The following is a 71,632-nucleotide window of genomic DNA, read 5'->3' on the forward strand; positions in this document are numbered from 1 at the left end:
GAAAAAAAGGAAAGTGATTTCGACCATTAATATCCTTTCTGTGGAGATGCTTGAAGAGAGGAGTGAAATCAAAGCATGTGGTCTGTTGGCACTTGATTAAAGATATGGCACTCCCCCCACTTCCCTTTAATTTTGTCGTGATGGTACTGTAGTACTCCTCCTAATCCTCTGTACTGCAATCTCTTTTTTCTGTACTACACAACACCAGAAAACGAGTTTTGTACTACTCCATTTCCATGCATTGATTCAACAAAATCTAGTACTACCAAATTCCCCATATCAACTCATGCACCCACTTTTACGATTCCTTTTTGGAGATTTTTTTGCAATGCATGCCAGATTTTGGCAAACTGATTTAGTAGGTTTGATTATTTAATCCAGTTTTGGTATTTTGGGCATTCAGCAGGACTTCGATGGCCAGTGTAGGATTGTTCGGAATAATTAATAATATCACTATATATTTAGACAAAGTTTCCTTCCACTTGAAAGCTATGTTTCACTACATATTAGTCATTTTGTGTAATTATAAGAGATTTCAACTTTGTTTGAAATAGAATAATTGTTTAAGTGCTTGGATGAGCTTCCACTACGATTAAACTGTTCGAATTTTACATAAATTTGAGAAGTTAAGAGAGCAGATTGTGGGGTAGGAGGGGAGTTAGAAAATTTTATTGAAATGGGTCAAAGCATTAGTTAGAAATAAGGGGGTCAAAGCACGAATAAAAATATATTAATATTTAAGATTAAATTAATATATAAAAATAAAATTAGTATTCATTTAGTATTGACAAAAAAAGAAAAGGAAACAAAATAATTTTTTTTTTAATATATTTCAATTTTCAACTCAAACCCCTATCAAAATGAAAATCGACGTTCTATCGTAGTCATATATACCGCTTCAACTCTTACGTTGTTGATCTTGCTGTGTTAAAAACTCTTTTAAGTTGCTTAATTATGAAGTTTATTGCTCATGCCTAATTTTTTTAATGACAGATTTGAATTGCTTAAAATTTGAATATAAAATGACTTTGGTTATAATAAGGCCAAGTGCAAAGATATTTTTTATTTATTTATTATTTTTTATGAAGAGAAGTGCTAGAAATCTAAACAAATGAATCCAAAAAAAATTTTAAACTAACGTGGCAAAGATTTTTAAATTAAAAAAAAAAAATGAAATTTTCTCTCCCTTTTCTACTACTCACGGTTTGCGACGTCAGTTTAAAAAATTTTCTAAGTTCATTTGTTTGGCTCCCTAACACTTTTCTACGAGCATAGTTCAAGCTTAATTATTTTGGCCTAAATATATAGATTTAGTTATTTATATATTATAGTAATTAAAAGGTGCTATTACATTGTTGACCATTAGCTGTAAAAACCACCAATAATCTTCTCCGTTGATTCAATGACACGTTGAAAACGAAGATCATTTTTACACGAAGATCCAGACGGGAAGAAACGCTTCGGGAGCAGAACCTGCGAAAAAAAAAAACACAAGCATGTACGAAGTTACCAAAAACACCTTAAAAAATAACAGCAATTACTAATCAGTTTCCCGAACAAAATTAATTTTTTTCTCAGAACAAAATTAATTAATCATAAAGAACAAGTCCTTTTTACGTTACGTCATGGGTGATAAATCAATCCATCTGCCATTACGAAACCGACCTTACAAAGTCTTCGCCTTTTGCTTCTCTATATAAATCATCCCAGAAAGAAAAATCAACAACCCACCTCTCTCTTTCCGTCTGTGTTTCTTCGTAAATCTCAGCGTTTTCCGAAATCCATAGCCATGTCTCAGGTAACTCCGCAAAACCCTTCATTGTTTTTCAAATCTGACCATCATTTGATGTCTTTTTTTTCTTGTCTTAACACTATTTATTTACCTGTTCTGCTGATTATTTGAGGTGCCAAAATTCAATCTTTTCCTTTTATGTGGTGGATGTGTGATATCACGAAATGAAACGATTAGGAAATTGTATCTTTTTTCTTTTTTCTTTTTTTTTTCTGAAGATGAATGAATGTACAGACAAAGGTCTAAATGTTTTTGTTTTGATCGAATGAAGTTTGGATTTTGGCTGATTTCGCTTGTGGGTGAAGATTGAGGTCTTCTGACTTGGAATCCTTCTTTTGTTGGAAGGTTGACTTTGTTTCATTGAATCGGTAAAAAACTAGCAGGATTTGAATAAGTCTTACAATTTGATTTCTGGTACAAAAATAAAGTAAAGAAGGATTTAGCAATGTATGTGTGGAAATCGTAGACATACTCAGATTCGTTGGAAAAGATAATGGGAAGAGAAAAATTGACTTAATTTTGTGGGTTGCACTTGTTTCTAACATATGGGTTTTTTTCTTGAAAGAGGCAAAATGTGCTCAAATTCTTTTGAGGTTTAAACCTCAGATCATGAGTAAAGAGATTCACTCTAAGTCATGTTGTGTGATTGATACCATTTCTGGCATTATGCTATAAGTGTTAGGTTTAATGCTGTGTTTGTGAATGTTAATTTTCTTCCATTGCTTTTGATTTGAAGTCTCTATTTTTGCTTTGGTGCAGACTGTTGTCCTCAAGGTTGGTATGTCATGTGAAGGCTGTGTTGGAGCCGTGAAAAGGGTTCTGGGCAAAATGGAAGGTTTATTTCTCTCCCTTTCGTTTTAGCTTTTTATCCCATGGTTTTGCTTTTGCTCATTTCTGATGGCACTAGTTTAGCAGTAATGAACTTCATAACTTGTGCCCCTTTCCTTTTATTTTTTTCCTCTCAAGTGCAGTATTTGTCCTACAGCCAAATGCTCGGAAAGATGTTTTGCTAGTTTGTCAATATGTTATCTATTGATGCATGTAATCTAGGTTCCCTTTTCTTAAGTTTTTCTGTCTATGGCTTTGTGTGCATGCTTGGCATTTGTGTGATTGTAGAGCTTCATTCTCTGTGAAGTCTTAATTATGTTTGTGGCATCAATAGCAAGTAGCAAGAAACAAAATCTAAGTAAATGTTATTACCAGCTGACAGCTCAGGTGTAAAGAAAGCCTTTGTTTGACCAGGAACACGGTTCAAAATTCAGTCTATTTCATTCCTCCTCTGTCCTAATTATTGTTGGTAAAATGGTTAGTGTTTTTAGTTGATTGTGAATTTATCCCTTGTGGGTGGTTGAAGGCTTTGGCACTTGTGCAGTTCTAAAGAAAAAAGTTGTTTTATCTAGCTGATGGTGTTTTCTATTTCTTTTCTTTTAACCAAAAACTTCAACGAAGTTTTTGGCAAATATTCAACAAATGAACACTTTTTTGGCAAATATTCTATCATGAATTTACTTGCTTTGTAATAAAACATGCACACTTATACTGATTTGGAACCCATCATAGGTGTAGGATTGGTGAGGACTTAAAAGCTTGAAGAAACCATAGTGATTGTAATCTATACAAATTTTGGCAAGCTGTTGTATACATGCTTGTTTGGAATATTGTTATGAACTGCTTTTCCCGCCATTATCTGGGGACTTTTGTTCCAAAATTAGTGGTTATAGAATTATCTTGTGTAACAATACTTCTGTCCTTTTTTACCATCTCTAGGTGTCGAAACATATGATATCGATTTGAAGGAGCAGAAGGTGACTGTGAAAGGCAATGTGCAGCCTGAGGCAGTTCTGCAGACTGTTTCAAAAACTGGGAAGAAGACTAGCTTCTGGGAAGCAGAAGCACCAGCAGCATCTGAAGAGAAGCCTGCTGAAGCCGTGGCTGCTGCTTAAGAGTCTTCACTCTGGTTGCTCTGCTATAAATGAATTATTATAGATTGTCGAACTTAATATAGCATGATATTGTGTGGACTATGTATGTAGTGAGTGTACTTCAACAATAGATGTAAGCTACAATAACTTCTTGCTTGGCATATACCTTCTGTACAAGCAATTAAAGAGACATCGAGTTTCTTGTGTTATTTCTTTACTTGATCCATATTTACTGCTTCATTTGATTGCTTGAAAGCCAGAGATGTCAAAAATTTTGGATTTTGTCCAATTGTTTTTAAAAACTGGGATGTATGATGATTGTTTAAATTAAGGACAAAAATTTCCTCCAAATTAAGTTAGATGAAAACTCTCCAACTCTCAAGCATCTAAGAAGCATATGCTTTCTTATTAATATGATTAAATAAGCATGTGAGAAATACATACTATTAAAAAGCATGTGTTTCTCATATATTAAGAGACACATGGTAGTTTTAGATATTGGGTTGGAGAAATTTCTCCGATCCAGTTTGGTGGAGGAAATGTATGTTCTTAAATTAAAGCCAATGGTTAATTGGTGGTGCACTAATATTTATAGGGTTGGAGCTGCAGATGCAGCCTTTAAATAAGAAACTTTGAAATGCAGAAGTTCCTCTTTGGTGCTTTTGAGTTCCAGCGATCGGTTTCTCAGCTAAACAACCTTAAAAAAAGAAGAAGGAAAGATGTCCATGAAAGCAGTGGATTGAGGAGAAGTTCATCATCTAGTTGGTTGTTAGAGCCTGATACATACCAAATATTCTTTTCTCGGCAACCAAACTTCCCGTTTCCCACACATTTGTCTCTGCAACCAAAGAGAGCATAAACCAAATATAGGCTTAGCCTTCCCTGCAAGACCTGTGAGGATTTAAACTCAACCTTCTACAAGAAGCAAGGTGAACTCGAGAAGAAGGCGGCACCAATAGAGAAACTTGGCAACGCGAAAGTTTGAAGAAACTGAAAGGGGGTGAGAGGGTGTTGGTGACCATAGTGGCCATGGTTGCTTCTTCAAGGAGGACCAAATGGGTTCCTTCCCTCTCATGCAAACTCAAAAAAGGAAGAAAGAAATTTGTGCAGTGGGTTTGGTCACTCAGGGTCTCAACACAAATGGTTGCTTCTTCAACGAGGACCAAACGGGTTTCTTTCCTATGTCTCTCTATAAACTTCTCCCTTCCTTGAATGGGTTTCTTTCCTATGTCTCTCTAGAAACTTCTCCTTTCTGTCCTGGCCTTCGGATTGAGGATGGATTTGTTGTCCTAACCTTCGAGTTGAGGATGGAGTAGATTGGTGTGGAGGCTTAACTCTCATAGCCGAATTTTTAGTTTCCAGTTATTTTTATTTATTTTTTTATATTTAGGCTACCCATATCCTAGATCTACTCTGCACGAAGCAGATCTGTTCCTTAAATGTAATTGTACATGAGTTAACGAAAGCTTAAAGTCATTTTTATGACTTTGTAACCTTCATAACTTTTGGCTATAATTTTTCAGAGTTGTATGCTCAATGATGTAAAAAACACATGCTTATGAACGAAATGAAAAATCCGGCAATATGAACAAACACATTGCTGCATCATGAAACCTGGGCTTGAGTCCAACGTGGTTCTAGGGAGTGCTCTTATAGACCTGTATGCTAAGTGTGGAAGATTAAGTGAAGCTCGGAAAGTTTTTGATAATCTAATTACAAAAAACTTGGTTTCTTGGAATACTATGCTTTTGGGATATGCTCAACATGGTTTTGGGAGAGAAGCCTTAGAGATCTATAGCATAATGCAGAGAAATGGGATGGAACCTAATGATATTACATTTCTTGGAATATTATCTGCTTGTGGGCATGTGGGACTTGTAGAGGAGGGATAGCGCCACTTCAATTCTATGATCCAAGACCCTGGTATTGCCCGAAGGACAGATCATTTAGCATCTTTGGTCCCTTTTTGCCCGTAAAGGACAGACGAAAAGGGCTTTTGAGTTTATAAGGTGGCTTGGCAGTGTCTCTTGTCCGGCTGCAAAATTCACAAGGATGTAGCTCTGGGAAGATATGCTGCTGAGCAGATTTTGAGTATTGATCGAGAAGATACTTCGGCTCATATCATGCAATCAAATATATATGCTGAGGCCAAGATGTGGAATGAAGTAGCACAAGTGAGAAAAGTAAAGAATGGCAAGGACTTAAACAAAGATACCGGTTATAGCTGGGCTGAATTGAATAACAAAATACATTACTTCTGTGCAAGTAACTGCATACAGTTCCAAGAAAGCAATCTCCATGAGGTTTTGGATGGGTTGACAGGGCACTTGTTTGATGCAGGATACGTACCTGATTGACTGATTCCATGTTCTTATTGCACTGTGATTGCTAAGCTAGGTATTCTAGATGAAAGAAGTATCTGGTCATGCAGCAATAAATATGCAGAAGACATTTACATGTTAGAAAAATAAGATACCATGAATCCATGATGAGTCTGACATGATCGATAACGGTATAAGATGATATTGGAAGAGCACTCCACATGAATAGAAATAATGAAAATTCAAAATTGATGCGACTTTTTATTATACCTTGAAAGAAAGACAGTCAATCTGAGGTCACATTACCACACAGAAAGTTGAGATTGAATTGAGTGTCGGGGGAAGTTCAGAGGCTAATGGTATGGGAGGATCACTTGGTGAGAGGTTAACAAACTCAAGGGCTTGTAGCCTTACTTTCAGAGGGTAGTCTGTGACACACCCAATTCTTGGGCCTGCTCCTGTTGACCATTTCAAAGACAGTTGATGCCCTAATTGATATGAACTTACTTCCTTTTTTGACTTGATTCTCTGCAATATCTCTTTCTTTGGAACACTTCCTTTGGGGCTCTGGAGACTACTGGACAAGGTTCTCTTATAGCTGCTTCTTCCTTCTGTACGAGCAAGAATACGTGATTCAGAGGATCTAGTATTTTCAATCTCACTAAGAGCCTGAAGGTGGTAGGGTGGATCAGAATTTGTTGGTTCTCCAAGTTTACTTCCTTCTCGAATTGATTTTCTGATATCATAGTTTTCATGATCTTCAATAGGGCAAAGTACCTGATTAAATAGGAAAAGCTCAGAGGAAAATGTAGTAGAAGTAATATATAAAGCAAATGTTGGTTACACCATACAAGATGTGGACTTTTAAAGAAGTACAAAAGTGAGCAGTGGCTAAAAAAGTTCAGAGAGGTCAAATAGTGACCAGCAATATCCTAAAGTCTTGAGAAGCTACTTTATGGCCTCAAATGTTCTATTAACTGCAATTTTATCAATCTAGAATTCACACCAGGGGTAGCAGATGCGTGAAATGACATGGTATATGAGTTGTGTACCTGAACTTCATCAAGGTTGACCCCATTTTCCTTGAGGAAGGCTAAGAAGGTTCCAAGATTCTCATCTGTTGGACGGTAATGTCCACTGTATGCCGACACAGACTGGAAGTCATAAGGACATTCAGAATTCAGATGCAAGAAGCATTGGCTTTCAAAGTATACATACAGATTGCTTTGATAAACAATCTCCCTTGTCAAAATAAAATTAAAAGAAATTCTTACAAACTGATGTTTTATTGACAGCAGTCGGAAGCTTTTCTTGATCTTTCCAGAATTGACATCATTTATGCTAGTCTTTGTAGAATAGCGGATACATATTATGTGTGCATTTCTGATAAAATCAAATAAATGGGTCGAACTTTTTTAGCCACCCCTGAGATCTACATATTGGTACTTTGCAACATACTTTGAATTGGGTCCGGAAATCTAGAAGAAATTATAAGGTCTGCCAGCATTAACATTATTTCATATAGGATTTAGGATTCTTATGCATGCACTGACTAAATTTAGAACAAAAGATGATCATGTGAGCTCTTACAAAATAAACTGAACCTCATATCACTTTCTTTTGAAACACATAATCCAGTAGTTAAGTATGTATTGCATGTGTTGAACATTTACTGTTAAAAGTGAGATTCAGAGCTAATAGTTTCATATAATTAAAAGTCTGTTGTAAATATGCGTAACATATGGTCTATTTCTAATTTTGAAGGCAAATTTAAACACCCAAAATCACGAGTACAGTTCTTTGCCATTTGTTTGATATGGCTTGTTTCTATCTAGTTTAAAATGCGTCAATTGTTATGCTTCACTAGAGGATGATAATGTTGCATTCTGTAGGTATAAGCAACCCTTTTACCTCTTTTGTTTTTACCCCTTCCAACTCTATATTCAATAGTAAAATATGAAATCAAGAGATGCTGTTCTCTTCCATAGCAATAATATGCTCTTAGAATATAGGTATAAAACATTTTCACATGTATGTCTCTGTACTGAGAGTATCAAATTATGTAGTGTCATGAGAAAAATGGATTATGGAAAGATTGTAATGAATGCTTACTAGATGCATTATACCTTGAGCTTGCCACCTTCTGCCTCAAGTCTTCCAGCAGCCAAAGTGGCCCCTCCGGCAAGAAAGCTGGAATGATGAAATAATCCCTTCCTTTTCTGGATGGAAAAAGTACATAAGGCATAGTCTTCAGATAATGCAAAGTATTGTAGCATCTCAGAAACGGAACAAAAAGATATCTGTCAACAAATGGTTTGGTATTTGTATCAGCTTTTACCTCTCCGGCATAGAAGTTTTTGGAGGTACTCATAACAAAAATCCATTTTGAGCCTTGCAATCCTTGATTTGTATCGAGGGGATTCCCGCTTTGTTTATGCACCATCATTCCTTCAGCAATTATGTATTCATAGTATTCCCTCTCTTGCTTATTCATGATGCATTTCCATGGAAAGTATTAGATGAAGTTAGGAAACTTTAATTAAAACAAGTGCTAAAGAGCGTATAAAGTCCATCTGACGTCAATTCATTCCATGATGTTTGTAGTATGCAAAGTGCAGAGCTATAATGTAATAGAGGATTAACCAAAATTACTGTTTGTTCCATTTATATCATGGTATCTAATAAAATTCTGAGATGGAGTACACTCATCTTAATGGCTACGAGAAAGGATTTATATTGAAATGCTGTTAAAACTATAGTGATACGAATTGATTTCCACTAATCACTAGTGTTCCAAACATGGTGATAATTTGACTGTATTTTAATCTTCGATTATAACTTTGGTGCTAGGTTTGATGTTTAAGAGGGAGCATACTGGTCCAAGATATTTAATGCATTCTTGTCGAAGCCTTGATCTTGGGCAATCTTTGAGATCAACCTCTTTGCCATCTCCAATGTCCAACCTGCACAAGGTATATATATCAAGCTTTCGATTGACTCATTGTTTTGATTAACACTAGGGATTCATACTATTTGCATGGGGTAGGAAACTATGAGAAAGCATACTCCATTGATCGATCTGGCAACCTTACTTGTGATGTCTATGTATAGGAGGTATCTGCATTTTAGAAAAACCCTCCTATCCGGGAGATAAAGGTTCATGCAAAGGGCTTGGTTCAAAAGCCATCATGCTAACTCACTAACATTCAATTATTTCCCCAGACATTCCATGCTAAAATGTACTGGAGTTCCTTCCTTGTAATTATTCTCCCCTTTCATTCAAATTAGTCATACTGTAATCTTAACAGCCATCGACTAGAATCAATGTGAACATTGGATATATGAAGAAATAACAGAGTGGTTGAGGCATGTGATTACATATGCATGTGGAATTTTAAGAATATTATACTAAAATCATTTTAAGAATAGTTTCTTTTTATAATGTATTGTTATTTATGTTTATCCTATGCTTAGATGTAAATTGAAAACAGAGAATACTGTGAGAATTGCATGTGTATCAAGTTTAGCTATTGTTCTCTCATTCTAATAGGCTATGAAGGACAAAAATAAAATAATCAGCCAAAAAAATCGTAAATGTGCCTACCAATAGAAAAATGGCTGCTGGGCATCAACTTTACACCACTCTTCATAGTAACAGTTCAGATTACGACCGTAGCGATGTCTTGGATCAATCTGTGCCACATAAAAAAGACCTTTCAGTAATGAACTATAATTAAATGGTTAGTAATAGAAAAAGTGATAGTTTTAGCTTCATTAAAGGATTACAGCTTCAATCCAATGTTGGAAAGCTAACTTTTTCGCCTTGGCGTCTTCACACAATCCTTTTCCAACCTGCCAAAATTATCCAAATGTATGATTCCATTGTTTATGATAATCTAATATGACTTTTTTTCCTATTTAATTGGTGTGAATAGTAACCTAAGAAGCAACAACTAGGACGGGAAATTTTTTATACGACCCGCAAATTCGACCCGAGCCCAACATAAAATTAGCGGATTAGGATCGATAGATTTTGCCCTTTAGTTAAATAGGTCAAATTATGGTTGACGTATATAATCTTATATTCATATCTCAACACTATCTGAACCCGACACTAGGGTTGATAATTTTTGACATGATCTGCAAACTTGACACCAGGTTGAAAGGTCTGACCATTTAATTAAATGGATCAGGCTAAGGTTGACATGTGTAATCTTATACTTATGTTTCGACAACTTGGCACATGAATATGAATTGTCACCGATAAACAAAAATAATAGTCAAGACTTTGTGAAATCACTGGAATCATAACTGGAATATATGCAAATGGTACAACAATGATGATGATGATGATCTCTGTGAAAGCTACTTGCCTTGGAAGCAATCAAGCTGATCCTACTCCACCGTGAGGCAGCTGTTTCTGATTTGTGAAAATTGAAGAAGGAAACCGTGCTGTGATTAAGCCTTGCATACTCAATAGCTTGCCACCTACAAACATTCCCATCATTTCCTAAACATGAGATGGAGCAGCAATCTTGCAGAATATATGGTGCCACTTACCAGAGCTCTTCGGCAACAACCGCCGAGTCCGCTATCCGGCGTCGGGTGCGATAACTCCGGTAAACCTTCTGCAGCCTCACTGCAGCCGTTGACTCAAAGTTTTCTGTTGTCTCATGAGAATCCATGACATCAAGCCAGGGTGATCAACAAAATCAAGTCAAAAGACAAAGCCTTGCGTTTGAAAGAGATTGAAAAAGGAGCATACTCAAAGATAAATGATAAATGTCTTTTTCTAGCATCAAAAGCTACACAATTTCTTTTTCCTTGTTGGGTTTGTGTGTGTTTCTCTGAGCTGTTGAGTTTATGTGTGCAGATTTAGAATTGATTGTGCCATTAATGGGTTGTACTACTGCAGGGACAGGTAACTAAATTTGGTTGGCCGTTGGGGAAGAAGAGCCAAGAAAGTGGTCTCCACTCTTCCACCTAGAGTCATGTCAGCACACACCGCACTCTTTTGAGTGCATCTCCCACGAGTTCATGCTCCGGAAGATTTGATTGATGGGATTTGGCTCCTCTCCTATCACTTTCTATACTTAGTTATCAACAAAATCTTGTTAAATCTGTAGCTTTTCAACATTTAAAAAGAATATATATATGTGACTTGCCATGTGCTGGAGTTCTATAAGGTGCATGTGCTAAGAAATTTTGGGGGTGCCAAGTAGCATGATAAGCATGAAAATTGGGATAGAAATCCATTGCAATATTCATGTGCTAGAGGATAGCGCCACATGTGTATTGTACCCAATCTTAATCTCGAAAATTGGGTTATGGAATTCACTCTGCTCCAAACAGGTGAGTTTTGCATTTAGGTTGTCTGACACAAATGGGTCCCATTACCTTTTCTCTTGGACTACTCGAATCTCGAATATTAGTAAACTTTGAAAGGGGGATTCCCATTCTAAAAATTGAGGTAGGCATTGAGAAATTATGGGTTAAAGTTTGAGCGGACGATTTTTGATAACACAAACTTTAAATTCGACACGAATTCAACAAAAAATTAATAAATTATGGTTGTAGGGTCTGAGTTGTTTAATTAAATAGTTAGGTTGGGTTAAGGTTAACCAAAGGCAATTCTATTACAGGGATAACTTCTGATACGTCTGTTACAATTTTACTGCCCAATAACCAATTTGATCCCGAGACAAGAAATAACTAATTTTATACTCATGTCTTGACGCGACCTGAACCCAACAAGAGACATAATGGCTGGTTGGCAATTTTTGACATAAACCCGACACAAACTCAATACAAAATTAGCAGACTAAGATTGAGATGTCTAACATATTTAATTAAATTGATCGGATTAAGATTGACATATATAGTCTTATATTCATACATCGATATAATTCAAATCTAACACACGAAATATAAATGTCACCCCTATTCCTCATCCTGAAAATTGCGGTGGTTGCTAGGCATTGAGAAATTATGGGTTAAAGCTAAGTCAAAAGGTTGAAGAGATGTATGCGCTACAACAGCCCAATCTTAGGTCTCAATCTTAGAGGAGTCTAGATTTGTATACAAAGTTCGGCATTATGCATGTTTGACTTGGATATATAATAGCTCCTATGACTAGATCCGACCACTATGGCAAGTTGTTACTATTATGGATTTATTTATTTTCTCAATTGTTTGTGGGATTCTTAAAATATCAATTAAATAATTATATTTATTAATTTTTTTATTAGTATAATAACAGAAGGCTTGAATTTAAATCTTGGCTTTATAGTTTATCTCTTATATATTTAAAATATTCTACGTGTTTGCTGATCACAAACATAAAGAAATCCACATTTTTGCAGAGTAGGTAAGAGGTGTTTTTAAGAAATGCATGATTTTAAAGGTAGTTTAAGATCCTATTTTTTTTAACTGCAAATCCCACTTAACTGTGATTTAAAAAATTATATTTTTATCAACTACATTTTAAAATTCTTACTACTTCAAACCACTAAACCGAACAAACACTTGGTAATAATACATGAGATCGAGTATATATGGGACAAAAATGTATATCTATTTAACATGTTTACGGTTTTTTTGTTTTTGTTACATATGAAAAAATTGGCATAAAAAAATAGAACTAAAAAAATTGTAAATAGAAATACGTACGGGTATAAGAGTATAAGGCTAGCTCCTTGGAGCATGTTTGGATTACATTGGAAAATTGAGTTTTGCAAGGTGAAAAGAGCTTTAGAAAAAGCTTCATTTTTTAGCTTCATTTTTTTTTTTTTAAATACGTTTTATCCGTTTTAAAGTAAAAAAGTAAAATAAATACTTTTAGAATTTTTTACCAAAGATACATGCTTTTGTTTGGCACAACTTTCTAAGCACTATAAATACTTTTTAAACTCTCTAACGCAATCACAAACAGACTTTAAATCTTATATTTATAATGATATCCTTATCATCAACACCTTTTTACCAATTCGAGGTTTTCATTAATTTCCATCTATCTTCGGGAATTGCATTCCATCGACAAGCCCATATTGGTTCATAAATCAATTAAAACATTTAGAATTCGTTTGAGATTGTGTTAGAGAGATTAAAAAGTATTTTTAATACCTTAAAAGTTGTGCTAAATAAAAACTGGCATGTTTAGTTAAAAATTTCAAAAGTACTTCTTTGACTTTTTTATTTAAAAAATTGCCAAAACACACTTTGATGAAAGCTTTATTTTTCATATACAGTCTCAAATATGCTATCAGACTATATGGTTTATAGCCTAAATTTAGAGTTTTTGTAGAATTCTTTATAAAGCCCAATTTCACCAAGCAGTAGCCTCTATATATAACTAAGTGATATATATTATCCGGAAGACAAAAATTACAAATCTCCTCCACACCTTACTTTTTTTTCCTGATCAACAAACTGAAGAGCTTCATTTTACAGAAAAATCCTTGGAAAGACTTCAAAAGCAAGCAGTTATTAGCTTTAAATAAAAGTTGTAGCTAATTAGTAAAAGATGGGCAAAGCTCTTTTTGGGTTACTATTTTTCTGCTTTGATATTTAATATTTTGAATCAGGAATCCCTAAATACTGAGAGGATAGGTCTGAGACCCACATGCTCAAGGTTGCTTGAGGTTTGGGGCCTACTTGTCCTCTATGTAGAGCTACCTAAATTTCGTGTAATTCAAACAACAAATTTTAGAGATTCTAATCTTGATATTTTTGGGACATATCAAGCTTGAAATTTACACCCTTATATACAAGATTTCAAATTTAGGCTCAATCTTTTACCATCACCGAGGGTGGTGGTCTAGTGGCACTTGGCTTACTCCCAAGTGGTTTTGTAGGTGGTAGGTCTGGGTTGAATCCCGAAATGGTGAGCTTGGAATTATTTCCATGCCACTAGCTAGGTGTTTACTATTGCCTTCGATATGGTTAAGTCAAATTATGGTTTAACAGACTTGAGAAAGCGTTTGCGTTTTCCTTGTCTAGGCCACTCATATCATTAATTCACAACAGATAAGTGCTACTAGTACTATATATGGTCATATACGTAGGGGTGTCAACCCGGTCCTAGTTCCCGGTTATTGGCCAAAACCAATAACCGGAACTGGGGTACCCCATTTTTTTATTTTGAAAAACCGGACCAAAACCGGTTATCCGGTTATACAATAACCGGTCGGTTCCTGTTGGTACCCGGTTATCCGGACCGGGTAACCGATTTAAAAAAAAAAAAAAAAAAAAATTCATTTTTGGCTTATTTTAGGTATTGAGCCTAATTGTTGGGGTTATTTGGGTCTAATTTTTATGCTTAATTTAACAATTTTTTTGCCTTTTTTTTTTAATTAAAAAAAAATACACAATTAGCATTTTTGTCCCAATAAGTTGGGCTATGTTGCAATTGTTAAAAAAAATAAAATAAAATAAAATAAAATAAAATCCGAAAAAAAAAAATCACTGTTTTTGACTTTTTTGGGTCTAAAAAAAATAAAAATCCAATGTTTAAAAATGTCCTAAAACTTCATTGTTTAAAAATGCCCTTTAAACTCCAATGTTTACAAATGCCATAAAATTTCAATGTTTAAAAATACCCTAAAAAAATTAAAATTAAAAAAATATATATTATTTTATATATATACCCGGTTACCCTAGTTATAATCGGGTGCCAAAAACTAGAACTGGAACTAGGTACCCGGTTACCGATTTTTTCCAATCGGTTTCAAAACTGGTTTCTTGGTTACTGGTTGATACTCGATTTTTTTTGATACCCCTACGCATACTCAGATAGGAAAGCCACTATGGTTGCTCCCTTTTACTCAAAAAAAAAAGGTGGGGGAGGGCGGCGGGGTTGTTGCATGTGGTGGCTTGAAATGCAAGAACTTTATGATATAAAGGTGTTGAAAACAATTGCCTACCTGCATTTCTATGTAGTGAGGAAACAACAGTATTAGATTTCAAATATAAGAAAGGAAAAATGAAAATAAAAAGCCCAAGAACAACACTATCATTATGAATCCCATAGATTCAAAAGTTGTTTGTTCAATCCCAATTGAAAGGTTCCAAGGATAAATTAAGTCTATTAAATTGATATTTGCTCTTAAAGCATGTTATTTTCATATGAAATTTTAATAGGATTAATAGAAATTCCATCTTACATGCTGTAACAAAAAAAAAAAAAAAAAAACCCAGAAAACCAATAGATTATCGAGGCGCATGTGCGAGAGTACTGGTGGGATATTTTGATATGGGTTTGGACGTGGTGGTGAAGTCATTTGGTATAAAAAAAACTGCTGATAGAAGAAGTTTTTTCCTACTCAATATATATGGACATTTTCCCAAAATAGTAACGATTTCGTTTGGTTAAATAAAACTTTAGTTAAATCTGGACCGTTCATTGTTTTTACAGAAAATCTACATTTTTTTTTTTTTACGCCACTCAAAATCAAATTCTTGATAGAGTATGTGATATTTGTCTTTCGAGTATGTGATTCTCACGTTCGTTTTAAAAAACAAATATCAATTTAATAGATTGAGTTGAAAGAATTCTCTATATTTTTCTGAGCTAAAATCCATCAATATTATCTTGCTCCTTTATCACTGTGTACTAATACCAAGTTTATGATCTAGTACTTGACGTTTGTCCGTGTTAGCAAGTTGAAAATATTCCTATTATTCCAAAGAAAAGGTCACATATATAATGGTTGGTATGGATGGCATTCAAAGACAACATGAGCAAAATCCCATGCATATATGGTTACATATATAACATGAAGTAATTGCAAATGCTTGATAGAATAGACAGATCATATATGCACGTACATTAATGGATGCTACAGAGTATTTATTAATAAGTTATCTACATATTCACTGGCTTTTGAATTTGCCCCTATCCATTGGCATATAATTATAGCTTTTTAACCAGCAACTTGACCCACTTGGCATTATTAAGCTAATGGGTATATATTTTCTTTCGGTAAGTAATTATTTTTGAAGTAGTGACCACCTCCACTTCATGAGCGGATTGAATACCCCAACCCTTGGGGTCATCGAATGGGCATTTTCAAAGAATCTAGCTATAATTGGCATATACAACTAAGAGCCTTTAATTACAAGGAGTAGAGTAGAGTAGAGTGCAATATCTCAAGTCCAACACAAGCATATATAGAAGAATCCAAACTTTATTAATAGAACCCAAAAGAAAGAAAGAAAGAAAGAAAGAAAGAAAGAAAATCTTTTAACCCTTGGGATTCCATACTATACTAGTATCCATGGGTGCATGCATGCTTTTTGTCTATACAAAATTAGACACATGCATGTAGTGCAATATTATTTTGCTAGGAATTAAAGAAAATGCAAACAAACAGTACTAGTCTAGTAGTCTCCTATATTAGTATGCTGAGATCGATTTTGAAGGGAACTAAGAGACTTAATTTGTAGTACGTACGTAGTTAATCAAGCATGGTTTTTGAGCTTCTGGAGGATAAAAGTGAGCTTAGCATCATCCAAAGGCTTCTCTTGAAAGACATCCAGGCCTCATTGCTTGAACTCTTCTTTGCCGCCCGCTGATGAGACTGCCGATATACCAGCAATAAAACAACGAATTCCCATACTGCGAAGCTCTTTAGTTGCCTATCATTAATTAAATATAAAGAGTAATTAACTAATATAATTAAGTAATTAAGCAAAATCATGATTGGCATACATATAATTTTGGATTAGTGAGCATGCATTGCATATATATACCTCAGTCCCATCCATGACAGGCATTTCCTTGTCCATCAAAATCAGGTCAAAGCGTTGTCCAAAACGGATGAAATCAACGGCTTCTTTGCCGTTCTCCGCCAACTGAGCTTTTATGCCATGACCGGCCAAGAGATTGCGATGAATCAATCGATTAAGCATTGTATCATCGACAACAAGAGCGGTTAACTGTTTGGATGATGGCCCCAGCAGAGAAGTCCTCTCCATTGAAAGAAAAACAAAGTAACAGAAATATGAAAGAAAGAGAGAAAGAAGAAATTAGCAAGAGTGAGAAGAATCTGAAATCTTGTATTGAGTTCGTTTGATACTTACAGTAGCTAATCGATCGAGAAAAGAACTATATTAATTCTCACTACGAGAAAAGAAAAAATAATTCAAAAAATAAAATAAAAGAGAGTAGGTTCAACTAATACTTATCTATGCAAATCAACATCCCGAAAACTAGGTTCAACTAAACCGTCTAAATATTCGAAAATCTCTGCAAATCAATACTCCTAAATCAAATCAATATTTTACGCTCTGATCTTCTTCAGTAATATCATATATGATTTAATTAATTATATGACTAACATATAATATTTGTAAGTTCCTACAATCCTATGGTTGTGATTAACAATTTAACATAATATTAATTTATTGACCTTAAATTTAACAATTTAACACTATATTCCAAACAAAAACAAATACAATTTATTGACCTTAAATTTAATTTCGAATGCTCTCTACTTTACAAATAAACGTATGTAAGACAACAAAATATTCTCAGCATAAAATATTTAACCAATTTACCTGACCATTCTTTCTCCAGAACCTTGAAATCAATTAATTGTTATGAAATCCATTAAAGAGATGAAAAAGAGATGAGTAAAATTGTGCGTTTGGAATTGCGATTTCACAATAATAATTTACATTTTTAAAAGATATCATAAAACATAAGGCGTTTGGTATTGCAATGTAAAAGTCACTTAATTTAAAATTGGGAAAAAAAAATTTGCGATTTCTATAAGCAGACTAGAAGGTGCTTATTTGAAAAAAGTACGAATTTAAACCAAAATCAGGCTTTCCCATAGCCAATATTTAATAAAAAAGTATTTTTTAACATATTTTACCAAATGTCTTTACAATTTTAAAAATTACACTTACTAAAATTGCAATCCCAAACAGATCCTAAATATCCGCCACAAATTTGGACCCTCAAAAGTCAAAAGTTCTCTCATTCAGCCGAAAAGCCTGAAATACATTACCCATTAAAAATAACAGGCTTCCCGATTTGCAGCTATTCATTTTCTCTCCGGTCCAAGCCCAGTTCCTCGGAAAAGCAATTCCCCTTTCCAAAGTAAAACGAAATCCGGGAAAACGAAAACCTGAACAAGGACCACCTTATACCCAAACAAGCGAGATCCAAGAAAGCAAAAGATCCGAACCCTAACCCTAGCTATATAAAATGCTCTTCTAAAACCCTAACCGCCCTGCTGCGCTGTTGCTCTCGTTTCCAACCTCTCAGACTCACCAGCCCTCAGAGTACTCCCTCTCTCTGTGTGTTCTCTCTCTCTCTTTCTGCTTTAGGGTATTGATGAAACCTAATCTAGATGGGTTGGTTTTGCAGGAAGAAGGAAAAATGAAGGTGGTAGCTGCATATTTGCTGGCTGTGTTGGGAGGGAACACCTGCCCCTCAGCTGAGGATGTGAAGAACATTCTTGGATCCGGTACACTCTCTTGGTTGCTTGATTTTTCTTTTGTCTTGCTTGAAATGGGTTTAGAGGGTTGCTCTAGTTTTACCACTGAGTAAAAGAATATGGAGTGTTAAGTTTTGAAAAGAATAGATTGGGAGATTTGTACTCGTGTTATGGGGATTGAGAGGTTTAAGAACTCGATTTTGAATAACAATATCTGCTGCAGCTGGGGTTTCAAGGGAAGTGTACTATGTAAATAGATTTATTGATATAGAGTTGATGTAGTGGTTGGTATATGAAATGTTAGTTTGATTTTGATTGTAATTGTTGGGCTGCTTGGAGCCTGTTGATTGGAATAGGTAGATGTCTGCTGCATTTTTGTTGCAGTTCTGCAGAAGTTGTAATCTGATTGTTAGTTTGTTAAATGAAGCTGATTCGTCAAAAAAAAGTTTTGTTTCTTCCTTCAAACGGGTTCGTTTCATTGCAATAGTTACATTATTGACAGAAGCGAATTTTTTAGTTTTTTAGTTTTTATTCTTCCCTTCAAATGGGTTCGGTTGATTGCATTAGTTTCTTTCAAAATTATTGAATCTTGAAAGGTTTTCCCACTTGGCCTTCATTACTGACTGTCAAGTGGGAAAACCTTTCAGTCTGACAGAAGAGAATTGTTTTGTTTTTTAGTTTTTATTCTTCCCTTCAAATGGGTTCGGTTGATTGCTTTAGTTTCTTTCAAAATTATTGAATCTTGAAAGGTTTTCCCACTTGGCCTACAATACGATAACTAGAGGCCAAAAATGTTTAAAAAATTAGTGAGCTACAAGTTGTATTGGTTGTCAGTGTCCTATGAGCTACATTTTCCTATTGTTTTCCTCGGTTTGCTAGATAACTTCTATGCTCTAGATTACATAATCTCTACTGAAAGAGTATGGTTTTTCTTCTTAGAGAAGAAATTCCTTGTGTTTGGTTTTTGGTAGATTTTGGTTTGTTTATACTAGGTCTACGTTGTCTGTCAGCTCCAGGGTTGATCTGAACTCGTAACTTAAATGAACAGTTCACAGTTGTTAATATGTTGTAATAGTGGAGATGGATAGATGATTTGCAGTTTAAAGCAGACATTATAAGATACTGAGTGAATGAAATGTTCAAATTTGATTGTTGATGGTTAAACCTTTCATTGGTTGAGTCAATCAATCTTGCAGTCAAGTTGACTGTATAACCTATATGACTTGTTGTTTAAAGAGGTCAAACTGGAGCCATCTTGGATCATGGTTTGGAGAAAGTTCTGGGTTTTTGGTTTCACCTGAATGGTGCTTGGGACTAGGGAGTTTTGGGCAAAAACTGGAAGATTTTCAATATTTTTTTGTTGGGTACGCATTATGGCTACACCATTTCAGTTCTTTTAAATGCAAACTAGTTAAGGACTGTATACAGGTTGTATCAGGTTCAGAATGAGCATTAAAGGTTTTACTGATTTCCAAGAGTATAAGATGATTTGTAATAGTTAGTTAATATGTTCTCTGTTGTTTGAGATTAATTTTTTAAATATAATATCAGAATAAATTCCCATGCCTTTCTTAATCTTATTTTCAAGATGGAGTACTGCATATTCAAGCAATGGTTCTTCGTGTAGCAAATTTGAATTGTGGATGAGCAATTTTCGGCGCTTTTATTTAATTTGTCCATTTTACATCAAGAACTAATCTGGATTCCTGGTTTATGTTATCATCCTATGATTATGAAATAACACTTTCTATAAATGAAAACAAAAGAAAGGTTTTAGGCATTGATTATTATTATTATTGAAAAATTGTTACTTTAATCTGCAGTTGGAGCTGAAGCTGATGAAGATAAGATTGAGCTGTTCTTGTCTGAAGTCAAGGGTAAAGATATAACGGAGCTTATTGCCTCTGGAAGAGAGAAATTAGCATCTGTGCCTTCTGGTGGTGGTGGTGCTGTTGCAGTTGCTGCCACAGGTGGTGGTGCCGCTGCTGCTCCTGCTGCAGCCGAGACAAAGAAAGAGGAAAAGGTGGAAGAGAAGGAAGAATCAGATGATGTAAGCATTCTGCTCTTGTATTTCATACCCTGAAGTTTGTGAACATAATAACCCTCTAGAATTGACTTTCTGATCTAATTTCTTCTGTCCCTCCATAATTCCAAGAACCTCACTTGTTGCTTTTCCAAAACGGCTGTGTAATTTAATCCCATTTTATCTGATGCTTCTTTTTTGTTTGTTCTACTTTTTGCAGGATATGGGCTTCAGTCTCTTTGATTGAGGAATCCCATTTTATGTTTCAAGATTTCTCCAATTGAGGACTTGGTGTAGGACTTTAGAGTTGTTTCTACAGGCTTACTATTTTTGGAGGTTCTCTGTTAAGACTGGGAAATTGATAACTGTGCTAAAATTTTGCATATTTACTTATTTTTCTGTGTTTTAAACGTTGCATGTGGATTTTTCATCTGTTTTAAACGCTTGTGTGGTCTACTAACTTGAGGCTTCTGTGTCCAACAAGAATTATGCTTGCATCTGAACAGTATTGTTCAATGCATTGTCTACAAGAGGTCAAGTTCTTACTTTTACTGAATGGCTCTTAAGCTTACCTGTTATCGAAGGTCTTGCAAAGTAGACAAGGATTCTCACTATTTCAAATGAAATCGATGGTAATCATTTCCTGGTTAGAATTTAAAGTTGATGTATCATTAACTTTATATATACGGTTAGATAAATCAGCTTTAAGTCCTAACTATCAAAATGTATACTATTCATTTCCTTTAGAATGGGGAGGATCTTGTTCCTTGGAAAGTGGTAGAGGTACTTAGGATCGTTGGGGGAGTTTTTTAGTTATTTGATAGAAACCAGATTTATGTGTCTATTAATTTGATTTGGCTTGATTTACTCTAGTGGAAGTCCTCTGAAGGGCTGATAAGATAGGTTGAATGTTACTGATAATATAGACGAGAGCAAGAAATTATTTCCTAGCACATCAACTCATTAGGTGAAACATGCTCAAAATTGCAGCTATGAGAATGCCAATGACACCCAATAGCCAATGCTACATTCTCCAAAGTGGCGATGGTTAGTGGCAGCCAGTAGCTAGTTTCTGGGGCCCAAATTTTCATTTTGTTGTGGAAAGTGGTAATTTGTTTTTGGGTGAACTTTGGTTTGCCTGGCTTCTATTGAAGGAAGTGGCGAAGGCGTAAAATTTAACTGAAGCCATACAGGTGAAGTTTTCAAATAAAAGTGGGGAGAGGACGCTAGAAAATGTCTAATCAATTCAAAAGGGGAGAGGCAAAGGAGAAAGATTACAACAAAAAGATACCGACAAAGGGTGAGCGAGTCGGCAACAGCTTAGCAACCACAAAGTTGTAGAAAAAGAAACCTAAGTTATTGGAAATTTGTCAAATCAATGGCCTAACCTTTTGGATTGGCTGCCTAAGATTACTAACAGCATATGCTCTCTATATGCTCTCTATGTGACATTCCCATCTTTATGTTTAAAGAAAAAAAAACACTTTCATCAATAACCCCATGGGCTAGCTCTGCATTGGAACCAATACTTTATTTTAATGATAAAATACCACAAGTCTCTCTTCTCTCACGTTTCTCGATCTTTTCTTCCTCCTCCCTTCTTCTTCTTCTTCTTCTTCTTCTTCTTCACATCACTTCCATCTTCCTCTCCGCCTCTCTCTCTATCTCTCATGTTCTCCCCTCCCCCATTCTCAGTCAAGAACAGAACGAAACAAACAAACAAAATGCAGACTAAAATTTTCAAAATGATGAAACCCATAAATTCCTCAAAAAGAACAAATCACAAATCCACAAAATCATCAACCCAAAAACATTGAATATTCCAACACTCGAAATCAGTTATGAAGGAGGAATAGGAGAAGTTGTGGGAAAAAAATTTCCTTAACAAAGAAGGAGAAGGTGAAAATCATGTTGAACGACCACGAAATTTCAGAGCATGAAAAGAAAGGTAAATCAACAAACAAACAAAAATATCAGAACCTAGAAATCAATTGAGACTAGAGAGAGAGATTGAGAGAGAGAGAGAGAGAGAGAACGCAAACGAAGGAGAGTGACGGAGAGCAAAGGGACGGATTTTTCTAGAATAGAAAAAGAAATGTAAAAGTAAAAAAAAATATTATTTTAATGATATAGGAAAGCATTAGAGAATTTATTGCGGGGTGTATTTATATAGGAAACTAAAAAATAATTTTGTTTATTAGATTTAAAGAAAATGGTTAAATATCTGCTGCTGCTAATGCTCTAACGTGTTTTGAAGTGGTAAAGCCGAAGCAAGACTCTCAACGCTGCACCTATTGAAGCAACCGAAGAGGGGAATCATAGCAGAGAAAGAAGCACTGAAGAGAGCTGGGTCAGATCCATCAAAGAGAAGCACATCTTGGTGTTTGGTGAAGAATGTACTTAACAAAGGATGCTTGATAGACACAAAAACAAGAACCCAACCAAATTTGCAAACCTCAAGTGGACCGGATCCAACGACCTAAAAAATTCATATCAAAATTAATTTCAATATTTTTACTTTTTACATTATATTAATAACTTTTTATTACTATTCAAATAAAAAAAATTACTACAAAATAATTTTTTTTTCACTTTTTCATACAAAACATTTATACTTTTTTTTTTTCAAATCTATCAAATCTATTACAGTTCCAATTCACTCTCTTTTTTCAAGTCTTTTGCCAAATACATCCATATCAGGATCTCCAGCAATAGCTGGGAAATTGCCCACCAAATTTTTTGTTAATCTGGACTGTCTAATTTCATCCAACCGTATAAAATGCGTCATGTGTCTCACTCAATATAAAATAATAAAATATTATTTACATTTTAAAAAATTAATGTAAAATAAAATAATTAAAAACCCCATCTCAACCATGAAGGGCCGGTTGGGGGTGGTTCGGCCACCCCTAGGACCAAACCCATAAAATTGTTTTATTGGTTTGGCTCGAGGGGGTGGCTGAACCACCACCCCAAAGGCCGATTGGGGTAGCCGAAGCCACCCCATAGCCTCACCCCCTTTGGCCAAACTCATAAATCAAACCTGAATATGTATAATTATATTCATTAGTTGGTTGTAACACTAGAAATTGAAGAAGCTGAAATGAAGTATTCCACTCTTTGGTACAACACAAAGTTTTAATGCTCAAGAAAATAAAACACAAAATATTATTAAGAAAATAATAAAGTGCATAAGATAATCCTTGAAAACACTTTAAGATAGAGTACAATGAGTACTCGATGAAGATAGGACGAAACATACTGAAAAACGGGATTGAAAAGACTTTAAAAAATTTTGACCAGATTGTCTTGGTCGATAGCCAATCAAAATCCGTTCGAATGGCGATCTGCAACATGTGGCAGTAAGAAGGAAAAGCACAATAAAAGATCGGATCAAAGAACGTGCCGTTCGAATGAGAGAATTGCCATGTGGTTTCAAGAGGTATAACTCAAGCATTCTCATTCTTCCATTCGATATAGTTATTTAAACATCATTATAATGCCCGTCTAAATACTATAGTAAACATATTAACAATATTAGGAAAACCAGTTGAGTGGTTGTATTATTGTATTAAGGTTTTGAAATTATTAGTCTGGGGCGTTACGCTCTTAGTTTGTTATTATGTCAAATCCAAAATGTTATTACTCTCATTTGCTAAAAGATCAAATGAGAGGATTGATGAAGTTTTAATGTTTTATTTGTATCATTCAATGTTTTATTTAAACTTTTTTTATATGGTATTTTTTTATATGCCAGAATAAATACATTGAATTTTTTATGGAGATTAGCTGATTTTTTTTTTTAAAGAACTCATTGATTTAATATTTAATATGAAAAGTATGAAAAAAGAAATCTTAAAATTTGGTCAAATATTATTTTCAAGCATTGCCATATTTTTATACAGAATCGGGACCCTAAGAAAACACTAAAAAAAAAAAAAAAAAAAAAAAAAAAACAAATGAGGGTAAAAATGCTACAGTGATTATAAAAAATAAAATAAAAATAATAAAAATAAAAACCAAAAAAGCCCAAAAAACCAAAAAAAAAAGGTCCAATAAAAACCCAATTTTTAAAAAGCGGTTAACGGGCGGTTACCTGTTTCACTAACCGCTAACCAACGGTTAGTAACTAACCGCTAACCACCTAACCGCGGTTGCGATTAGTGAAATCTAATAACCGCTAAGGCGGTTACGGTTAGCTGTTTTTGCTAATAATCACTAACTGTAACCGTATTGACAGTCCGACAAAAGCAATTATCCCAAATTCACAAATTAACAAAGCCATCCTTTATTAGATTGCGATCATCAGATGATTGAGTTTCAGAATTTGGCAATCATGGATGAGGAAAGGGATTGTTGCGTGACGCCCAATGTCAAAGAGTTTCAGATTCCTCCTATAATTGCTAGCTGGCAGTGACTCTAAGAAAGTGGCGGATGGAGGAGTTTCAGATTCCTCCTATTACTGCTATCCCAGCGGCGCCTCTGAGAAAGCGGCGGGCGAAAGCGCTAACCAGGGACTTTCAGAATTTAGAGGTCTCTGTTGCCACTCCATTGGCGTTGAAAATAGATGCACAGAAAAAAGAGGAGGAATAAGAGGATTGCTTGACTAATGGAACAATGATAGTTTCACAATCTCATTTTCATGTACAAAATGTGCCATACCATATGGTTTTCTCCAATATCTCAAACAAGTGTTTTTAGTCAAAAAAGTTATTCCCATTACCAACTTATACGAGTAATGCTATAAGTTTCTCTTGTATCTCTCCAAGAATGATGTGGCTCTTAAAATTACAATTTGGCTTATGATTGATCATTATTAAGATCAAATGATAATTTTAAGAGCCAAATTATTCTTAGAGTGACTTCTAAAATTACTCAAACTTATACATACAAAGAAAGTAAAAATTGTGTGATCAATCATGTATATTTCATTCTGATACATTGTTCATTTGTATTTAATGAATGTTGACAATAGCATTTAGGTGGTCACATAAATTTGCTAGTCTTATTATGATTCTGGAATTAGTATTCAATTTTGAATTCAGGGTTGGAAATCAAAGTTTTGTGAATTAAAATGTCTGAAAATAGTACTATATAATATAACTCATAGACCAAGCTTTACACAATGTTGATGTAAAATAATAAGAAAAAAGTATCCATGAGAAAATCCTAATTATTTATTTTGTCCATAATTTACTTTTTAGCGGTTAGAAAAGCTTAATAATTAAGCTCATTGATTTTCAATAATATCACAGTAATAACAATACAGTGTTTAATAATACAAGATTAAGATATAATTCTTATATATTCTCTTACATCAAATAGAAAATGCATGTAAGGCTTGTTTTACATGAATATACCGTACCTTGATACCAAAAAAAAAAAAAAACTGTGTATTATATTTGATGAGGTGTGATACAACTATAACTTAAACTCAACTTTGACTCAACTTCTAGACCAAATTTCTCTTTCTCTCTCTAATTTAAGGTTATCTCTCTCCTCCACAGGCAGTTTTTTTTTTTTTAAAAAAAAAAAACTTAAGAAAAAAGTTGGGCCAAAATTAAGTTTAAGTTATGTCTTTATCATTTTTCATATTTAATTATCACAATTGACTTGGGCTGCTGACTTGATAGGCCAATTAAAAAATTGTTTAAAAAATAACACACAAATCATGGAAAAACAAAAAGAAACAAGTGGATTTGCCTTCATATGTTCTAACCACTCCATCTCCATGCCTTAGATTTCATCATGATGCCCATCAATGGTGTGTATCTGTTTATGCTTTCAGATGGTAAAAGGGTTCGGCTTTTAAGTATGTTAGAAAATTATAATTTATTCTGTAATTTTTTCAACGGTCTATATTTAATTTTAAATTTTTCATAAAAAATAAAAATTAAATTTAGACCATTAGAAAAATTACAGAATAGATGCTATATTTTTATTATTATTATTATTATTATTATTATTATTTACAGCATCTAAACCAAATTTCTAATAAAATTCTACTGGTTTCTCCGTACCATCATCAACGCCGGCCGACTCCCACTAAGTTACCGGACGTGGAATGTAAGATGGCTTTGTACATCTTAATTAGTAATGATCAATTGACCCCATCAAAAAATGAATGGTGTTTGATTGCTGTGGCACCCATTGTGGACCCCATTCACCTTGTAGGGTAGTCCTTGATCAAAAGTTGTAGCATCAAGCCCTTAGCTTGGCCCACCACAGTTGGTTCCTTGGGGAATTGTAGGGCTCGAGCCACAATATTTGTTAGGGTTAACTCATAGCCAACACCTTTAAATGGTGTCACACCATAGCACAACTCAAATATGAAAATCCCTAGTGTCCACCAATCCACTGCATTGCCATTGCTATGCCCTTCCTTCCCCGGATACAATCTCTGGCGCCAAGTACTAATGAAAATATGTATTCCACTATTTGGTACAATACAATGCTTTAATGCCCAAGAAAATAAAACATATAAAATATTATTGAGAAAATAATAAAGTGCATAAGATACTCCTTGAAAACACTTTAAGATAGAGTACGATGATTACTTGAGGAAGATAGGACGAAACATACTGCAAAACGGGATTGAAAAGCCTGTAAAAAATTATTGTTAATATGTTTACTATAGTCTAAATACTATAGTAAACATATTAACAATATTTCCACTTGATATGTTAACTCACATCAAATGCTCTTTCGATTTGTTGTTTACTTATTGATTTGTAGACTCATATTTCCACTTGTAAAGTGTTATTTTATTGAGGATATGAATGCAAGAGAAGATGAGCGAGAGTATAGTGTAGACATGGTCCGTAGAGTATTTTGAGTGTACAAGTTTTTATCCAACTTGGAATAGTGCCATTATGTGACTACAAATTTAGTTGGACGACGTTGTTGTCTTTCCGTTTATGTATTTATAACTTGTTTAACTATATGGACAAATTATGATATGTATGTAAGTAAGTTGTAAATTTTGAGTACTTGATGTATATAGTGGTTATATAAATGCAGTGATATTTATGCCTAGGAGTTTTGGTGCACTTATGTTCATGATTATAGGTTATGGAAAATAAAAAATAAAAAATAAATTATAGTGAATTCCATTTCGTGTATGATGTCAATGCATAGAAGTGGGCTAGTAGCACTTAATATATATATATATATATATATATATATATATTAGGGGGCATTGCATTTTCAATGCATTTCGATGCCATGGTATGTGCGAATCAACAACCCATTTTCATCGACATGCAGCTTTCCACCGTGGCCAACATTAGAGGCGGAACCAAGATTTTTTTGTTTAAGGGATCTGAAAAAAAATTTAGGTTCCACCTTATTACAAATTATGAGCTGAATTTTATATATATATGCTTCAATTTAATGAGAGACAAAAATGCCACATGCTGATCCAAAGAACCAGAATAATAATAATAATAATAATAATAATAATAATAATAATAATAAAAGATAGCTCTAGTATCACAAGACAAGACAAGAATCAAGAAAACCCGCCAAAGATACAAATCAAGAAAAAAAAAATTATATATATAATTTTATACTATGAGAATGATGTGGCAGTTACTATCCGACTTTGGGTAACCTCTTATTGAAAAAAAAAAAAAAAAAAAAAAAAAAAAGTTAATTGACACTTTGACACTGATAATATACTATTAAAAAAAATATTGATTTAACACATACTTCTTGAATTTTGCTTCAGTTGCCTGGATGAACACCAACTATGTCTTCTCTACTCTCAGGATTGAGTTACATTACCCTATAGTCTCTTCAGACTCATCGTGCCTCACACCCTTACACCCTGTGGTCTTCACATCTCGCTCACCTTTTCTGAGCCAATTCCTTCCTAAATATCACAGTCTCATTACTTTTACCTCTATTCTCTTAAATCAATAACAAATTACACCCAAAAAAAAAAAAAAAAGATAACTAATTTCACGCCCCACATAGCTTCAAAAGACAACACAACGGTTAATTCATGATGTTTGTAACACAATCCTCTTCCAAACTTCCTGACAACTTCTTGAGTTTCAGACATGAAGAAATCTCTGCAGTCTTGGGTCACTAAAAAATTTGGAGTTGTCAAGTATCAAAAGTAACATATTTATAAGGATTTTCAAATAGTTTAGGGTTGCCATAGAACCCTCAAAGATGAACGTAGGTACGCCCCTATCTAGTATAAAACGCTCCATCATCATTGAGGAGTGGGATGTTGATCCACCACTTGATTGCTTTTGGGTGTAGTTTACCGACAACAATCGCCTAGATAATGTAAATATTTGCTAGCTATTGTGCAATTCAAAAATGTACACCCAAATCTTTACTACTCGAAGTTTCACAATCCCATTTTCAGGTACAAAATGTGTCATACTTTATGGTTTTCTCCAATATCTCAAACAAGTGTTTTGAGTCAAAAAAAATTATTCCCATTACCAATTTATATGAGTAATGTTACAAGTTTCTCCTGTGTCTCTTCAAGAATGATGTGACTCTTAAAATTACAATTGAACTTATGATTAATCATTATTGAATTTTGATAAAATAGTAATTTTAAGAGTCAAATCATTCTTGGAATGACTTCTAAAATTACTCAAATTTATACATACAAAGAAAGTAAAAATAGTGTGATCGATCATGGTTATTTCATTTCGATACATTGTTCATTTGTATTTAATGAATTTTGACAGTAGCATTTAGGTGGTCACATAAATTTGCTAGCGTCTTATTATGATTCTTGAATTAGTATTCAATTTTGAATTCAGGGATGGAAATCAAAGTTTTGTGAATTAAAATGTCTGAAAATAGTACTATATAATATAACTCATAGACCAAGCTTTACACAATGTTGGTGTAAAATAATAAGAAAAAAGTATCCAGGAGAAAATCTTAATTATTTATTTTGTCCATAATTTACTTTTTAGCGGTTAGAAAAGCTTAATAATTAAGCTCATTGATTTTCAATAATATCACAGTAATAACAATACAGTGTTAAATAATACAAGATTAAGCTATAATTCTTATATATTCTCTTACATCAAATAGAAAATGCATGTAAGGTTTGTTTTACATGAATATACCGTCCCTTGATAACCTTAAAAAAACCCCCCCAAAAAATATATATATATATATGAAAAAAATGGTACCCTAAAAAAGAAAGAAAGAAAAAAGAAACCTGTTTATTATATTTGATTATCACGATTGGCTTGGGCTGCTGACTTGATAGGCCCATTAAAAATAACACACAAATCATTGAAAAACAAAAAGAAACAAGTGGATTTGCCCTCATATGTTCTATCCACTCCATCTCCATGCCTTAGATTTCATCATGATGCCCATCAATGGTGTGTGTCTGTTTATGCTTTCATATGGTAAAAGCATTTGGCTTTTAAGTATTTTAGAAAATTATAACTTATTCTGTAATTTTTTTAACGGTCTATATTTAATTTTAAATTTTTCATAAAAATAAAAAATAAAAATTAAATTTAGATCGTTAAAAAAATTACAGAATAGATGCTGTATTTTTTTTTTTTTTTTTTAATTTTTTTTACAGCATCTAAACCAAATTTCTAGTAAAATTCTACTGGTTTCTCCGTACCATCATCAACGCCGACCGACTCCCGATAAGCTACCGGACGTGGAATGTAAGGTGGCTTTGTACATCTTAGTAATGCCCAATTGACCCCATCAAAAAATGGATGGTGTTTGATTGCTGTGGCTCCCATTGTGGACCCCATTCGCCTTGTAGGGTCCTTAATCAAAAGTTGTAGCATCAAGTCCTTAGCTTGGCCCGCCACAGTTGGTTCCTTGGGGAATTGTAGGGCTCGTGCAACAATATTTGTTAGGGTTAACTCATGGCCAACACCTTTAAATGGTGTCACACCATAGAACAACTCAAATATGAAAATCCCTAGTGTCCACCAATCCACTGCATTGCCATGCCCTTCCCCAGATACAATTTCCGGCGCCAAGTACTCATGGGTCCCTACAAACGACATTGATCGGACATCAATCGGCTCTGCCACAATCTGAAGGGTCCCACGGCGATCGAACCTCTTTTTACGCTTGTGTTTTGGGTGGAAGCATGAGACCGCTGGCGCAATACAATCGGGTAGAATGCATGATGAGGTGGCAAAAGGAGGCGGGTCATTGGGGTATTCTTCAGATGGATTTGTGATTGGTGGGTTTTGGTCAGAAACAAGCTGAGCCGTCGATGTCGAACCATCGCCTTTTAGCGATAGATCAAAATCTGTTAGCATTATGTGACCGTCCGATCTTATGAGTACATTTTCAGGCTTGAGATCACGGTAGACAATCCCCATCATGTGTAGGTATTCTAGAGCAACCACAACTTCTGAGGCGTAGAACCTGAAACACCCAAGAGAAACTCTCGCATCAAAACCCAATCCCAATACTCAACAAGCGAGTGGACTACAATCTCCAAGCAAATAAAAAAAAGATAAAAAGTAGACCATAATCTAAGCTGGGGTCCACAATGGAGGCATGATTTGACCAAAAAGGAGTGGTTAGAGCTCCACGCGACGCAGGATTGCGTGGACTTGGCCCCAGCAAAGCATGGAAGAAACAGAATGACTATAATCTTTCACGGGAGGGTCCACTGGGCTACTGTACACTATGATCATGAAGTTGAAGTAGGGACAAAAGTATAACGAGAAAATCTTTTGGACTTTTTTTTTTTTTTTTAGTGGAAACTAATTGTGGCTATTATATCTGGGCGTAATTATAGTAGTATTAACCCGTGGGGAACTGCTTAAGAGAGACCTAGACGGCGAAAATCACAAGCGCTCTCAAGACTAACAGAGCTATAGTTTAACTGCCCGTCCCACTAGGACATTGATTAGACTCAAGAGAGATAATACAAATAAGTATGAGAATTCTCATGTTCGAGAGTCGAACCTATGCTCTTACATTATTCAAACTCAATGGGAATGCCCTTGAGAAAATCTTTAGGACATTGTCTAGCTAGCAATTATATCTAACAAACTTACAAACAATACAAGCATCATTTAGTTAATTAGGCAGTTGGTGACCGGAAGAGGATCATGGTGCGTATAAAATCATCTATTCTTTCTTATTCAATTCTAGTGTTATTTCCCTTGGCACTTACACAATTTTCTTGATATTGCATGAAAAAAAAAAAAATCCTTACAAATATTACAACTTTTGGACTCAAAGAATACTGTGAGGATCTATGGAAATTATCTGTTCAAATTGCTTATAATTTGGACAAGTAACGTGAGACTATATATGTGATGCACTTGTCCAAATAAATTTTGGGTTGTTCGGCCACCTACCTGAACAAGTGAGTCTCATATGAAATTTTTTACATTACTTACTCAAATTACTAACAATTCGGACAAATAATTGTTGTGAATCCAAACCCTTTTCTCAAGCTTACCAACAAGACAAAAAAAACTCTCAAGATAGAATCATCAAGGATCTTTTCTCACCTCATCCCAAAGACAATAATAAACCTATTTCAACATCTTCTCAATAATAAAAATAAAAATAAAAATAAAAAGAAAGAAAGAAGAGAGAGACTACGAATTCACTAATGGAAATTAAAGCATAGTTTAGGTCAAAAAAGCCATAAAAATCTTCTTTTTTTTTTTAAAGTTCTTGTCTCTTAAGATAGCTGGCCTTAGTTGTTCATGACTGGCTGTGGTTGAATCAATTACTGGTTGGTAATTGATATGATATACTCACAATAAAAAGTATATGGGGGCATATGGCATGCAGGCCAACATCACTAATTGAATTAAATCTCGAATAAATTCAGTCATATATACATATACGCCATCAATTATGAAGAAGTGCACGACAGACCCACCACGAACATTCCGGGCAAGACAACGATTAAAACATGGGACCCTACAAGCAATGAACAGTCAACAGTAGTATAAAACTCCAGGATCCCACTTGTTATGATGCATCATTTGATTCATTTGTCCCAAATTATGCCCTACATGCATAATATATATACTCCATTTTTATATGTATATAATACGCACCGTACGGCAGCCTCGTCGAAGCGTTTGTCCGGCTGGTTTTGGCGGAGCACGTGGAGGTCGCCGCCGGGGCAGAACTCGGTCAAAAGACAAGACCACCTAGGTGTGTCTAGAGTGGCATAGAGCGTGGGCAAAAAAGGGTGGTCCAAGGTCTCCAATATCTCCCTCTCTATCCTTGCCCTCTCCTCTTTGTTCCTGGTCACCAACTCTTTCTTGTCCATCACTTTAGCTGCGAACATGCACCCTTTGCTCCCCTTTAGCACAACAAGGTACACGCTGCCTATGTCACCGCTGCCAAGGCGGCGGACAAAGCGGAGGTCCTCGAGGCTAAGCGTGGCATTTTCGGATTGTACGCGTCGGATTGCATCCCGGCACGGGTCGTGGGAGGGTGCATGGGGCTTGGCGGAGGACGAGGCGATGCTCGAGGTAGTCCAAGTGGTTGTTTCTGAGCATGAACTCGTGCTTCGCTTTGTTCCGATAGCGGTGGTGACGGTGGTGGCAGTAGTGGCAGTGGTTGTGGTAGAGTTGAGGCTGAGGTTGTCGAAATCGTCAGCGACATCATCAACACTTGGTTGCATGGTGGGTGGTGGCGGTGGTAATTGGTGAAGAGGGGAGGGTGATAAAGTCACCCTTATTGGAAGAAGAAAATGGGTGATGAATGAGAGGGAGAGGTTTTTGAAGGGTGGGAAAGGAGAGAACGGGCCGGCAGAGTGAGAATGGGCCATGTGGCCGGCTTTTTTGCTATTAGGGCCCAGTAGCATGTAGTATTAAATTGGGGTTATTCTAAAATAATGAATAATTGTAATTCATATAATTAATTATAATTGAAATCACTATCATATCATCATTGATGGGGACACTGTCGTGGATCCCCCCTTTTGCATCAAATGGCAGGAGGGTTATGGTTTTGTTGTCATTTGGATACCATCCAGCCTAGTTTTAAAGGATTATTTAGCATTAATACATGCCTTTTGGCCAAGACAATTAGGTTGATGGGTCAGAAACCTCAACTTTAACCTGTTAATTTCATGTTGGGTTCGTGTTAGATTCGCAGGTCGTATCAAAAATTATTAAACCTAATATTTTGAAAAAAAGATAAAAATGAAGAATATTAAGAGGATTTACTTTGTATAATACTCTTTAGAGCATCTCCAAAAGAGTAACAAAATCTTTAATAATAGTCAAATCTAACTATTATAGGTGCTTTGTCGTCTCCAACAGAATAAGCAATTTATCTTTTTTTTCATCTAATGTAAACAATAAATAGGCTGGTATTCACTATTCACACTATAAACTTTATTTATTTTTTTATTTTTTATTTTTGTCTCTCACTTTCTTTCTTTTACTCTATCTCTTCTCCTCTTTCTTTCACACTCTCTCTCACACAAAATAATATTTAAAGAAAATAAAGAGTATAATAGAGAATATTAGAGTGTCTAAAAAAAATGAGTAGCTAAAATAAAAATTTATACTTTTTTAATAACTATTTTGCCTACTTCTGAAGATGCTCCAAGAATAGACCACCAATCATATGAGGCATGCACTCAATAAATTTCATCTACTCGTTCCTTTAATTAATATGCTTGACAAAGATGGAAAATAAAAGCATGATATTTATGTTAAACTTTTTTTTTTTTGAATCAATAGATAACTCTTCTTATTATCAATAGTGGTAAAAAACAAGAGCTGTAAAGCTCTATACAAATAGAGTAGATTGCTCTAGTGTAACAACATCCAAAATGGAGTTGGGTATATCTTCAAGCCAAATTCTCTCTCCTACATCTCGGGTTGCTGCCTTAGCTAGCCTGTGAGCAGCCTCATTCGCTCCTCTTTTGACATGTCGAACTTCCCACGTTCTAAAGGTCTTCCTTACTTCCTGAATATCACCCACTATATGGCCGTATTTGCTCCATGAAGGGCCCATATTGCTGATGGCATCAATCACTTGCTTGGAATCCCCTTCTAATATGATGTCAAAAAAACCACTGTCTCTGCTAAATTCCACTGCTACTAGGGCCCCCATTGCTTCGCTTACAACTGGTTCCTGAAGGGAGTGTAGCGTTTTGCTTAAAGCAGCTAAAACCCGTCCTCTGTCATCTCTAATAATTACTCCAATACCCAGCCTGTTTTGTTTTGAATCTAGAGCAATGTCCCAATTGGTCTTGACTTTTCCCCCAGACGGTGCCTTCCACTTCTCCTCCTCCGTTTGACTTTCGCTCGAGCCGTTCATCCGCCCAGCCTCCTGGACCGATTGGAAGAGCTTCAGATGTTCCAGAGCCTTGCTAACAACAATATTTGGGTGGGTAAAGTCTTCCCCATGCACCAAGGCATTCCGTCGATTCCATATGCCCCTAGCAATCACTGCACATAACTCGGCATCCTCCTTACTGCAGCGTTCCAAAATCATTTCAAATATGTCTTCAAAATCTCTCTCCATGGATAAGCTTTTTTGAATTCTGACATTGCAAACACCCCACACATCCTGCGCTGCAGGGCATGACCATAATACATGGGCCGTGGACTCTGGTTCTCTTTTGCAAATCTCACATAGTTCATTTTCCAGCACCCTTCTCCTGACCAGGTTAACTTTGGTTGGGAGGATGTTGTTGCATGCTCTCCATAGAAATGATTTCGTGGGATTAGAGACCTTCATCTGCCAGATGGAATTCCAAAAGGTGCTACTTTGGGTACTGTTGGATCCTTCACCGGGGTTCTTTTTTTCCTGTCCATCTCAAGATAGTAGACACTTCGGACCGAGAACTCCCCTGTGTTGGTTCCCCGCCAATATAGTTTATCACACTGATTGTAGCGGCTAATAGGTAACGAACAAATGATGTCTGCTTCTGTTTCGCAAAATAACTCCCTTATTACCCGAACATTCCAGCTGTGTGTTTCGTGGTCAATTAGCATGCTGACCTTTGCATCCGTGTTGAGGTCTTGACAATGAGATTGAATTTGGTAGGAAGATGGTTTCGGCAACCACCTATCCCCCAAAATGTTCACGGAATTTCCATCCCCGATTCTCCACATCACCCCTTCTTCGAGTAGATCCATTGATGCCATAATACTTCTCCATGCCAATGAGGGCCTATTTCCCACTTTCGCCTTTAAAAAAGTGTCATTAGGAAAATATTTCGCCTTGAGGATTGTAGCTACCAAGCTATCCGGATTTTGGAGTATCCGCCACCCTTGCTTCGCGAGAAGCGCTTTGTTGAAACATACAAGGTCCCTAAAACCCATTCCTCCTTGTGATTTTGGCCGCCCCAATTTCTCCCAACTCATCCAATGAATTTTCTTCTCATTTTCCTTATGACCCCACCAAAATCTTTGCATGATAGAATTGATCTCCTTACATAACGATTTCGGTAGCAAAAAAATGCTCATACTGTACGTGGGGATAGCTTGGACAACCGCTTTCAATAGAATTTCTTTTCCTGCTTGGGATAAAAACTTGGTCTTCCAGTCATTAACTCTTCTGCTTACACGTTCTTTAATTGACTGAAATTCCCTGATTTTGGATTTTCCAACCAACGTGGGGAGACCCAAGTATTTGTCATACCTCTGGGTTGTGGGGACTCCCGCTAATCGAGTAATCACTTCTTTGACCTCATTGTTAGTGTTTCGGCTGAAAAAAATTGAAGTTTTATCCCGATTCAGCATTTGTCCCGATGCCCGCTCATACACCTCTAATATCTCTGATAATCGATGCCATTCCGCTGGGGTAGCTCTACAAAATAGTAGGCTGTCGTCCGCAAAAAATAAATGGCTGATGCGTGGACCTCTGGCCGATGTGGAGACCCCTTTGAGCTTGCCCATATTTTCCGCCTGTGATAGTTGTGAACTTAATGCCTCAGCACATAAGAGAAATAAGTAAGGGGAAAGGGGATCCCCTTGCCTAATTCCTCTTGTGGGACAAATGTTTCCTGTGGGCACTCCATTAATAAGAACTGAGTACCTCACTGAAGATATACATTTGATAATCAGATTCACCCATCTGTCTGCAAAGCCCAGGCGGCGCATGACTGCTTCCAGAAAAATCCATTCTACCCTGTCGTATGCTTTGCTCATGTCTAATTTGAGTGCCATAAAACCAGTTTTACCCCACATTCGTGTGTGCATGGAATGTAAGGTCTCATAGGCCACCAAAATATTATCAGAGATTAAGCGCCCCGGTATGAAGGCACTTTGATTTTCAGCAATGATATCAGGCAATAAAATCTTAAGCCTATTTGCCAAAGTTTTGGAAATAATTTTGTAAAAGACATTACAAAGAGAAATGGGCCTAAAATCTGACACTTTCTCTGGATTGGCAATTTTAGGAATTAAAGCAATATGAGTGAAATTAATGTCTTCTGCAAAAAATCCTGACAGCATAAAATTTGAAACAGAAGACCATACCTCCTTCCCAACCTCACTCCAATGTTCATGGAAGAATCCAGCTGTAAGGCCATCTGGTCCTGGAGCTTTTAAATCTGCCATTTGTGATACCGCCACGCTGACTTCCTCCATGGTGCAGGGCCGCAGGAGCTGTTCGTTCATTGCCAATGAGACTTTTGGTGCTAGTCCTTCCAGACATCTATTGATACAAATAGGAGATGAAGTTGTAAAAATGTTCTGAAAATATTTATGAAAAGCCTCCTCTATCTCCTCTGTGTTAGAACAAAAAACACCATCTTCATCAATAATCTTCTTAATCTGATTGGACCTTCTCCTTTGATTCACACAAGCATGAAAAAACTTGGTGTTTTTGTCTCCATTTTTCAACCAATGCTCCTTGGCCAATTGCTTCCATTTCAAGTCTTCTTTCTCAAGAATCACGTTGATCTCTGATTGGAGTTCAAAAATCTCTCCCAAATTTTCGGCTCCCTCCTTTTCTTGGATTTTCTGTAGCTTTATCAGCTTCTCTTTGAGGTCCTGGTCCCCTGCGTTGCCACTCCTTCTCTTCCACTGCATAATTGCCTTCTTGCTATTATTCAGTTTGTTCAGCACGCTGTCCCACACTTGTGTTTGGACACTTTTTACTCTCCAGATTCTCCTTATCACTTTTTTATTTTCAATGCATTTTCCCCACCCAGCTTCATAACGGAAGAAGCGTCGTCCTAGGGGCTTTCTCGTGTGATTCTCGTCCAATGACAACATTATGGGCAAGTGGTCCGAATTGCATGCAGCCAGAACCTCCAGCCTGTTTGCAGGGAATTGATCTAGCCATTCCGAGTTTGCCATAGCCCGGTCCAGCCGCTCCTGGGTGAAACTCCGGCCCTCCCTCTTGTTACTCCAAGTAAATTTAGGACCCGTAAAACCAAGATCATAGAGGTGGCAATCCTCTATTGTATCTTGAAAATCCTGCATTTGCTTTTTTGGAGTTTTAAGGGTCCCAAATTTTTCTGAATCCATTGTAATTTCGTTGAAATCTCCAACGCAAACCCAAGCCTTCGGATGAAGTGAGCTTATTAGTTCAAGCAAGCTCCATGCCTCCTTTCGTCTCGCTACTTCCGGATGCCCATAAAAGCCTCGTTCTTCCACAATAGTGCCAGCCCTCCGCTTCGCCCCACACTATCAACCGTAAAAATGCAATCAAAACCCAGTTTTATTCTCATTATCTCCATACGTGGGCCTAGTGACTTGGTCTCAATTAAGAAGACCATTTTGGGTCTCTTCTCCTTTACCAACCGGCAAAGGTCCCGAACTGTCCGAGGGTTCCCAAGCCCTCGGCAGTTCCAACTCAATATGTTCATTTCTTTTGGCGGTGCTGCTCGGCAGCCACCGCCTTAATTGATTCTCCTGTGAGCTTCTCCTTAGTATCCTCCTTCCCCTTTTTTTGCATTGGCGCTTCTGTCTCCATGTCCTCCTTGTCATCGATGCTTCGTTTGCCTGAACCAAGTAAGTTCTGTTGGCCCGAAGTCCATTCTTTGTCCCCTCTTCTAGCTTGTTTTTTCCATTTTCGTAAAGAGCCTCCCACAGTCGACACATTAGGCCCAGTAGAAGCAAACTGACCCAAAGTGCCTCCTGATTCCTTTCCTTGCTCGTTGGAGGTTAATTTTATTCCTCCCTTCCACGTGTTAGCATCCCCTCCTTCCCCATCTTCTAAATTCTTGGAGCAATTAACGCTCCTCTTGTCCACATGTGCTGATCGTATCGCATTCATGCATACCTCCAAACTTTCCTTATTAGGACCCATTGACTGCATTTGACTATTACTGTCGTTACATGGCTGGAATTGCGCATGGGTTGTAATTTGCTCATCAATGCACTGATTCTCTCCACCAGCTGTTTCCTTCTTTCCTTGCTCCTTATTATTACAATATTCTCCATTGAATGCTCCTTTATTTGTTTCCATCTTTCCTTGGCCAGCCGTTTCTTCCTCCATAGGGGAATAATCTGCTCTTGCTTTATTCTGCATCGCAACGGACACTGATTCCCCTGATTTGTCGCAGCTTGTCTCCCCATTACTCGCCCCCCCATAATTATTCAGCCCAGCTTCCGGTGACCGGAATCTGGTCGGACTGGACCATCCCATCTCCTCATGCCGATTGTGAGCCCCTCCCCATGATCCTCTTCGTCTGTCCGATCCCCGAGTTTGGTAAGCCGTACTGAGCCATGGGCCATAATCCACGGCCGCTCCCTTGGTGCGTCCCATATTGCTTTCATGACAACCCGCATGACCATGCCAGATGATCCCACAGTCATAGCAAAATTTTGGAATTTTCTCATACTGAAAAGGAATCCAAAATGATCGATTTTTCAGCTTTAACATACGTCCCCGCGCAAGCGGTTTCATAATGTTAATTCTGATTCGAACTCGTAGATACTTCCCCCATCCAATGCCATCTTCATTCGTATCTACCTCTTCAACAACCCCCACAGTGGATCCCAATTTGAATCCCATGTCTTTGCCCATGCACGCTAAGGGCATATTTATGTTAAACTATTCCTTTTAACATAAATATTGTTTTTTTATGTTGTTTTCCTCTTGGTATTCTTCTCATTGTACATGAATATTGTTTTCTAAAAAGAAAATGAGTGACTAGTAGGGTAAGTTTTTTTCAAAAAACAATATCTACAAAGGATGAGAAGAACACTATGAGAAAACATGGCATTTCCCTTTTTGGAAATGCTGAAGTGTACAAAAGGATTTCTTATCTTGCCTTTCATCAAAATAAAAATTCCAAAAACAGAATATGATAATCAACCTGAATATAAAAATGTATGGTCCTGACAAATGCCATCCATTTTATTTATCCAATATAGAAGTTCACAAAGTCTCCATGCCTAAGAGGATACACCTGGAATCCTAAACTGGCTACATCATCTTTACAAATGAATAATATGATATACATGAATAAGCTTGTATAACAACTTCAGCACAACCCAACCATTCAATGAAGAAATATTTTACACTTAACCAATTTTCAAGCAATCGAAATATAAGTTGGATAAATTGAACCATAAATGAGGCCAAACCTTAACCAATCTTCATATGAATGCAGATAACTGCCTGGCAGTGGCACCAAGGCATATGATTTAAATTAGAATATTCATACTATATAGGTCTGTTTGGAATCCTTCCGACCGCGCTTCCTTCTTGGGTTGGCGCTGATCATGCAAGAGAAGGCATTGACAAGTTCAGAATCCTCTTCGGTTATCAGAATCTTGGCTTTACTTGGGTCAGCAAGCAGGAGCTTTGCCACAAGGTATCCTGCAATTGACCAGGTCTGGAACAGGCGTGATTGTTTTCCAATGAACCTTGCCCTTTTAGTGTCATAATATTCAGGCCACTTGTCTCGTGATATGCGTTTCTCAGCAATCTCGACGGCTCTCGCTGCAATTTCTGGTCTGTTCATCTTTATGCATGCGACTGTAAGCTGCAAAGATATCTTGCTCGTGTTAAATCACTGTAAAAGATGTGTTTGCAAATCTATGGATAATTAACAGGCTATAGCAGACAATTCCAGACACTAAAATGTGTCCTTTCTTTTCCTTTTTGACCCTAATGTTAATATTACTACTCTCACTCTCAAAAAAAAAAAAAAAAAAACATATAAAAATAAATTAATAAATAAAACTTAACTAATACCACCAGAACTAACCTGCCAGAGTAGAGTTGGCCAAGAACCTGCATTATGGTAGGACCAAGGGCTGCACCAAAAATAAATCAACCATGTCATGAATGAAACAGAAAATGAAAGAAAAAAGGTATATCATCATTAAGAAGCTTGATACAAGACATATTACGTGTTCTTAGGATCACTTCCTGTGATAATCTGCCATTCCTGGCCCTCAAGAGCAGGATAACATATCTTAAAAGGCATATCTGCTACCAAATCTGTCCATTTGGCTTCAATGAGATCCAATATGGCATGTGACTGATCCACTGTTGCAATACTGCTGACAACAGACCACAAGTTTCCTAGAGAAAAAAATCGGAAATCCATGTGAGCCGGTTGCAAGTTTCCAATTAAATAGCCACCTTTATTGGGCATCCACTCCACCAACCAAGGAGGAATTTGATCTGGGTAAATATTGAATTTGTTAACTGCATCATATGAGTACTCTTCAGTCTTATAACGGTAAATCTCATTTAGTTTTTTCAAATCAATCCAATAATACTCTCTGATATGGAATGACAGAGCTACCAGACGATTGTTCAGTGCCCTCAGAAGATCAGCTGATGCATCCTCTGGAGCAAGCATTTCACGTGCGCAAAGTAATGCTGAATAAAATAATGCCTACAAGAATAAATCAATCATATCAGAGAAATTACCACTGATAAAATAATGCCTACAAGAATAAATCAATCATAAAATAATCCCTCTTTTGCAGAGAGAAATATATAAGCAGCTACTGTCGTAAACAGTTCTGAGAGAAATTACCTAAATGGCATATTGAGTGTGCTAACAAATGTAGTGTTTGTTCAACTACGGTTCCTTAATATCTAATAAATGGTTTGGATATCAATAGTTGCCACACAAAACATCTTATTTTAGCATAGGGCAGGCTACAATTAATCAGAGAACAAGCACCCCTTAAAAACTCATAATTAGTTTCCCAAATTACATTCAAAGTCACTCATTCATGCAATGGCGCATGCAACTACGACAGTTATTGCTTAGCTAATTACTACCTTACAGCTCCTTACCACCACCACTAGATAATAATAGAAGCGAAATGCATCAAAAGAAACTGAAAAGGCCAACCCTCTCTCCATTACATGATGTTTCAATATACTCCTCTCTTGATTAATGGTAAGCTGATCTATTTTGAGGTAGGGGAGAGAGAAAAGCATCTGATCTACTTCAACTTAACAGACTATCTCAAGCAGCCCGAGCTATTTCCAATGCCCATAAGCTAATGATACCCAGACTCATTCATGACTGCAACATTGATGGACTAGCTATTCCCGATGCAGAACAAAAGTTCGGCTCCAAGAATCTAAACCAAGTCTTAAACAAATAACTAAGATTGAAATCCCACACTTTAACAGAGAAATCTGTGATTAAGATTTTTTTTTTTTTTTTTTTTATATTTTAGAACCTGAATATTTTGCCCCTGTTATAGTTTGTATGAACGGTTTAGACACAAAAGGCGGAGGCTATTATATTATTCAACTTATGTTAACCTAATACAAGCATCCTATTATATAGGATTAGGGAAATACCATAGAGACTAAAATATCCCCAAAACCCTAATGACTCAAACCCTAATTCTTCTAACACTCCCCCTCAAGCTGGAGCATATACATCATATGAATCCAGCTTGGAATATACAAGCAAACGAAAAACAACTAGAAAACATATTCTAACACTCCCCCTCAAGCTGGAACTGCTTGGACCACACAAGTTAATTAAATAAAACTTCAACGCCGGTCGAAAACTCGTTGGTAACTTGAACAACCATTTGATCGGTTCTCGCCGAAAAACACCAAGGCCGGTCGGATGCAACGATCACTTGATCGGTTCTCGCCGGAGAATCCAAGGCTGGTCGGATACATCGATCTTGGGATTGGTTCTCGCCGAAAAACACCAAGGCCGGTCGGATGCATCGATCACTTGATCGGTTCTCGCCGGAGAATCCAAGGCCGGTCGGATACATCAATCACAAACAACAAACAAACAACAAATTTTCACATGATTAACCAACAAGATTTGCCGAAAAACAGATATTGGAAAAACAAAAAACTTTGCCGGAGCTTCGCTGGACATACGCCGGAACTTCGTCGGGGCTTCAAAACTGGCCGGAAACACACAGAACAGGCTGGCAATACCTAAAAACAGAAGAAAAACACTGAAAAACAGAACAGAAACAGTCACTGGAGGCTCGCCGGACCATTGCCGGAGCTCGCCGGAACTTGCCGGAGAAGACAGAACACTCCGGCCACTTCAAAAACAGCAACTACAGAATCAATAGAGGGCCACACAGTAACGTTTCAACACCAAAAGCATCAAATCGTCGGAATATTTTTTTTTTCCCGATGGCCGCTGCAACTTTTCCGGCCACCACAGAACCCTCCGGCCACTTCAGACAAGACAGAAAACCACCGCAGAACCATCCGGCCAGCATCACAGAACATCAAAAACAAACAAAATATATATATATATATATTTTTTTTCTCACCGGAAGGAGTTCCGGTCACCATAAAACAAGAACAAAACAGCTCTACGGAACTCTTTGGAGCTCTTTGAAGGTACTGCCCGTGTGGGTTAGCCCACACGGGCAGTGCTGCCACCAAGAAGAAAACTAAACTACCCAAGAATCGAAACAAGCTCTGATACCATGTTATAGTTTGTATGAACGGTTTAGACACAAAAGGCGGAAGCTATTATATTATTCAACTTATGTTAACCTAATACAAGCATCCTATTATATAGGATTAGGGAAATACCATAGAGACTAAAATACCCCCAAAACCCTAATGACTCAAACCCTAACTCTTCTAACAGCCCCTAAAACCATTCAGATGCTACCATCACCATGCAGATAAAACTACATGTACAATTTCTCTCTAACTTTACTTCCACTTCCAACAAGGGTTTAGTATGACGAGCATTGCCCACTCAAAACTAATTAGTTACCATACTATATGTACTTCAAATTTATGCTTCAAAAGTAACCAGATTGAAAACCAGCACATTCAATTAGGCATTATAAAGATGTCATCCACATGAGTGAACTAAGTGTAGCCCCAAGTCAGTCACACCAGTCTCAAGCGTCTTAGTTAATCAACATAATGGTAGCTAACCCTCCAACCTTGTCTCACGACTGCTAGGTATGTAAGAAAGTGAGACAAATTTAACCCAGATATCATCTACCGTAAACTCAAATAGCATACATAAATTGTCTGTTCATTCATAAATCTAATCTACTAAAACCTACACATTTGTCAACATATTAACTACTTTCAAGCAATAGTGAATGTATTTCATTAACCAGTCCTATTTATTGCCGAAAACAAAACCAGCATTCACATAGTTACCTTATTTACTAGAATAACTGACAAGAAGTCCTCACTTAAGTTCAATTCAATGCCCAAAAGGATCTCCAGAGAACTTTAAAGTATTTATCTAATCGCATTAAGTCCAAAATATACTATCACAATATGCAGAATATGGAAGTAAAATAAGTTCACTTCTCTACATGCTGTGCAACGAGCCTCTCAATACTAGAAAGATAAGAATGCACAAAGATGACTCAAATGAGGTCCCTGAATTAAGTCACCAAAGCAAATTGTTGAATCTGCCAAAATATGAAAAGACCCCTCAAAAAACTACTAATACCTAGAAATACGGAAAAAGAAGAAGTTATCATGGCTAAGATCATCTTCAATGTCTAGGTTCCTTTTGTACAAACACAACTCCCAAAAGGGACCATTTTCTGGTGCAATGATAGTCTTAGTCTGTCAAGCACAAGTGTGTGCATTCAAGGGCTGAAGTCCCTGAATGTATATGCTCTTCTGACCAAAAAAAAAACCAAAATATTCCTAGAACATGATGAATAGAAATCATTTAATTTAACAATAGTTCCCTTCTTTTTCCAAATTTCCTTGCCACAACAGTAGCCTTTTAGTCCAAAATCATAGCATCTTTGTTAAGTTATCCAGAGTGAACATCAAGGGTGATATGAGAGCTTATATACCTGTATTTCCAAAGGGTGGCCATGAATTCCCATTCGGCGATCTATCATGCAGGGGCCATCTGTCACTAATAATGTAGGGAACATATCAAAACCATCAGCAAGACATAACCTTAGAATCATTTTAATTCCTGTTTGCACATCAACTCTCTCCTGAACAGAGAGGTCCCCTGAGCATTTTCCATAGGCACGTAATAAAATAATCCACCATAATCCTGAAAATATGACATAAATTAAAAGATTCAGCATAACAAGGAGCTAAGGCAAGCAAAATATTTTCCTCTTTTAGAAAACCTGTTGACCTGATAAAAATATTTACCAGAATCAACTGGTGCAACACGGCCAATTGCTGCCTCTCCAAAGTCGGGATCCAATACCTCTTCTGTTGCAGAATCATCACCATCCAGAGGAACTGTGCGCACCTTGAAACTAGCAGGCATCAACCCTTGACCAGGACTGTGACAATCCATAGTTTTCTCCCAGCTCTGCAGTACATGAAGTCATGTGTACTAAATAGATGAATACTCGAAAAACACGTACTCGATCATCTTATGATGTACATAATATGCCAATCTCTTACAAGTAATGTTTTCAGATAGCCTTGGGTATGCAACCAAGACTTGTATCTATGCAGATGTATATGAAACCTATTTCATAAGCAATCATCAAATCCCATGCAAATATCACACAGTAGCTGACATTCACATATTCATGTATTGACAGCAATCATCTATTTCTCACATTTACGGTTAAACATAATGAAAGTTCCATTACAGAATCATGGCAGCAAATTTCATGTTTACAACTGAATACAAAGAAAATTTCAAGGAGATGGGACAGAAAAATAATTATAATCACCGTATAACCAACAATAATTTGAATAAATGTTTCTTTCACATGTATAATATTATTATAAATGATTTCAATGGTACACAAACTACACTTAGAATACTTCCACACAATCCAATAAGATATCAAAAAGTATGCGGAAAAAAAATTAATCATGCAGTTAAATAATCATGTAAATCAACCAATGGTAAACGAACTTTAACATGACAAAATAAGCTATGTAAATGACATGTTGCAAGGATTAAGGTGTCATATCATGGTTTACTGGATTACCTGCAATTGAAGCGTATGAAGGATGAAGTTCCGAACAATATCATACTCTCCCTTCAATAGGAAAGCTATACCAGAGGGTATGAAATCTCGAATGAAAACCTGATCATAATTCAACACATTGGAACTAGTTGGGTCTTTTGCAGCAATTGTTCCAATCGGACTACCACAATAATAAGTCACGGACTCTCGGAGCAATTCCCATGCTTCATCCTCAATGGAATCAATATTAAGATTGTGAAAGGTGTCTCTAGGTGCTCCATTTCCACCACTAGATGTAAAAACCTCCTTTTCCTGTTTCAACTGTTGAAGATCCTGAAACTCCAGAACATTTGGCCCATTCACCATACTGTCTATGGGATTCAATTTCTTTGCATTATCCACAAACCAAGCCCCATTTCCATCTTCAGTAGTTACCCCACTTACACTCTCAGCCTTTTGGCATTTGCAACTATGAAGCCAAGAAGGATCAACTTTTCTACTTCCAGAAAAACTACTGCCTATCCCTCGAGCTCCAAACTGTTGCACACTTGAATACTGGAGAAATTGCAAATAACTTGAGGCCCTTCTCCTTGAACATTTTAAAGGCAACTTAAAAGCACATCTTGAATCTGATGCGCTAAAAAACGGGTCACCACTAAAAAGACGAGGTGCAGCCCCAGACAAAACTTGTAGAACAGCTTCAGAAGTGCCCATTGATATAATGCTTATGTCAAATAAAATTATTTCTATCAAACTTCAATTTTTTTTGCTCAAAAAGATCCAGAGGCTCCTTTTTTATTCAAGGTACCTACATAGTACAACTGAATTTAGAAACAGCTATAAATCATCAATGACCTCAACTTCATTTGAATGTTTCCATACTGTCAAAAAGCATGGAACAAAATCAAATCAACCGAGAAATGACAACTCAAATCATTAGATCATTTGCATCTTTCAAACGACCAAAAATAAATTGAAGAATAAGATATATATTGCCCTCTATTTGGTGGCTGCGAAAATCTAGGAAAACATGGAAACAAAAATACTAAATTTTCTTCACTGCTGGAACCCATTAAACAAAAAAAATGTACTTTGCTCACTTTTTTTTTTTCCGAGAAATCAAACAGGATCACTCTTCCAATATCTAAGATTTAGTATTCAAATCCATATGAAAACATTTCTAAGTCAAAACTAAAAAAATAAAACTACTAACAATTCGAACAGAATTAAAAATAAAAAATCATATTAGCAAAACTATAATACATAATCAGAACTACAATTTATGAACAATCATGTCAGAGTGAAATCCAAATGAAACCAATATATACTACGTTGCGACATATTCCCGCAACAAAACGTCAAACTTGAAAATTAAAAAGAAAAAAAAGTAATGAGAATGTTCGGTGCATACCGAATAGAATAGAAGAAGATGGGCATGTCAAAAACAAAATCCCAGAAAAATTAACATCACAAATAGCAAAAACTGTAAAAGGTAATGAGAAAAATGCATACCCAATTGAAGAAAACAGACAAATCTTTTCTGGGTACCGAAAAAAATAATCTGAGATTGAAGATGATACAAGCAATAGCTGTGTTCTGACGTTTTCTTGCGTCGCAAACGAAACTGTTTAGAATCACAGCCTCAATCCTTAAAAGTAGTTGTGTTTGTAGAAGCATGCGCTCTCCAATAGAAAAGTCACATGAATATTCATTCTGCTGCACTTTTCATTCTTGTCCTCATTTTAATTGATTTTTTCTCTGTTCTTTTTCTTTTTCTTTTTCTTTTTCTTTTTTCTTTTTGGATGGTACATTTCTTTTTGTTCACTCAATCTATTTTTCTTTTTTTATTTTACTAGATTTTATTTTCCTTTTTCGACTAAACTATATTTGATGGGGTCAAACGCGACACAAATTTATCTAAACTCTAAAAATCTTATGAACAGAAACTTATGCAGCCATAGGCCAGGATCCTCCCGGTACATTATGGACTGAAAATATTCAGTTTATGACTATAATTTTTTCTCAAAAATCTTATGATCACAAAAAATATACATATTTCACTAATAAAAATAATAATAAAATATTATTTTAAATTAAAAAAATTAAAATAAAAAAATAAGAAAAAAGGAGGGTGGCTGGACCCATTTTGGGTAAGAGCCACCCCAATGGCAAGTCAGGGGGTGGCTGAACCACTCCCAAAAGCACCCCCAATAGCAAGTCAGGGGTGGCCGAACCACTCCCATGGAATAGTTTATTCTCATAAAATTACTAATCTCATACACACAGGGTTAGTTAAGCTACTTAAAAACGAATGGCTTAACTAATTCTTTCTTGTAAAATTAAAATTATCACGTAAATTACCCACAAAAACCCCACCCTTCTAGCACCCACACCTCTCAAAAAGACTCTGCAACAAAAACAAATATTTGATAAGAAAAAAAATATATATATATATGGGGTAGATCTTTCATGGAAAATAGCTTATTTTTAACTAACAAAAGCACTCGTGCATGAATCATGGGATCTAGTATGTTATTTTATTAGCTTTATTATATTCGTGTTTATATTAATTATTATTGATTTAGGTAAGACGGTTTTTTTTTTTTTTTTTTTTTTAAGATATGCTTGGTTTATGCGTGACGTAGTGAGAGAGATAGATTTGTGTGGGTAAAATACAAAACACATGGCAAAATCCACACCAGTGTTGTTAGATGCCAACAAAAGTTCAGCCATTTGACCAAAGAAAAGGCCACCTAATTCTTGCCTTTTACTTGCGGATAAGGGACACCACCAATGTGTTGCGTAATAGTTTACATGAAATTTATCTTCTAATAGGTAGTTCGATTATTTAAAATTTATTTGAGAAGGAAAATTTTATATGGACTTTCTCACGGATCTAAATTATTAACAATTTGGACAATAAATTATTAAATATCTCGGCTCTAAAAAATTTAGGATGGGCTCATTTAAATAGCCAACTTCTTTTTTTCTTTTTTCTTTTTTTTTTTTTTTTTTTTAGAGTGAGTGATTTATGGGATTTTGCAGGAGGGATCAACAAGTACTGATTTTTTAATAGTTTAAATTATATTTTTAGAGAGTCCCTACTATCGGGTCCATCCTAATAGTACTTATTTTGCAGTCTCTAATTACTATGTGACATATCATCAATTTAAAAAAAATGCAAAAAAAAAAAAAAAAAAAAAAAAAGGGTAGTCGGCAAGACCCAGGCCATACCCAAAGACCCACGCTATGGGTCTCGTCGGACCCACGGGCCTGGCCGACTGTGAACACCTTAAACCCCTCCGGCCGTGACCCGCCTCAAAACCCGTTTCTAATGCTTCAAAACTCGTTTCTAATTCCTAAAAATCTGTTTTTGATGCCTCAAAACCTGTTTCTAATGTCCCAAAACCTGTTTTTAATGCCTAAAACTTGTTTCTAATGCCTCAAAACTCGGTTTTAGATTCAAAAATAAAATCTAGAGGTGGAACGTTAACCATTTAGAGATTTTATCATCCTAAAATCTAGTGTATTTTAGTCCAACTTATTTATGTGTACTTTTTATGCTTTTGTTTATATGTCAATTATTGATTGAGGGCTGTAAAATGGGTGTTATCAGGATGGTCCTAATAAAAAGTTTTCTCATATTTTTATATATTTAATGATAGAGAGAGAAGAATTTGAACTATAAAATAATACCAAAATATGAGAATCAGAATAATTGGAGTAGGAGTTTCTTTTATTTTTTTGAATTCGAGAGGACAGGAATAATCCTCAAGATCTCAGCCACCCATCGCTCCCTTGCACGTGTTAAACAATTTTTCGTAGCAAAGGCTCACGTTTTAGATGGGCGGCGCAATGACAAATATTGTTGTGTTTGTTAACACTTTTTAAACGAGATATTTTTTTTAACAAAAATATTATAATATAAAATAAAAATAATTTTAAATTTCCTGTTAATACTTTATTATGAAACGAAAAACAAAAGAATGAATGAAAAAAAGCTAATTTGTTTTCCACCTCGGCTTTTCTTTTTATTTTTGGTTTTTTAAATAAACTTTGTTTGAAAAGGGAGAAAAGTTTCGAATTAATGATTTTTTCTAAAAGATGATAATGTTAAATTATGCTATCCTTTGGACCATTTTATCCTTTTATCGGATAAAAAAAAATGCTATTAAACGAACTCACAAATTTCTACTCAAGAAAAAAGAGGCAAACAAAGCAGATGATAGATTGGCGAAAGTAGTTCTCATTCAATCTCTTCATCATCTTCGTCCTAGATTTTTAATGAAAGTATCATACTTCTTTCGAAAAGAAAAAAAAAATGATATTAACTACATGTTGCAAAGAATTAATGCCAAAAATTATAGATAAATCATATAAACTAACAAACATGTATCGATCGGATTTAGGAACGTATGGCCCTACATCCAGGGGTGAGACATTAAAGTGTGGGGGACATAAATGAAAAAAGTTTAAAATTTAAGGGTAATTTTAAAATTGTGGGGGGCTTATTACATAAAAAACATGAAATTTTAGGGTAATTTTAAAATTTTGGGGGACTAATGTCCCCAAAGCCTTACCTAGTTCTTGCCTACATCCCACACTTCAGCCAACCCACGAAGAAAGTTAGTGCGATAAAGATAAAAACACCTGAGCATCGCATCCAATATCTTGGAATACACTCTGGGAAAAAGGCTATGAACTGCTTCATCAATCTCTTCGTGAAATCTCAGTGCTTGAGGGTTATGCTAAAACATTTAAGTTCTCAATGTCACCAAGTTTCTTTCTCTCCGTTTGTGATCAAGCTCTATCGTCTTATCCCCTCCCCCACCCGCAACATTCAGGTATGCTTCTACACTCTTTTTTTTTTCTTTCTTTTTAAGGGAGAAATCATTCAGTCTCATTCATTAATGAAAAGATCGCGAGCATAAGCTCTGCAACACAGAGCAAAAAGCTCTGAAGTAATCATAGCCGAAACTACAAGATTACAAATGTCATAAATACAAAGATTACAATCTAACATTCAAGACATATCTATGACATCAATAATTGCTAAACCATGACTAGTTTTCAGTTGTAACGAAGATCTACACCAGACAGGCTCAATCAAATGCATAAGTAGCTCTTATTTCTCGGCCTGAGAACATAATACTCGCATGCTAAAATTCATCATCCTCGACACGAAAACCAGGATGCCGTTCACATTCACAACCCAAGGGTTTGGACCAAAAACAAATACCCCACAGATCATCAAGCAGGCAGATCAAGAGAGATGACATAGTCTTATTACAAGCAACAAACACCATGAACAAAAACCACAAGAAAATAGAAAAATACATGCAGATAACGAATAGGGAAAAAAACTGGAAAAAGAAAAACATAGAAAAATGAGACAAAAACCAAAAAACCACAAAACAGAAAGCGACGCCAATAGAAAAAGCAGGCCTCAGAGCGAGGTTGCCAAAAAACGACACAAGGTGGTGATGGACACAGACGGAGCCGGAAAGCCAAGAGGAAGAGCACGAGTCAACGTGGGTCTAACGGGGGATGGTAGGTTGGGCTTTGACCAATCCGATCCAAGAGCCAAGCCAGATCCAAAAAAATGACTCAGCAGAGCTGAGCTTAAGGGTAGAAAGGGAGAGGCTAAAACAAAAAAATGACAAAGGAGGGGAAAGAGGCAGAAAAGGAAGGGAAAAAAAACACCGCACAAAGAGTTAGAGAGCATCAGGTAAATAGTCTAGCTCACAAGGTGAAGAGTGGGAGGGGAGGCAGTAAAGGATGAGGGGAGGAGGGGGAGATCGAAGGTTCTCCCCCTCCTCCTATGCGGCACTTCCTCAATTTGAATCTTAAACGAAAGTTTTTGTTAAAGGAAATTAATTGTATGCTTCTACACTCTAATAATGCATTCTAAAGCAGTTCTAATAATGCATTTCTAATAAGTTCTCATTCAATTTCTCGGTCATGTTCGTCCTTGATTTTAATGAAAGTATCATGCTTCCCTTCAAAAAGAAAAAAAAAATGATAGTAACTGTATGTTGCAAATAATTAATGCCAAAAATTATAGATAAATCTTATAAACTAACAAAATTTTATCGATCGGATTTAAAAATGTATGGCCCTTTATCCCACACTTCAGCCAACCCATGAAGAAATAAGTGCGATTAAGATAAAAATACCTGGCATTGCATCCAAATTATAGGAATACACTCCGGGAAATAGGCTATGAACTTCTTCATCATTCTCTTCGTGAGACCTCAGTGCTTGAGGGCTATGCTAAAACGTATAACTTCCCGATGTCACCAAGTTTCTTTATTTCCGTCTTTGATCAAGCTCTATCCTCTTATTCCCCCTTCTCTTACCCGCAACATTTAGGCATGCTCAATCCTCTACACTCTAATCATGAATTCTGGAGCTTTATATGTTTGTCAATTTCTTGTACAAATTCTCAATCCTTCTAATCATCTTTTTTCCCCTCAAATTTCTTTGTTGTATGAATATCTTTCTTGTCCTTTTAAATTTCAGCATTTTCCAATCAGTAGATACTGGTATTGATAATCTTAATCATGTAAACTTGAATCTTCAAAATACTATAATGGTGCATATTATTTTCTGGAAAGGGTAGTCTTTTTTTCAAATACTTATTCTTCTATAAGTTTCTCTTTACTAGTTTATGTACGTTTTATTTGTGAATTATTTTTGGTTTCTGTCTTCTAAGGATTTCTTATGATTAAAAAATCGAAATAATAAAGCCTCATTAGAGTGACCATTTTCTCAAGGTTTTATGGTGTGTAGGAATCTATAGAAATGATGTTTTCTGGCTGTAAGGATGGCTTTATATGGGTCCTTGCATTAAGAGCTTTCGTAACCTAGAACTTTGGTAAAAAGATCAGCAAGCTAATGCTGAGATTTTACATGAAGTGTGCGAATAATCATTTCTTAAATTTTCTCTCTTATCAAATGACAGTCTATTTCGATATGTTTAATGCGTTCGTGATATACTGGATTGGCAGCTATATGTATAGCAGCTTGACTATCACAAAATAACATAGCTGCTTGATGGTGTAGAACATAAAGATCATGAAGTAACTAAACATCCAAGTGATTTCGCAATTGATGGCTTCCATAGAACGGTACTCAACCTTTGCAGATAAGCATGATACAATGTGTTGCTTCTTTTATTTCCAGAATATCAAAGAGTTTCCCATGAAAACATAAAACCCAGTGATTGACCAATGTCTATCATGGCATCTTGCCCAATCAGAGTCGCAAAAAGCTTTAAGATGCATATCAGATGATGATGAGTATAATAGACCTTGACCATGAAATGTCTTGAGATATCTAAGAACTCGGAATGTAGCATCCATATGAGGCTGCCTTGGAATGTCCATAAATTGGCTCAAAATCTGAATAGAGTATGATAATTCTGGTAGTCTAGAAACAAAACTAAATAAGACCTAAGCTAAGATGTTATGTGAGGTGAATAATGCTAGAAGTAAGACTTTTGTTTCATCTATTTCAAATCTAATTGTAATTTTAAAAGACACATCACTTTGAAAATAAAAGGTTTACAATTGTCCTACGTTTATGGACTAAATAAATAAGAGAACTGTTATTTGTTATTTCCTTGTCCAGTTCTCCCATCCAACTTCTTTAAAAATTAACATCAAATTTACATGACCCACACCATCGTTTTTTATGATGCCAAGTATTCACATAAATAGTACTATAACCAATATGCGAGTCAAGACAAGAAAAAAATAAAAAGAAATTAAACAAAGTCAAGACAAGAAAAACATAGAAAGAAATTAAACAAACTCTTGGCGAAGAAAAACATAGAAAGAAATTAAACAAACTTCTAGTCAAGACAAAAGAGGTAAACGAAGCAGCTCATAGATTGGTGAAAGCAGTTCTCATTCAATCTCGCAATCATGTTCTTCCTTGATTTTTAATGAAAGTATCATGCTTCCCTTCAAAAAGGAAAAAAAAAGAAGATATTAACTGCATGTTGCAAATAATTAATGCCAAAAATTATGGATAAATCTTATAAACTAACAAACCTGTATCGATCGACTTTATGAAAAAACTATGGTTCATATGTAGAGGAAACTAACAAACAAAAGGCTTTATATGTAGTTGATAGTTTATCATAACCAAGAGTAGAGGATAGATCAAGTAATTTGTAACCTTTTGTAATGCCCCAATGAAATCAATTAATTGGTAATTGATTTCATAGTTTGTCTCACAACTTTATTGCACGGGAAACAAGACTAAGGGATTTCATTCTCTCCGAAGAGAGTCTACAACGAAATACTTTGACTAAGGGTCGTAGTTAATAATAATTTAAAACCACCATCATAACAACCATAGTGAAACTGAAAACATCATATCATAGATTAGTTCTCTAAATGTAGCTATTAGAGACCAGTCATTGAAATATAATACGTACTACTCCTAATTGTCCTAAATAAAATTATAGCCTACACTTAACTAAATGCAACATAAAGACAATCTTGAGGATTTCTTGGCAAATAGTACTACCAGCGTCCCACATGGACTTAAGCTAGACATGGTCTAACTCCTAAAAAAATGATTTTTCAAAACAAGTCTCTCATAATGACTGGATGCATCCCCAGGTTCATCTTCAGCTAAACTAGCTAAATAGCGCAAATATACATAATGGAGGGGAAATAATAAAATGATAAGTTCAACTACTTAGTAAAAATGCACATGATGTACAAGTTATTAGATAGTGATCTCAGTTGTTTATAAATTACATGCAGCATTATGCGGTGTAAATCTATCATGGATGTAATATAGATATAGTATATGCTGTAATATAAGAATTGGTGTGGTCTTTTTGTGTCTAAAAATATCAATAATAAAAATAATTACTCGCAATAGAATGAATCCTTGTAAGATAGGGCTATATTGAGGGTGCCGAACTTCAAGGACTGCGTGTGTGTTGTTATCAAGCTTTGCAAGATTAAATCTAACTTAATTTAAAAGAGATTTGATTTGTTTTTGTTTGAAAAGTAAATGCATAAAAGTAAAAGTAAAGATAAAAAGTAATGAGAGATAGAATAGGGGTTGATTTCACCACTAATCGCATAACAATGATTAATCATAAATTAATAAGAGAAATTTCATATTATGCATGATATAGGGCTCATCTCACTCGAGTGGTCAAGAAAATATCATCATTAAAAAATAAGTATAATCTATCTTCGGTTTGCATGAACCGTTCACCTAACCACTAAAATGTAGTACGATCCGTCTTCCCTAGGTATGGACTATCTAATTCCTTAATAGGCTACACACAATCAAGGGAATAGTATAACCCATCTTCGGTTGGTACGAACTGTCTACCTAAATTACACTAAACTATGGTAGAGTACAATTCATCTTCCCTATGCATGGCCTATCTAACCATCTTGATCGTGTGTCAGTTAAAACCGTTGTATAACAATCATTCATATAGTCACATAAAATATGAAGGATTGAATTCAATTAATATAAAAAGACTTTGTAAGACAAAAGAATAATTTCATAATGATTGAATATAAACATTAAGATCAACTCTTACAGTTATACAACCATCATACATATAGAAAAACCCAAATTAAAATATAATTAAACCATTGTTACTTGGAAAGGCCTACATCAATGCCCTATTACAGAATTAGCCGATCATCCTGGTGCTGGGATGGCTACCTACCATGTTCCTCTTCTCTTCAACTCACCAAGCCTCCAAGAAGATTTTCGTGTGAATCACACATGGAAATGGACAACAGGGATGAACAAAGGATGAAAACAAGGATAAAGTGTAGCCAAGATGAGAGAGTAGTTTGGGGAGAAAGTTGTTTCTCTTGTATTGAGTGAATCAATATTATATAATCCGTGTATTTATACAATGAATCAATTGAATGATATACGTTCATTCTAATTAATTGAAACTAACTTAATAGTACGCTGACTTCTTTTTATAATTAACTTTCATATCACTATAACTAACACTGCTAGATCATATTTACGTTGAATATGCACTGAAAGGGTAATGAATCGAGCAAGCAACATGGTGTTTGGCTTTGTGCTCAATCTTTGAAGAGGCTTATTGGTAATGGCAGAGAAATATAGTTGAACATCGAGACTAGAAAGGAAAAATAGACATGTTTATAAGAGCTTCGGAGGAATGTCAATTATGTGATTTAGGATTAAAGGGCCTACATTCACATGGAGGAATGAACGACTTGATTGAGCAATAGCTAATATGTATGATCCTCAAGCAAAAAACAAAGAAACTGGAAGCACTATAGAGGGTTGAAGGGAAATGATTTTTAAAATCTCATATGATAGAGTTGGTCATGCACAAAGCAGGAGGAGATCAACTAACCTAACAAAGTAAGCCTAACTTTGATACCAATTGAAAAATATAGGCCCTAATCCTTAATAAAGCACACAAATATCTCAATCTTATCACAAAATCCATATTAGCAAAGTTTTCAAATTTTAATCCAAACATTACATGTGTAAATACCAAAATTCAAGAAAGCATAAAAGAAAATTCGCATAAAAATTTTAAGAACGAAGCGGAAACTTTTCAATAACTCTTTTTTTTTTTTTTTTTCAAAAAAAAAAAAAAAAACCCCACTTTTGGGGCAAGCCTTCCACTAAAAGAAAATGATTAGGGCGAATCTATATATTTTCAATTGATATCAAAGTTAGGCTCACTTTAGGGGCAAGCCAACTTAACCCTTAATTCTAAAAAAATAAACATTATATAACCCATATACAATGGTTTGACATTGAATTTGCCACCACACTAAAAACCAAACATGTTTTATTTCAAATTTTGCAGTTGGGTGAGTGAAAATCAGATTAAAAATTCTACTTGCCTTGTGAGCACGTAAATGCAATTTTTTTTTTGACATGTTCGCATAAGAGGAAGGAGGGAGATTCGAACTAGTGACCTCCGCTTTATTTAAGCGTGGTCCCAGTCGATTAAGCTACCTCTTGGGGACTCGTAAACGCAATTATAATCACACATTCAGAAATAATTCTTTAATGACACAATTCTAGAAACCAAAATCTCCAATTATCTACACTTTAAGCCTCATAATTAATCCTAAAATGAACCAAAATGAACACTTAAACCAATATTCCAATAATACAAATTCATTGTTCCATCAAATTATTCATTTTTCGTATAAATAAAATAAACTAAATTTTCGTTCACACCCTAAATCAATTCTAATAATTAGTTGTTTAATTACTAAAAAAAAAATTAAAAAGAATAGTTTAATATTTTATTACTTTATCTCCAAATTATGACATTACCTATAAAGTTAAATAATTTCAGCTCAAATATGTACACATATATATGAGAAATGCTAGATATATGTGGTTACTCACAAATGCTTAGTTTTTTATATGACAATAAAAATTATCATTAATATAAAATATATAAATTAATCTATTCAAAATTTAATAATGATTGTCACTGTAAAATTAATCTGTCCCATGTGCTACAAGAACATGTAAATAGTGTATTATTATGTTTGAGTTTTGCTTGTTTCTTCGGGCCTGATTCTTTGAGGCCCTAATCAGGCCTGCATAATTCCCTTTATTTATTTATTTATTCTTTTCTTAAATTGCATTCTCTTCTATCTATTCTGAAATTCGGGACACGAAGTCTATTGGGTTGTTATCTCTGTCCCAAGAGGACTCTTGTTGCCCTCAGCACACGCCAATTCCCTGCAAATTCCCCACCTTTTTTACAGGGTTCAGTCCAACTAAACAGGCCAATGCTTGTTCAATTTTGACCGGCGTTGTTTCTGAAACATGGGTTTGATATTTTGCAGGCTCATTGGAGTGCTTACATGACCTTTTCAATTGAAGCTTGAGGTAGACCCTTTGACGATTCCTTAAGTAATTTTGTTGCTTTCGTTTGATGTTGAATTGATAAATAATATTTGCAAGAGCTTTGTGTTATTCAATTGCTTAGAATGTCGGCTCTGTTAGGATTCTAGTTTAAGAGGGTTCGAGTTTTGGTCTATTGGGTGTGAAAATCTATGATTGAAAATTGCTCATACTGCGTATGTTTGTTGTTTTGATAACTGTGAGTTACAGTGGACCTTGAAAACGTTGGTTTGGACAATCTGTTTTGTAGTTGATCCTTGTCATTGGTGAAAACCCATGTGATGGTTTATGGGACTAACCAAGTTTGCTTCTTGTGATAAGCATGGTGGATTTTATTTTTTTATTTTTTTTAACGTGATTAGTTGATGCATAATCCTAAAATTAGATGATTGAATCGTCTTTTAGGTCAGTCATTGTATGGCAAGGGTTTCTGTCTTTTTTGGGAGAGAGTTGCTGCTATGTCTAAGAGAGGAGTACAATTTTTCTTTCCATTGCCATCAAAAAATGGGTAGCTTTTAATTTTCACATCCAATACTTGTACCACATGTGTTTATCAATAGATTTTCCTACTTTCCTTCGTTAGTTAAAATGGGGTGGCCAATTAGGTGTTTTGTTTTGCTGGAGGTGGGCTATAATCAAGAGTGTTTCTTGTTTCTATGCGTCCTGATAGTGATGCAGATATATATGGTGAAAAGTTTCTTGACAATAGTAAGGCAGTGAATATTGCTCATTGGAGATCTTTTCCACAGAATCATTTAGCTGATCTAGCACAGTTTGCTGCATTTGCCTAGGCATACTGCATCTGGTCTGGATCCCTACTAATTGGGCCGAGAATCCAAATGTAGCAAATATTTGTTGCTTCATTTTTGCCAAAACCATCAAAGAATAGCTTTTAGTGTTGTTGGATTGTTATCGAATTTTGGATTTTAATCCTTCTGGCGGACCAAAAAAAGGTAAAACTAAAAAGTGAAAGGAATAAAGTATTATTCTTCATTCTTTTTTCAATATTTGGCATATACTGGGAGTTTGTTAATATAGGTTTTTCTTATCCTCAGCAAGTTATTGCATGACCATGTTGCTTCTAGGGACCAGATACTTCTTGTGGTTGAGCGTACACAATTGTTTTGTCAATAAACCTAGAGAATGTAGCCAATGGTCCCAGGATCAAATGGCATCTCCTCACAGAGGGGGTGAAAGGTGAATTCATGGGTGCATTCCCATGCAGGTGGTGAGTTATATATTTACCTAGCAAGAATAAACCTACAGAATTTAGTCTTATTTAGTTATCTTGGTTTATAAAATGTATTACTTCCTTGGGAGTTGCACTATAGAGGTTCTCAAAGAAAATAATGAGATTATAAGGTTATTGTTATCATTTGTACATATATGAAATTTGTCGAAAGGGGGTTTGGATATTTGTCACATTTTGCTGGTCTTTCTTAAGGGAACATAAAAAATACTAAACTTGAAGAACATTGGTCATATCAGTTTCTGAAGAAGATAATCAATTTTCATCTAGCTATTGAAGCATAAGGGCTCTAAGATTGATCAATATTACCATTTGTCCTTGTAGCAGATTGTTACCTTCCCCTTTAACTAAGTGGGAGGTCTTTGAGCTCAACCCATGCTAGGGGAAGTTTTGCTATGTGAAGGCTGCCCCTGCTGTGTAACCCACCATAACAATTTGATTAAAATCTCCTCAACAATATGGATCATGCATTGTATCATAGTGATTTGGCATTGTTCTGGTAATGAGCCAATCTTTTGATAATTACTAGCACTCAGGGAGAGGATTTCAGCATTGTTGAGACCATATAATTTATATGAATGGAGGTATGAGTTATTAAGATAACCGTGTGAAGTGATGATCCCTTCTCTTGTAGACTTCTTGGATTTTAGCAGAAGAATTTCATTCTACTAGTTCTGGCCTTTGGAGGATCTTACTCTTTCTTGTCATAGGTATTTAATTTTTTATTAGGTAGAAAAAGATAAAATGAAAGTCTAGCTCCTAAGATTCATCATATATGGCTGAAACTTTTGATATTGAAGCCTATGTTTTTGGGTAATATTGTCAGGCTGGCATAGGGTATACATGAAATGGACCTATGCTAGCGCCTGCATACATGAGTTTAGGGTCATTTATTTGTTTCCTTAGTCGCATTCCTTTGGACTATATATTATAATATTAATTGAATTTATTTTGTTATGTTCTGTTTTTAAAGTATGTATTATTTATGTTATGATAGCAGGCCATTTTTTCGTTACATTAGAGTGATACAGTTTCCATTATTGTCTCTTTCTGTTAGCATGTTTGCAACTTTATAAATATTTTTACTTAAGTTTGTTGTGAGGTAAGATTTTCAAAGTTATTTATGTTGAAATGTTGAATTGATATTGAGTTTAGGTTTGTTAAAAATATGCTAACTTTTGGACCAAACGGGCATCTCTCTCCACAAGTGTGTGACTTGTGTATTTGTCTATCAAAAAGGGTTAGGAGGTCAGGAATGATGGATATTGAAGGATATAAATACTGAAGAAAAGAAGAAGTGATTTTTACTCATCAAAAAAAAAAAAAAAAGAAGTGATTTGGTTAAAGACAAAATAACAAAGCATATCCTCCCATTAAGTTTTTGCCAGGACTGCGACTGTGATGTGTGTACACTCATATTTACAGAAGTTATATTAGGCTACGACCGTAACTGATATTGAGACTGTCTAAGGATTAGAGTAGAATACAATTATAAAAATAAAAGTCTCTTTAAGACTGTGACTTCAAAGTTTGCCCAAAAGGTCTGCCTTTTCTCCCTAACGTTAGTGCTGGGGAAATCCAGGATTTTAGTCTCTCTCTCTCTCTCTCTCTCTTTAATTTTCTTCTTTTGATCCCATTTCTTAGAGTCTTTTCATACTTATTGTTTGTATCAAAGCTGCACCATACCCATTAAAATGCCATCAACCTGTTGAGAATCCCAATTTCTGACTACTACTGGCCTAAAACATCACTAAATCTCTCTTGCTTATAGCATGTGTTTATTAACATTTAACTGGTAGTAAAAACAAGCTTTAACAAAAATTGTAGCAGTTGGGCTGGGAGGGAATTCTTTCAATCCCCAGGTTTAGTATCTCTTTCAATTGTTGGGGTAGACTTTTTGCAGAGGCCAAACAAACTTGTAAATAAAATATATTGATTTATTTTCTATTTTCCTTCTAAAACTTGTGGGGGCCAAACAAATATTTTAGATAAATTACTACCTATTTTCCTTCTAAAGCTCACGTGTAATGTAGATTTTCTTTTGAGTAGAAGAAGTTGTAGCCGCATGTGGTATAAATTAAGAATAAATTTATTAAATCTAATCAGATATCTATTGTGCAAAAAATTTCTCCTACCCTCCTGCTCCATCTTCCTCTTCTTGAGTAAATTCCTGGCCTTATAATAGCAAATTCTTCAAAGGTTGTGAAACAGAGGAGCGTTTTCTCTTATAAAGGTGCAATATCCTCCATGGGAAACCAGGTCGAGATCCCTAAACTGAGCACGGAGACTAAGCTTTACTAGAAAACTCAAGGCATATCAGAATTCAATCAGGTGGGGGAACAGTACAAAGAGGAAACATTTAAATTATAAGGCCAGCTACTTTATCTTGAAAAGTGTTCTCATAAAAAATTTAATTCTAGTCCTGCAATACCATCTCTCTCCATTTCTTCTTTATTTTGTTTGGAGAGACTAATTAAAAGGATAGGTTATTCATTTATATTTTACTGAAAATCCTTCCATGGAGTTTGTAGTTCTTTTGATCTTGACTTAATTCAGTAAATACATGAAATTTTTTGACCAAATGTTTTCAATTTCTTGATTATCTTGCTGATAATATTATTGAAATTTGAGATTGGGCCTCAGAGCTGAACTGATGCCAAAGCTGGCTACTTGTATGTTGTGATAAATATGTTAGTTGTACTTTCAAAAAATTTACTTCTTTATTCTAAGAAACTGCAAGAATTAAGTAAAGTTGGATGTAGATAGATTTTTTGACTGCAAATGTAGATATACATTCTGAACACTTGAAACAACTCATAACGACCTGCAACCTTGGCCGTTAGTTCAGGCCATCTCAAAACCTTTACCACATTTACGATCTTTCTGGTTAAACTTTCTTGAAAAGACTATCGAGTATCTTCTCTTCGCTTAAGCTTGTACATGTAATACCATTTGTATTGTTACATCACATCTAGCTCTCTTTGAAGGAAACATATCTTTTATGTAACATCTCGGTTCTCATATTGAGAAGAGGAGTAGCTCACATAGAGTGGGTGATTTATAAAAAGATATGCATGGGTGCTAAGTTCCACATTAGTTACTTGTTAGGTGAAACTGGTCTTTATAAGTGGTTCTAAGGAAGCTTCAAATTGACTAATCATTTTGGGAGCGATAGCGCATAGGTGGCTAGCGCTTTTTCGTTGGTCATTTAAATGGTATCAGAGTCATCTATTAATGCTATGTGGTACTGACAGCATCACATGACGTGACCCTGACCCTTACATTAGGGGTTTAAGTGGGAGAGTTTATAACATCTCGGTCTCATATTAGGAAGAGGAGTTGCTCACTTAGATTTGGTGGTTTATAGAAAGATATTTATGGGTGCTAAGTTCCACATTGGTTATTTGATAGGTAAAACTGGTCTTTACAAATGAATATAAGGAAGCTTCAAATTAACTAGTCATTTGAAAGTGATAGCGCAGATGTGGCTAGCACTTTCCCTAGTTTGTTATATTTGATGACATGTTTATACTTGGTCTCTGTTCAATGATAGTTGATGTTGCTGATTCTTGAGAAAACACCAAATTTATCAGACCAACCAACTATACAGCAAGGCGTTATTTTGAACCAAACTGGAAAACTTGGTTTTATTAATATGTCTCAAGCCATCAGAAGATATACGACTCATGCATATTCCTTGCTGAAACAATTGTGTGTTTCAATTTCTTTAAAATTCTTTGTTTCCTGGTATTTTGAAATTTCAAATGCTTCTGCAGTTAACTACATAATCAATTTGCCACATATTTATGTTAGCATCCTTGAAATGCGTGGTGCAGTGAGGAAGATGAGTAGGAAAAGGAAAAAGAAAAGAAGGTTCGCTGTCCTTCAGGCACTAAAGAAAATTGGACCAAGAGTTGAAGTAACAGCAGCTTAAATTTGCATGTTTGATGGCATTTAATCAGAGGGGAACTCCTCCAATGCTGTAAGTCAATGACAAAGTTTAATTTCAATTCAAATCAATTTTATTTACCATATGGAAGCAACTTAATTTTCTCTTACACTAAATTAATCATCGATTGAGGAGAATTCTTGATGAATCCACAGATTATCATTCATTACATGGAATTTCATGAAGGGGAGGACTCCAATACTGTAAGTTAATGGGAAGTTTAATTTCATTTTCATCGAAAGCAGCTCAATTTTACTCTTACATTGAGCTTATTAATCATTTTAAGAGAATGCCTGATGAATCCACAGATTATTCTCAGTAAATATGTGACTTCCCACCCTAATATCTTGGATGCCCATAAAACATAGAACACAAAACGTGGAATCTTTTGGATGGCCAAATATGCTTGCATTTCTCTACTTATGTACTGTGGATTGTGGCACTCTATGTTAGGGCATTTACAAGAGAAAGGGGAATTCTCAGAGTAAAATTGTACCTTGATTTGGTGGTGCTAAATGATTGGGTTTATAGGTGAGCATGTGGATCCATGCACGGGAGTGCATGTGTATGCAGTTTTAGGTTTTTACTATGGTTGCAAATTGGTGGGCTGAGGTTAGGACAAGTCATAGGTTCAGATGTTGTATAGATAAACACACTATAGGTTCTTTTTTACTTATCATGAAATAATTTTGAGTCTGTTTAATTTCTCCAACCACCATTGCAATCTCTTAGGTGTGACCTATTAGATCTTGGGTCCTAATACTTGAAGGATGTCCCAGCACTCAGATTCCAGGCAATCCGTTTTGTTTTTTCCTCTTTGGTTGGGAGTTTTGTTGACGATAGGTATATCAGTTGATATATGAAGAAAAATAGAACTTTGCCACGGATTGCACCTTCAAATACTTGTCTTCTGGGAGATCCATAGGGAATACAGTTGGTGGACAAGAAATGGCTTGAGCATTTTCAAGATGGTTCATTTGAAAGAAACTTGTTAGTACTAATTTTGATTACTTACCTAGGCCCTCTGTTTTTCCTTTATATAATTGTTCCTTAAAAAAAAAAAAAGTGCCTGCCATCAATATGAACTGAACAAACTTTTATTGATTCAGAAGATAACTCAGGAACCCATATTTAAACCAAAAAGTAACTCTCAATTATATATATATATATATATATATATATATATATATATATATATATAGATTACAAAAGGGAGCAAAGAAAAGTGATAATGACAAATGTTTATAGTCTTTTAGATGTTAGCACAGGCCACTGTATATCTAAAAACCTTTACCAACATGCAATTGAGTTTCTACGTTTATGTGTTTCCATTTGTTGAAATTCCATTCTATAGTTATCTAAGACTTCTTCTTGTGTTGCTGATGTTTGTTGTTTCTTGTCCCCATTTTTTATTTTTCCACAAAGACTCTTGAGGTCTACTCCTATTCCTATATAGATCATAACAATTTTGCTGTACAAATTGCTTGTATTCCGGGCAGCGAATATGAGAAAACCTATATGATCCATCTGCTGAATAGGTCTCGGATATCCTGCCTATTTGTTGAGACAGGTAGATTCGATAAATACTCTTTACATTTACTTTTTAAATTGCTACCGGTGTTCCAACAAATGGTTGGAATTATGCCACTTTGCTGCCAGATCTTGTCTGGAAAAGATGAGTGGGCAGGAGAGTGTTTAATTATTTCTTTGCGATGTGACAATGGCATGACTTTGCATGAAAGTGGGTAGAATATTATTTGGCCACGCTTTCCCGCTTTAAAGTAGTCTTTAACCCTTGCATTTTTGTTTTTAATTAATTTTTTTTTTTAATTTTTTTTTAAAATACCTTTGCAACTTTTGACTTCCATGAGAAACACAATAAATAAATAAATAAATATATATATATATAATACATTCTTCTCTTCCCATGATTTTTCTTGCTATTATTAAAATACTGTTGTGCTAATTGGAAGATGCTTCTGTGGAGGTAGTTGTATTTTCCTCAATTTTTATTCCTTATTTTTTATTTAAAAATGTAAACGCAAATTGTATAGCTTTTTATGAATTTAAAAGACAGAGTTTTCTTCTAAACTGAGTGGGAGAGAATTTTTCCAACATATTCTTTAAAAATGACATGTGTTTAAGAAGTACATGCTTGTTTTAATTACAAGGATAAAATTGAAAGAAATTTTATTCAAAAAGCATGTGTTTTTTACATGTTATTAAAAAAAAAAAAAAGTGTTTATTACATGAAAAGTGGCGCATGTTATTTTTATAGAATAAGTTGAAAAAAAATTTTCCAACCGAGTTTGGAGGAAGACTTTGAATGGTGAAAAATACAAAGCTAAGGAGCCTTAGACCTTCCCAATATGGATCCCTTTCCCTTTTTTTTTTTTTTATTTGGATTGTACAATTTTGGAATTTAATACCTCCATATATATTTTTTGTTGCTATGTGTGATACCTCGAGAAGAAAAATAAAAGAAAGATTTATAAAAGAGTAATGTTATTAAACAACATTTTTATTTACAATTATATCACAATGTTGACTTGGTAATCTCAACAAGCTATTGGATTAGTCATTATTAAAATGTAAATGTTTGTTGGGACTGCTGCGCTAATATCGTGAGATAAAAATGTGATATATAACATTTTTCTTTATAAAAATAGAAAATCAAAGAAGGTCGACTATTTGATGAGATCGTTAGCTCAATAATAAACTTTTTGAGATGAAAGATACTGCTATTTTTATTAAGGTTTTTTGTTGAATAAATTTCAAATGGAAAGAAACTATTTTATGATTAAGATTTTATTTTGTTGTATTTAGCGGTTTACATTGAATTACATATCTATTTAACACGTGAAAACATGCATCATGTTCTCTCCCAGCTCAGCTGGTTCAAATAAATGAAGATAAATACTATAATTGGCTTTTTTTTTTATTTTTTTTTAAGAACTTATATTTTCCCTCCCTTTGTAAGTTGTAACGTTGTTATCCAATTCATTGAAAAAAAAAAAAAGACGAGAAGGTTGTTGTGGAATTCACTACCTTTTCTGGTTTTTACTTTTACCCTTTCAAGATTTACAACTGTACAACCCCCTTTTACCGCCCGATTTTAGACGGACGAAAAACCCCTCACGCCCGTTATTCCCACCATCAAAACGAAGCCCATTTTCGTCTTTTCGTAAAAATAGACCCCTCTGCGATTCTTAAAATATCCACACTCTCTCTCTCTCTCTCTCTCTCTCTGTGTCTGTCTGTCGCTCTTTAATAAACCTAAAAGGCTGAAACGCTCTCTTGGTGGGTCTTTGGAGCCATCGAACTAAACTTCGGGCCGAACCGATCCGAACCGTCCCTTCCTCCAATCTAACGGCTCCTATTAGTCGGCGTAGTTGTTAGTGGTTACCCTTTCCCCTGCCCCCTAGTGGTTTTTTTCATAAACCCTAGCCCACAGCGCCACCTCAGTCCCCCTCTCTCTCTCACATGAACCTCGTGAAACCCCCATAACTCTCCGATCCTTTTTCTCTCTCGCGCGCGCTTTAGATCTTGTTCTCTGAGGTTTAATTTCTTCTTTTTTTTTTTCTTTTTGATTTTCAATTTTTTTTTTCGTATTTATTTATTTTCTTAATTTATCGTTGTCTCTCTGTCTCTCTGTCTCTCTCTGTCTCTCGTTGTTTCTGAATCTGAGTTGATCGCTATGGTATTATTGCTTTCTTTTTCTTTCTTTTTGTGTCTTTTTAAGTTATAGTAAGAAGATATTTGTATATCTATTTGGGTCTGGATCCGAGTCGGTTCAGTCCAAGTCTGGAACTCGTAGAAAATGGCGAGTCTACAGGCGTTTCGGTTTCCGAGAATTTCGTACACGTTTTCTTTGGGTTATGAAATCAGTGTTTGCTAAGAAGTCAGGGTCGGAGTCGGAGTCTGAGACGGGGTCCAGGTTTGTGTTTGGGGCTGAGTCGACTCGGAGGTTTACACGGGGACTTGGTGAGTTGAGGGGGAGGAGGAGTCGATCGACGAGGCGTGCCGAGTTTTCGGTCGGAAACCGGGTGGCAATGCCGTCCGTGGGGATGAGGCGGACGACGAGGGTGTTCGGGGTGGTGAAGGGCGTGGACGGCGGAGCCAGGGTGCTCCGTTCAGGGCGGCGACTGTGGCCGGAGTCCGGTGACGACTGGTTCAAGCTTGTGAAGAACCCCGGGAACGGAGACGGTCTCGGGTGCAAGAAGCCTGCCTGGGCGGTGGCGGCAAAAGAGTCGCGGCATTCCACGCAGGTGCTGATGATCGCAAAACAGAGGTTCCGACAGTGAGGAAAAGTACGAGGAAGGTGAGCGATGGCGTGGACAAGTTGTTTGGGATTGTGTATAATAGGAAGAGGAAGAGATATGTTGTTCCACGTGGTGGCGGGTTTTCTTCTGGGGATTCGGATAGAATGTATGGGATTCGATTCGTTCGGCGGCAGCGAAGGAAGGTTGATGGTGGTGGTGGGGGGTTGGTGGTGCCTCTGGCACGTCCGGTGCTTGTTGTTTGTGGTGGTGGTGAGTTCGTAGGATGTTTTTTGTATTGGGTTTTGAGTTACATGAGGAGGGCCGAGCTGAGCCTGACTCAGCTTTCTTCGTTCTTGTGCTCGGACCCGATTGCTGGTGTTTACAACTCGTGTGGAATTCAGTTTTTTCGGGTAAGTAGTTGCTGGTATGATATACAAGTAACTTCATTTTTTGTTGGGTAATTAGTTCTTCAATTTAAAGATAAGTACTTGGATTTTTCATGAAAAAAGTAACTGCATTCTTGTTAATGTGGAAGTTTGGGTCGAATTATGAACCGAACATTTGAAATTTAACACTACAATTTTTTTTTTTTTTTTAAAAAAATAATAATAATATGAGTAAAATTGGTTGGAATTTGTATTGAATGATGTTATTTTTCTTTTTTGTAATATGATGTTATGTTTATTTGTTTTTGTGTTTTGAATGTTCTTTCAGGATCCTCCTATCAGTAGTGGCTCTGGGATCTGCAATTTTTTTGGGGCCATGCAGAATATACCCTTGTTTTCTGTGGATTTTTCTGCAGTTCCTCTGTGTTTTATGTACATGCATTACAGGATGCTTCTGAGGTTTCAGTGTAGGCCATTTGTTGTAAATAATTCGATTGATGGGGATACGGATGGTGACATGTTGACCGACAGTGAAGAAGACGAGAGCGAAGAACACCGTGTATGCATTCCTTTTGAGAGAGATCTGTCTGAATGCATTGCCTCGGTTGTAGATCCTTCTGAATGCAAAAACATGGTACATGAAGTTCTTAGTACAGAGAGCAGGGCACACTTACACCCATCTGTTAGAGCTTCGAAATTAGCCCGTCGGACGCAATACAGGAATGCATTAAATTATCGTGGTATTCGGAAGAGGAGGAGTTCACTGAGGAGAAGGAGAGCTAGAAATCCTTCACTAGCCTTAGCCTCGGATGCAGCCAGTAATAGGAGAAGTGGCATGCCTTTGTCTTCTGTGATGTCTAATAGTAAGCTAAGGAGTTCAGTTCAGAGGAGCTCTGCACAACAAATCAACGATGTCAGTTCTACTTTATTCGCATCAAGGCAGGATGTAGACTCATCTTGCTGCTCTGCAAATATATTGGTTATTGAGGCAGACAAGTGTTACCGGGAAGAAGGTGCTAATGTCATGTTAGAAGGCTATGATTCAAGGGAGTGGCTTCTTGCAGTCAAGAAAGATGGATTAACAAGATGTACCCTAAAGGCTGAAAAAATTATGAGGCCCTGTTCTTGCAACCGAGTCACCCATGCAATAACGTGGAGTTTGGATAATGGTTGGAAGCTAGAGTTTCCCAATCGACTGGACTGGCAATTTTTCAAGGATCTTTACAAGGAATGTTCAGATCGAAATATGCTAGCTCCAATTGTTAAGCACATCCCGGTCCCTGGAGTTCTTGAAGTCTCAGACTATTGGTATGGCAATACCACTACCTTTTTGAGACCTGATTCATATATCTCTGTCAAAGATGATGAGGTGTCTAGAGCTATGGCGAGGAGCACTGCAAACTACGACATGGATTCTGAAGATGAGAAGTGGCTAGAGAAATTCAATAAGGAGAATTTTACAGAGATTGAGCTTCATCAGCATGTTTCTGAGAATACTTTTGAGTTGATGGTTGATGCATTTGAGAAGGCTTATTATTTTAGTCCAGATGATCTCCCTGATGAGAAGGCAGCTGCTAATCTTTGCCCAGATATGGGTAGGAGTGAAGTAGTAGAAGCCGTGTATAATTACTGGATGAAGAAACGGAAGCAAAAACGAGCAGCGCTGGTTAGGATTTTCCAGGTAAAGCACTATTATGTTTCAAATATCTCATTTCATGCTGGCAATATTTTCAATTTTAGTTTTTTTTGGCACATTTGCTTTGTCCAAGTTATTTATTTTGGGCATGGGTTATTCGGTTTGTTGTTAGATATGAGAAGAATATTACAGTTGTATTAGAAGAAGAGGTTCTATTTGTACCGTTCTATGGTAGTAGAATTTTGTGTTATTGTATGATAGCAGAATGTTATAATGTGTATATTGGCAACTATATCCAAGTAAATTGTATCATGTTTCAGCTGCTTAAAGGCAATGTTTCTTATGCTCATATTTCTCTCTCTCTCTCTCTCTCTCTCTCTCTCTTTTATTTTATTGTTGGGGGGAGGGGAGTTTGTAAATTTATGTAGTAATCCTAACAAAGGTTCACTTTTGGCTTGGATCAAAGTTGAGCTTCTGATGGCAGAATGTAGTTATTTTATCCTTTTTTTTTTTGTGGAATGCTTAAATGAGGAACATAAAAATGGAAAATCTTTGATAAAAGATGAACCTTAACCATAACTGCCCATTCGTTTTTGAAAATAAAAAGTTCATGCTAGTTGAGCAACTGGCATGTGAGATCTTCAATATTATCTAGCATGCCTCATTTGAGATGTGCTCTTGGGAAATTTAGTGTTAAATATACTCAAGTCCTGTTGCTCTTTTGATCTACTTTACTGGTGTGGTTTCATGAACTTGGTCCAGTCTGTAGCGAATGGATGTTGCATAAGCCAGCTGAGTGCTTTCACTTTCTTCAAGTCAAGAAATCTAGAAGAGCTGAAAGATATTTTATTGTGTGTCAAGCAGGGGCATTTGGAATTCTTATATTAGTGTAATTCAAGAGAGATCCTCTGCCCCTTTACTTTTCCTACACTTGCTCTTCCATTTTTCTTCTTAAGGTCCTCTCTCTGTGGTGTACACATGCCAATTTAAGCTCGTAATGATATTTTAAATTGCTGTTCACTTGGTTATCTGATTAGTGTGGATGATATTTCCAATAGGGTCATCAAGCAAAGAGGCCTCCGGTGATCCCCAAGCCATTATTCCGGAAGAGGAGATCATTCAAAAGACAGCCAAGCCAATTTGGAAGAGGCAAACCACCAAGTGTCTTGCAAGGTAAGTTATACATTTTTAACATTCCAGTACCTGCGTAAATTTGTCTATCTATAGAGGTGAAAAGAGAAAGTTAGGGTGTTGAGTGAGGATTAATTTTTGTTTATAATTAAATTACATTGCAAGGTGTTTGTTGGCACTAATTTATTTGATATATATGCTGCTGAGAATGTTTTGCAAGTATGCAATTTTATGTTATAAATTGGCATGCTTAACTTTATGATGTTTGTTAAATTGAAGATTCATAAAAAAAATAAAAAATAAAATAAAAAAAGGGTTAAATTTAAGGAAAAACAGCATAAGAAACTCTTGGTTAATGAATTTGTTCAATCGTTTTGAGGTATAATTGATTGTTAGAAATTGTCTCACTGAAGAGTGTACCAATTGCTTTGGAAATTTAATTACAATTATCAACTATGATCCAATAGTCCAACACACTTCATGGTGACTTGCGGGACTCTTTTATCATCAGAGGGAAACAAATAGCAAGGCATCATTGTCACGTTCTTGAATTTGGTCTAGTTTTGGTTGTTATAGTTGTTTTGGCTTGATTTATTTATTTAATTTCTTCAATTTTGAATTTTATTAAGCTTAATTATAAGCTGTTGAATTACTCTAAATCGAATCACTTATCATTAAGCTGTTGAATTACTCTAGATATCTTGTTTAAATCTTTCCTGCTAATATCTCTTGATGCAAGTTTGTGATTAGTAAAGATGAAAAAACCGCATTGAAAATTGGTAACGAAATCGTGTTTTAGTGAGTATGTCTTAAGCATTTGAGTGTTAACAAATGTATTTCCATCTTCTATTGATGTACAGCAATTGCTGCTGAACAAGATGCTTTTGAAGAAAAGAATGCCATGCTTAAAGTTGAAGAAGCTAATGCCTCAGCAAACAACTACATGGACTTGGCCATTCGCAAACGTAAAAGGGCACAGTTTCTCATGGAGAATGCAGATTTAGCGACTTACAGAGCCATGATGGCGATTCGAATTGCCGAAGCAGCAAGAGTTGGTGAATCACCTGATGCTACTAGCAGTTATTTTCTTGATTGACGGGTGTCGGTGTTCCTGATGCTAATGGAAATGGCGGATTTTTTTTATCTTCTTTCAATTACAGGAAGCATTGCAGCCCCATGGCTGTTTTTGAAGTCGTCAGGAAGACTGCCCATGAAATATTGTAACTTTGTATAGGTTTTGATTGGATGTACATTCTGTATTGTCATATGTTCACACCAAACATGTATAAGCGGGGGTTTAGTTGATTTCCTTAGGGAGAAAA

The 71,632-nt window shown here is 35.7% G+C and overlaps 6 protein-coding genes and 1 long non-coding RNA gene across 8 annotated transcripts in view; 4 read left to right on the plus strand and 3 right to left on the minus strand.

Annotated features, from left to right (window-relative positions):
- The first annotated feature begins 1,655 nt into the window (after positions 1–1,655).
- On the plus strand, positions 1,656–3,923 carry LOC132175574 (copper transport protein ATX1). Its single transcript, XM_059587552.1, has 3 exons — positions 1,656–1,798; positions 2,552–2,627; positions 3,560–3,923. Exons 1-3 carry the CDS (start codon positions 1,790–1,792, stop codon positions 3,733–3,735), a joined length of 261 nt encoding a protein of 86 aa, XP_059443535.1. The 5' UTR covers positions 1,656–1,789; the 3' UTR covers positions 3,736–3,923.
- Positions 3,924–6,270: 2,347 nt separating this feature from the next.
- Positions 6,271–11,116, minus strand: LOC132175564 (IQ domain-containing protein IQM3-like). Its single transcript, XM_059587542.1, has 9 exons — positions 10,596–11,116; positions 10,409–10,523; positions 9,822–9,887; positions 9,640–9,728; positions 8,911–8,998; positions 8,374–8,520; positions 8,162–8,254; positions 7,088–7,189; positions 6,271–6,812 (listed from the first exon to the last, which is right to left on the minus strand). The coding sequence occupies exons 1-9, from the start codon at positions 10,718–10,720 to the stop codon at positions 6,333–6,335; spliced, it is 1,305 nt and encodes a 434-aa protein (XP_059443525.1). The 5' UTR covers positions 10,721–11,116; the 3' UTR covers positions 6,271–6,332.
- Positions 11,117–18,218: 7,102 nt separating this feature from the next.
- Positions 18,219–20,894, plus strand: LOC132183880 (large ribosomal subunit protein P2y-like). Of its 2 annotated transcripts, none has more exons than XM_059597347.1 (4): positions 18,219–18,323; positions 18,409–18,508; positions 20,302–20,528; positions 20,722–20,894. In XM_059597347.1, exons 2-4 carry the CDS (start codon positions 18,421–18,423, stop codon positions 20,746–20,748), a joined length of 342 nt encoding a protein of 113 aa, XP_059453330.1. In that variant the 5' UTR covers positions 18,219–18,323; positions 18,409–18,420; the 3' UTR covers positions 20,749–20,894. The 2 variants fall into 2 exon arrangements, with proteins under 2 accessions (XP_059453330.1, XP_059453339.1); XM_059597356.1 differs by having other exon boundaries at positions 18,275–18,338.
- A 9,200-nt stretch (positions 20,895–30,094) lies between these two features.
- Positions 30,095–33,221, minus strand: LOC132166918 (serine/threonine-protein kinase D6PK-like). Its single transcript, XM_059577776.1, has 2 exons — positions 32,558–33,221; positions 30,095–30,893 (listed from the first exon to the last, which is right to left on the minus strand). Exons 1-2 carry the CDS (start codon positions 33,130–33,132, stop codon positions 30,095–30,097), a joined length of 1,374 nt encoding a protein of 457 aa, XP_059433759.1. The 5' UTR covers positions 33,133–33,221.
- A 6,524-nt stretch (positions 33,222–39,745) lies between these two features.
- On the minus strand, positions 39,746–47,504 carry LOC132180638 (neutral/alkaline invertase 3, chloroplastic-like). Its single transcript, XM_059593532.1, has 7 exons — positions 47,294–47,504; positions 45,803–46,589; positions 45,000–45,165; positions 44,684–44,895; positions 40,787–41,280; positions 40,642–40,690; positions 39,746–40,416 (listed from the first exon to the last, which is right to left on the minus strand). The coding sequence occupies exons 2-7, from the start codon at positions 46,493–46,495 to the stop codon at positions 40,090–40,092; spliced, it is 1,941 nt and encodes a 646-aa protein (XP_059449515.1). The 5' UTR covers positions 46,496–46,589; positions 47,294–47,504; the 3' UTR covers positions 39,746–40,089.
- Positions 47,505–57,392: 9,888 nt separating this feature from the next.
- On the plus strand, positions 57,393–64,689 carry LOC132178036 (uncharacterized). Its single transcript, XR_009439806.1, has 4 exons — positions 57,393–57,682; positions 62,783–62,928; positions 63,051–63,098; positions 64,321–64,689. It is a non-coding gene; the product is annotated as an uncharacterized LOC132178036 (long non-coding RNA).
- A 1,227-nt stretch (positions 64,690–65,916) lies between these two features.
- Positions 65,917–71,632, plus strand: part of LOC132178040 (uncharacterized) — a 5,886-nt gene continuing 170 nt past the window's right edge. Inside the window, 5 exon segments of the mRNA XM_059590507.1 lie at positions 65,917–67,193; positions 67,196–67,567; positions 67,872–69,224; positions 70,238–70,352; positions 71,171–71,632. The exon segment at positions 71,171–71,632 is cut by the window's right edge and continues 170 nt beyond it. Coding sequence (XP_059446490.1) covers positions 66,774–67,193; positions 67,196–67,567; positions 67,872–69,224; positions 70,238–70,352; positions 71,171–71,406 — 2,496 coding nt within the window. The 5' untranslated portion in view covers positions 65,917–66,773 and the 3' untranslated portion in view covers positions 71,407–71,632.

Source organism: Corylus avellana, chromosome ca1 (assembly GCF_901000735.1).
Source record: "Corylus avellana chromosome ca1, CavTom2PMs-1.0".
Classification (NCBI taxonomy): Eukaryota; Viridiplantae; Streptophyta; class Magnoliopsida; order Fagales; family Betulaceae; genus Corylus; species Corylus avellana.

Coding starts and splice junctions, on each gene's coding strand:
- LOC132175574 (XM_059587552.1), top strand. Junction 2,628..3,559: donor GGTTCTGGGCAAAATGGAAG/GTTTATTTCTCT, acceptor TACCATCTCTAG/GTGTCGAAACATATGATATC.
- LOC132175564 (XM_059587542.1), bottom strand. CDS start 10,720: ATGGATTCTCATGAGACAACAGAAAACTTTGAGTCAACGGCTGCAGTG. Junction 8,999..9,639: donor CAGCAGCCATTTTTCTATTG/GTAGGCACATTT, acceptor TACCTTGTGCAG/GTTGGACATTGGAGATGGCA. Junction 8,521..8,910: donor GCATTAAATATCTTGGACCA/GTATGCTCCCTC, acceptor ATCATGAATAAG/CAAGAGAGGGAATACTATGA.
- LOC132183880 (XM_059597347.1), top strand. CDS start 18,421: ATGAAGGTGGTAGCTGCATATTTGCTGGCTGTGTTGGGAGGGAACACC. Junction 18,509..20,301: donor GAAGAACATTCTTGGATCCG/GTACACTCTCTT, acceptor TTTAATCTGCAG/TTGGAGCTGAAGCTGATGAA. Junction 20,529..20,721: donor AGAAGGAAGAATCAGATGAT/GTAAGCATTCTG, acceptor TACTTTTTGCAG/GATATGGGCTTCAGTCTCTT.
- LOC132166918 (XM_059577776.1), bottom strand. CDS start 33,132: ATGCAACCAAGTGTTGATGATGTCGCTGACGATTTCGACAACCTCAGC. Junction 30,894..32,557: donor TTCGACGAGGCTGCCGTACG/GTGCGTATTATA, acceptor TGGGTGTTTCAG/GTTCTACGCCTCAGAAGTTG.
- LOC132180638 (XM_059593532.1), bottom strand. CDS start 46,495: ATGGGCACTTCTGAAGCTGTTCTACAAGTTTTGTCTGGGGCTGCACCT. Junction 45,166..45,802: donor TTCATACGCTTCAATTGCAG/GTAATCCAGTAA, acceptor CATGTACTGCAG/AGCTGGGAGAAAACTATGGA. Junction 44,896..44,999: donor TGTTGCACCAGTTGATTCTG/GTAAATATTTTT, acceptor TCATATTTTCAG/GATTATGGTGGATTATTTTA.